Source organism: Cornus florida, unplaced genomic scaffold, assembly GCF_030987335.1.
Source record: "Cornus florida cultivar Cherokee Brave unplaced genomic scaffold, ASM3098733v1 CherokeeBrave_3.0.0_Hap2_Chr03, whole genome shotgun sequence".
NCBI lineage: Eukaryota > Viridiplantae > Streptophyta > Magnoliopsida > Cornales > Cornaceae > Cornus > Cornus florida.
Genome location: NW_026775573.1, coordinates 17,037,587 through 17,109,675, shown reverse-complemented (window position 1 = coordinate 17,109,675; position 72,089 = coordinate 17,037,587). Strand labels below are relative to the sequence as shown.

Sequence of the window (72,089 nt, the reverse complement as noted above, 5' to 3'; positions counted from 1 at the left end):
GCTAACGACTCTTGCTGAAGGGTTGGTATGAGTTTCCCGCATTATCTGATGTTTGGTAAGTTCTGTAATCTTTGAACATTCCCCAGTGTCAAGTGGATAGGGATTCCCAACCAGAATTACCAGATTTGGCACTGGGTACAGCATTTTAACACACAGGCTTAGCCTGGCGGACTTGTCCTTATCTAAGTCATTCTTGACTGCTTGAGGTTCTTACTTGGTTTAGGTATGGATTTGAGCTGGATTTCTTTCCGTCATCTTTGTTTGGTGCCCAAGGTACCTATTGTAAGTGTAAGGAAGACTTTCTCCGCGTAAGATCAGCCTCAGGCAATAAACCTATAGTGACTACTAGCTCCGGGACAAGGTCCATCTTCTCAAAGAGGTAGAGGAAATGCAATATGAGAAGTCGCTTGCCAATCAACAACAGGTAGCTAACAAAAGGAAACCACTTTGATCAAACACATATTCTATAGATTCCTTGAAATAAGGGGGGAATTCCCCAAAGCTGACACAAGGTGCATGGTGGCATCAAAGATTTGGGATTGTTTAGATACGCCCGCGGTCATGTCTCGAATGACTGGTTCCCATCTTTTCCGTCGATAACATTATTCCCTTCGCCTGACTTTAGAGAAGAAGATGTAATTTCATAGTCAATAGTAGCTGGGGCTCTCTCTGAAAAATCAGAAAAGGGTGAAATGAAGCCAGAGCCGCCTAGTCAGAGTGCTGGTAAGAACGACGTAGAAGGACTGAAAAATGAATAAATAGAATAGAAAACGGATCTGAAAGCTTTGCCCTTACCTCATAAGTTGCATATATTCAATAAAGCTCGACCATAAGGGGTAGGAAGGAAGGCAGCCTAGAATTCCTTCTAACTGTCAGAAGATGTGAATGAGCATGAGACTTGTAAGAATCGGTAGGTGCGGTTGGCCTCGTGATAGCTTCGAAAGTTGGTGTTCTGTCCCCCAACAAGCACTTCTTTCTTCATTCTCCTTTCCTTCACGCTTGAGGAGTGTCGATAATGCCTTCCAAGAGCATAGACTCTGAATGGCGATATAGATTTGTAATATATATATAGTTGGCGTTAAGAGAGTGACTCAGACAGGTTCTCTATTCAAAGAAGAGGAAGTTCAGATTTAGAATTTTGACTAGATGAGAATTTAATTGTGTATAGAAATCGAACCAACTGAGAAAAGCGCTACCTATACGCGAATTCTTTATCTCTTCTTACGGACAGGCTAAATCAAGCCTGGGAGGCCGGGTGAAGCAAGCAGAGTTTTGGTTTATAGGGTGGTACTCAAAGGTATACCTTATCTGTTGTGCTTTCTAAGAATGAAAGTAGTACTCTCTCTCTGTATGTTCCGTTATGCCCTGTATGTCTTACATTTCACAGATGCCTGATCCGACCGCCCCTTACGCTTCTGTTGATTCCATAAATATTGTTGATTTCTCTACTAAGGCTTCCCCATAACCACTCGCACAAACCTCGTGGGGGTCTTTTGGCTTATTAGTAGTTTCGCTCGACTACTTGCAAGGCTCGCGATCCAAATAGAACCTGTCGATAGGAATGAATGGGCTAGGTCCTGCTCTCTTGTCTTGGTCTTGTGGAAGTTTTCGGCTTTCTTTTTCTTACACGGCGTAGTACTTCCTTGCCGAACATGAATAAGACCTCGCAAGTGCCAGAGAAGAAAGAGGAAGAACATAAGACCATCCAGTGGACGTGCAAGCAAGAGTAATATGATGATCCGTGAAAGAACGAGTACGAAACTTTTCATTCTGACTCTTTATACGCCCATTTATTTAAAAAAGATACTATAAGTAAGGAGGATGGTACCTTATAGAATTTCACTATTTCTTTCCCTTTTAGAGTGTTGTGAAGGAGCTTGCCCATTCACCTATGAGGTTCAGCCCGCCCTTGATTCTAGAAGTCACCCAGGTGAAGTTGTAACCTGGCCGGGGAGAGACAATGCAACCGGCACCGGACGCAGACCAACTCGACCCCTTTGTTCCAGGCACTGCCCTAGCCGTCCTCCCCTCTTTTTTACTATCTTGCCTTTTTCCTTTTGAGAGAGAGGTAGGTCAGCTGTCGGAGGTTTCTCGGTCAACTAGCCGAACAACAAGAAGTCACGAGAGAACAAGTACATAGAGAAGCGCTTCTATTGTTCGATTTCCATCCTGTACCTTAGCACAGTGAACAACAACACAATATCGAGAAAGATTTGAAGATTTCGCTCCACCCCCACGTTCTTGTAGAGGTGAGGAGAGAGTTTCTTCTGTCAATAAAATAAGGCCCTTTAAACTTAAAGTTTCCCGCCCTTAAGAGCAGAACAAATGTAGGCAACAGCTGCCCCGTAAAACAAGAAGCAAGCTTTCTATGGAGGTTTTTGGAACATTCCCTTCAAAAGACTCTTTTCGCCGCGTGGACACGAACTGACACCATTACTACGTGAATATAATAGACTCAGTAATATGCTAGTGGTTTTGACAACTTACGGAGCTTGCCCAGGCTTGCCTTAATCCTATCATTATGCCCGGAACCCTTGCCCAGATGTTAGATTTTTCGCCTAAAGAACACCGCCGGTCCCATTCTGGAGAGGTTTTTCTATGCCCTACTTTGAACCTTTTAGTGATTAGACTAGGGCCACCATTATCTCACAGATTCCCCGGGCATGTAAGTCGTACGCGTGCTCACTATACATTCCATCTTGCATCACAAGTTTCTAATTCCCTTTAGACCATCACAAAAACGAAACACTTTTTGTCTGATAGAACAGCATTTTCTTTTCGGACGAGACGAGGAAGAACTCTAAGGGTGACTTTTATGTGCTGGTCATCCGCTCACTTGTCAGCCCAATACCATAGCATAGCTCGGTTATTTCCGAATTCTTTAGAACTTGCTACCTATAAAGTAGAAAGAGCCCCACTGCATACGTTCTATATTGAGATGAAAGAAAGTGTTTGGTAAGGTTCTGCTTCCATTTTTTTTAGTTATGACAGCTATACGAGAATGAACAAATAGATGATTCACAATGTTGTGCAAGGATATCCCGCGTAAATTACCACAGGATCAGAACCAAGGCTTCGGTCTGAGCCACTTAATGGAACGAACCATTAAAGCGATCGCTGAGCAAACACTTTTGAGTTTCTTTTCTTGCTGAAAAATCATTTGGCTTTACTTTTTCTAAGTTAAGGACGTATCAAACCTCTTTCTATGTTAGCTAGCTTGTCCTCCTGTGATCATGCCCTCCATTAAAGGAAGTGAAACTTTTCTTCACTTCAAATAGGGAGGAACTCACCTTTCACTAGTCATTCTTTGACCGGAGCCTTTCCCGCATATGTAGATGTCACTACAAAAAAAGAAAGGGATGCTTTAAGGCAGGTTTCTCTAAGGAATTTCGAACACAAGCTCCTCCGTAGAAACAGAACAAGCAAGCGCATATCAATAATAAAATCAAAGATGAGGAAATAATTGCATAAAATGTCCGTCAGAATTGTTCTCTCTTGTTTGATAGTACCCTACACACCAACAATCTCTCTATTTCATAAAGGTGCGCTACGATCAAATATCAATAGGTGCACAACTTCATCATTAAAATCCACTCCCATAACGGTAGCTACAAGTGGAATCATAGTCTCATTTCATTAATTGATTCTACATGTATCTAGCGAAATCAATATTTAGCAATACGGTAAGGCTTTAAAAAAAAAAAGCACCTCGTGACGAGTAAGGTAGAAAGGCGTGGCGGTACAGCGAGTGAAGAGGCTTTGTACTAGGACAAAGAGTTTTTTTTAAGTGATGAAAGCCAGACCCCTTGTTTCACACTGGTTGCTGCTCATTAGCATAGATCTTCAATAAGCTTTTCAGCATATTCTAACATAGAATAGTCTTTTAAATACTCGTCTTAGCTTTTTGCGTTGACAGCATAATCGACAGGCAGCTTGCCTTCTTCGAATGATTATAAGGACCAGGAAGTTGGGGAAGGTTTCTATTTTGTTGAAGTCGCTAACCCGGCTGGTTGAGGTAGTGATCTGAGAGAAAAGTTCTATGATTTCGAGAAATGGTCCCTTATCTAATTGTTTGCTTGGCCTTGAGCCGACGTTGACCGTTGCTCTACCCGATACGATACCCGATGCGATATACTCTACCCGCTCGCTCCTATGTATGAGAGTTAGGCTTTAGTGAATGAAGGGTGAGGCTCGGAAATGAAAAAAACTTAGGGCGACTGGTTCGTAAGGGCACCATCGACAAAGTCTTATTTTTCATTATAGTGTATAGGTGGTCCAATCTTGCGCCTATAACCATGGAGTCAAAAAGCATATTTGGTTTGGTTGGAATTGGCAAGCATGTCTTCAGCAACTGCTACTGCGACAGATGTAGGAATGCTTGATGCCAATATCTGAGTATCTTTGTATTGTAAGCGTGAAGACCACAACGCTAAACACTGTCTCAAAGACTAATGTGGGATCCTCTGTGTTAACACGGACTTATGGTATGGGGTAGACAATTTGACATGGTAGGGGTGTTGATACTAAGAGCTCATCAACATAGTCAATTCAATACGAAATTCTGACGTTAGGAGCTTAGGTTGCAGTTTCCATGCCAGTAGGTAGATTACATCGTTTCAGCAGATCCACTATTCTGACTCACTACTCATTAACCTACAGAGCTCTTGGGCTATACTTATAATTATATATATGAATTTTACTTCGAAATCCTCTTTCATCTGTTCGCTGGGAGGGAGGGAGTTGGAAGTTGGGCTAAAAACCCCGTGTTTTTGGCCTCAACCCCATTTTCATTAATATGACTCCGCGAAAACTTCAAAAAGTGTGATCTCATATAGAGCCCAAGCTCATGGCCCTGGTGGTGTTCTAAGATAGAAGCCAGGTTTGAGTCAGGGCACTTCTCGATCGAAGAGAGAGTGACAACTATAGGTTTAGGGTTGGAAAGCTTGTAATAGGAGATTCTTCAACAACAAGCTGATGGAACTCAAGTAAACTTGATAGCGGAATTGTTGATTTGAGAATGATGGGGAGAGAGTGTGATACCCCTCGGATCCGAGACACGGGTTGATCAGGCCCAGGCCCAAACCCGGGGAATATCTAACAATTAATATTTAATAATGAACACGGAATACAAAACGAATTAAGAGATGAAATTAAAGCTGAAAGGAACTAAAAATAGAATCAGCAAAATAATATAATTATTAAAATCCATCAAACCCAAACTCCAAAACTCCATCAATTTACAACTCGGGAATCCATCTCTAGTGGACCCCTATTAAGCATCCAAACGAAAAATAAAGCAACTGTAATAAGCATCTAGAAATAAACTATGGAGAGAATCCTACATCGTCGGAAGAGTGAATAGAGACCTCTGCTCAGCACGAACACGTCTAAGCCTGGAACTGTCGTGTACTTGAAAAATAGAAGTGGGTCAGGCCCACGCGTAAGTTCTATACTACTACAATCCAAACAGAGGCCCGATACGCATGTACATCCTAAACAATTTAACAATAGCTAATAGTCCGTAAGTGTATATATATATATCGTCACACTAAAGGACTCTCACTGGACTACAGGCCGGTCTCAACCTGAATAGAGGTAACATGCTAAAAACGCACACGAAGTAGGCATGTGTACCTAAACCTAAACAGGGTACACCTCTAACCATCGTATCCAGCTATGCATCTTAATGCATATACGCTCCCTAACCGTCGATCCTGAGACTCAAGCTCATATCGAGGTATCATAATAATATATTTAAAATCCATCCTGAATCCTAGTAGTGCCGCTCAACTAGTTGTTGCCATGACACTACAATCAATAGGACTTAACTTTTAGTTAATCCAATTCTTAATCCAGAGTCGGTAGGTTTTGGTTCTTTCAATCCAAACCGCCCTTAGTATACCACCGTCCTATACCGGTGTTTACTATCCAATCATCCAATAGTTGATAATATCAACAATTAAAGTAAACATCGACTAAATCCATACATCCCACACTTGATACCAACAGTAATAATGTAAGGATCGATAAGTAGAGTACAAGTATATACATAAACATGTTCAGTACATACAGTTCCATAAAATCTGGTGTACTATTAAGTTTAAATCTTAATAACATTCAACAGCCAGCAGTTAATATTACAGATCTCAAAGTAACTATCAACTAAGTTCATAACTCCAATAATTGACACAACTGAAATCATGGAAACATTAAGAACAGAAATACTGTAAGCATATAGACATATTTAATCTATAGTATTTCCTCAAAATCCAGTAATACTAAGTTGGTTTAATTCTTAATATTATTCCAGGTTGGTTTAATTCTTAGTATTATTCCACACCAACTCATTCAGAATAGTTATCATTCAGATACATGATCATGATATACAGTTAAGCATGTTACAATTATATCGTTCGTCTCAGAAGACTACTAATCTGAGAGTTAAACATTTCTAACTTTCCAATTCCTAAACATAGTGAAACTGTTTGATTAATTCCTCACGGTCCAAACTGTTTTAAGCCCTTAGACCACATCTGGAGCCTTAACCTAACCATATACATCCATTAGACCTTTCATATTAAATCCTGAACTCAACTGGAAACTTCAGAAGCAACCATTGCATGCAAAACTGACTGGAACAAAGAAAAAAAAAAAAAAAAATGCACCAAAGGAGACGTCTCCAAAAAGTGGAGCCGCCTCCTTTAGACCTTGGAGCCGGCTCCACTTTTTGGAGCCGCCTCCACATAAAAAGGGAGCCGGCTCTCTCCAAGGGAGAGCCGGCTCTCTCCCTCTCTGTCTCGTTTCTTCGCCCTCCGTCTCCGTTTTACGCCTCTGTTACTTCACCGTCACAATTTCCAGAGGCTGTAACCCAATCCCAGTACATTCCCAATCCATGCGTAAGTCCAGTTAACATTACATACATAGCTTTAAACAGAGATTTATGCAAGCAACCATCATGTTTTAATAGTTTTACAAAACATAAAAACATACAGATAAAGTTCAGTTTAAGCACGAACAGAGAATGGTTTAATTGATTCAATTAATCCTAAAACTGTTTAAGAATGCAAAGAACATGAAACCTAAGGGAGAGAGTGAGGATAGAACTTGCCTTACACCGACGTTCGTCCAAATCGTCCGACGAATCCTCTATTTACTTTCTGTTTTCCTCCCAGCCGTCTCTAAACTCTTTGTATCTTACTGTGGCGTAATATCCTTCTAAAAACCCTAGGCAGACACCCTAGAGGAGTATTTATAGGCCACATTAATCCTAGACTCTCTTAAACCCTAAGTGGATTTGCTCGGCCCATAGAGAAAACTAGGTTAAATGCACTGTCGGTTGTGAACTATGATTCTAATTTATAACCATCCATGTATAACCTTCCCTACAGCCACGTTAAAATAGAAACTAATTTAAACTAATAATGAAAACTATCAATTAATTCAAATGAAACAAATAACAACAATTAAAGCAAATAATTCCCACAACTAAACAATTAACCAGTAAAATTGCAAACAAACAGTTAAACAATAAATAAATAAAAACAATCAAAACAAATAAAACAGAGTTACAATTAAATCACAATTAATTAATGCCAACCAATTCATCATTTAAACAAAAAAAACTCAACTTAAACAATTAAATAAATTTCCAGGTCTATCCTTTTAAATTAGGGGTATTACAGAGAGCGTGTTGGAAATTGGAGATTGAGATCTTCCTTTCTATGGACTACGTAAAGGCAGCTAACCCGCTGTGACGTATTTCTTTAGATAGAGAGAATTCGAATCCATTCAATAAATGCAAGTGAAAACTCCTCTGTTAGCCCTAGTTTTGACTCTCTCTCCTCTTTCCAGTAGTCAGATGATCTCCGAATTACAGGTTAGTTTAGTGCAATGGAACAACTTCAACAGCCTGCCTTCCAGCTGCATAAGATTAGAATCGCCCCGCAGTACGTTGTGGACTTGTCCTTACTTGAATGAAGCAGAAGCCTGAGGCTGAGGTCAGAATCTTCGAGCAGAAGTTCGAGCGGATCAACTCCTTGGTTGGCTGATAGTTGAAAGTTTTAGAATTGGTATTTCGCTTTTTGGTTAGCGTGAAATCCTGATCCGAGCAAAGCTGAGCTTCAACGGTGGGATTAATTCCGAAAGTAATGATGACACTGGGTTCAGTTTCTCCTTTTTCCTCTGACCAACAAATTCAACCTGCTAGCTTTGTCTTTTGATCCGAGAGGTCGGTTTTTCTATTGAGACTTTGTTAACTGCCAACTGCCTCGAGCTAATGTTCAAATGAGCTACGGCGGCACTGAAGTAAGCCATAGGCATGAAGCATCCTAGAGCTGGCTATTGTTCCTTCCGAGCCAGGATCAAACTATGATTTAGAGTAGGGAAGCTTGGCTTTCCTCTACCTATACGGGTGATTCGTAGTAGTTCTCCTTCTATCTTCTCGAACAACCCCATCAAGAAAACATTGCAGTTATAGCAGGGGTTCCTTAGTCACAAGCCGCAGGAAATCAATCTTTTGGGGCAACCGCCCTTAGATAGGGCTAGAAAGTTGTTTCCAGCTATCTACAAGGTGCATTGAGGAGGTTTTTTTTTTTGAAACCGTACGGTGCTGTGTTAACAGGGACTCTTTCATAGACTCCGGCTCTCTTCTCTCGGCACTAAGGCAGGGAAGATCCTGGAAAGAACTCATTTTCTATTTCTCTTACGGAATAGTTGTTCAAGGGTACTTAGGGCATGGCACTACTGGCCGCTAGTTCCGACTAAGATAACTGATCGTTAAAGGGGATCGGGCGGGTTTCGAGCGAAGTCAACCAATCACAAGTAGGTTTTTTCAGGCAAGATTTGAACCGTAGATATATCGTTGAAATTCAATCTCATTCTCTTAATCCATCGTTGCGGCTTTCCGTTCAGAAGTTCAGCGCTTAAAACCCCTTGCCTTATGAAGACAAGCACCTGAGGACCTTCGCTTATTCAGTTCAGATCGTTCCAAACCTTCCTTACAAAGTTCCTCGACATCACATCCATCAGTAAACCCATGGAGCTCCCAGCTAATAGAGCCGAAAGGACTCGCTGGGGAGTCGGTAAATGGCGGGCTAAGATCTTATCCTAACTTGAACTCTTGGAGAGCCCTCTCAATGAATTGTGCAGTCTTGCTTGTTGAGATGGCATAAGCTCTATAGATGGGTCATAATATTCTTCTTTGGGATCTAGTTAGTCCTTAATCGAACCTTCTCACACGACCCACCAATATTGGAATCGTTTTCACAAAAAAAAGGAATGCACCTGTCTGATCGCTAACCAATTGTCGAAGACGAAATTAGGAGATGAATCACCAAAGTCTGCTAATTCGCTATCTATTTGTCTGCAGGGATGGCCGAGCGTCAACCCATCACTAAAGCGGAAAAGATGAGATATTCTGGGCATAGCATTACTGGCTCTAGCTCTTGGAACAACTGTCCGCTTGGTTCAACTCAATTTCTTTCAAAAGCCGCCTATATCTATATAGGGAGCGAAAGCCAGAGGCTTGGTCTTCTTTCGTTGAAAGCTTGATCTCCCTCCACAGGTAGAGACAATAAAGATTTACGTAAGGTTAGCCCTCTCTAGTCTAACAAGCGCGTACCAAGCCACTCGAGGGTAGGCCAAGCAAGCAAAACATCAATTGAAAGAGTAGTCCGTTGAAGAAAGAATGACCTCTTCCTAGTAAGGAAAGAGGCCTGTTATGAAAGATCAAGAGTTGTTGGCCCCAAGAGAGAACACAGCTACAAGAAGAAAGAAAAATGGAAATGGAGGATAAATATTAGGTTGAATGCTCTTTTCTCTACTCACACATGAGCTCAAACAAATGTGAAAGTCGAGATGTTTAACGAAGTCGCTGTGAAATGAAAAAGAAAGATCCAATTTCAATGAGATTTGCACTAATATAGAAGGGAGATATATAGAAATATCTATATACAATGCAAAAAGTAAAATTATGGTTAATTTCTCTCTTGCGTGTAAAGGCTAAATTCCAAGAAGAGCGTTTCAACTGCATCTGCGTCTGTGCTGCTTTTGATTCAATTGACATGCTCTGCAATGATGTGCAGTCGTCTGCCCCCAAAATACGTAAATTTACTGGAAGGCTTGGAAGTGATTCAAGCAGAGTACATTTGTTTACACAGAGATACTCCAGTAGTGGAAGGCTAGTGATGGTTGCTGGTAGGTTAGAAAATTTGTTTCTGCTAAGATTCAAAGATTCCAAAGACACCAAACTACCAATTTCACTGGGCACATTTGTTATATTGCAGTTTTCCATAGATAATTTCCTGATGCTACTTGACAATTGTAACGACGAAAAGCTTGATTCAGGTGGCGATCTTCGAAAAAATGCCGGCCACTCTAATTTAGAACAACCGGAAATATTGAAATGAGCGAGAGACTTCAACATGAAAATACTTTGGGGAATCTTCTTAAGATTCTTGCAATTATTCAGATCCAAGACAATAAGATCTTCGAGACGTTCAATAGATTGGTGGACTTCTACCAGCTTTGTACAATCAGTAAGCAACAATTTCTCAAGACCGGTGAGCCCCGTGAAGTCCAGAGTTTTCATCAAGAGATAGGAATGACTGAGATTGAGGTATTTCAATTTGCACAAAACCTGTTAGGAGCAGAAATAGACAATAAATTTTCAAGCATGTCATTGTATAAATTAAGTAGTTTGAAGCAGATGATTAAAAAAACAATAATATCAATCATCATACCTTTGTTCCTTTCCAAACTTGTTTGAGTTTACTATAGCTCAAGTCAATGGGAACCAGATTATCCATAATTAAGGTTCGTGGTATACATTCTAAAGAAAATCCTTTCCAAGACAGCCATACAAGTCTTTTAGAGAGATGTTTGTAACTTCCACTTACTTGGACATAATTGAAATGAAGCAATCTCAAGCTCTTCATCTTTGTAAATGCCTCCGCATTTACTTGTAACTCTTCTGATTCTGGCAAGTTCAGGACTAAGCCCAGAATATTCTCTGTCCCCTAATGACAATAACAGCTGTATAAATAAGTATATATGTGTGTGTGACATTGAATTGAAAATAAAGTCACATACCAGATTGTGAGACTTTCATGATGTCTATGGCATTTTTATAATGACAAGTTATGTAATTAATTTAGGCATTGGGCTCTTACCGTGTCATATCTTAGTAGATCAAGAATGTCTTTATGATACCACAATCTATTACGTTCGCCAGGCTTTGTAGGGGATTCTTGATAGACGATCTCTTTTGCCATGTCTTGAATCAGATCATGCATCATCAGTTGGTTATGCCGCCGATCGATTCTTACAATGCTTACAAGACAACGATCAGATAGAATGTCAATATCAATATCTGGGTAGAAATCGCAGTCTTTTAGTATTTTGATGGCCAAATCTTGGTCCATTCCAACAAAAAAACATGCAATATCCAGGAATAAACCCTTCTGTTTATCATCAAGTGAGTCAAAGCTCTGCCTCAGTATATCTTGAACTTTTGGATCAGGAATCTTTTTCAACTTCTCCAATTGAGCATGCCATTTAGGTACCGCTTTACCCGACAATAAAGAACCTAAAGTAGTAAGAAGTAAAGGAAGTCATTTTACATAACACACTACTGTGTCAGAGAGGCTCTCATAACCTTCTAGAGGACAGTCTCTTCTAAAGGCAAGGCAACTGAAGAGTTGAAGAGATTCCTCCTTATTCAACTCCTCAAGATTATACACATCATCCACTTGAAGTGACTTTATTGCAGACAAATCTCTAGTTGTTACTACGATTCTACTTCCGGGACGCAACCAATTACGATTTATAGCCAAAACACTCAATTGGCTGTCATTATCCACACCATCGAGAACAAGAAGAACCCTTCGACGCCATGCTCGACATTTTCTCACCTCAATTCCATGATCCCCGCATCTTATTTTCTCATTTTCATCATTTAGGAGATCTGACAGAAGTTGTTTTTGTAATTTAACAACATTGTCGATATCCCTAGAAGTTCGTCCAACATTATGAAGAAAGCTAGTCCTTTCAAATGGATGAAAACGATGTATGCGATTATACAGTACTTTAGCAATGGTAGTCTTACCAATTCCACCAATCCCCCATATGGCAACAATCCTAACATCATTACTAATACTATTTGACCCCAACGTTAGAAACTTAGTCACTTGTTCAACACTATGCTCTATTCCAACTTGATACTCTGGATCACTTAAGCCCGTAGGATTTAATTTTTCTGCCACTCCTCCAATAACGGACTTAATACACGTTGACTCACACCTATCCAATTTTTATTGTTAAGAAAAAACAAAAATTAAAAAATGAAATTAAGCAAATTTACATACGGAGAGGTGAAAATTCAAAATACAGAGACATCCAATGCGTTAAAATGCTTTTTTTGAAGAGAATAAAGAGATTTAAGTACCCGTTGGCCACATTTTGCAAGACATAACCGGACAAATTGCCAGCCTTTTCTAGAGCTAACCTCCAAATTTCCACCTTTTTCAAGTCAAACTCCTTTTTGTGACCGGCAAACGCTTCTGCATAACAACCGCTCTGTGATCGAACATCAGAAGGTTGGACGTCATAGAAGACGGGAATAACAATCTGATGGAGTGTCCTCTTGCAATCCATGATCTTGATAAGCTCGTCAAGGCACCATCTTGAGGACGCGTAGTTTTTCGAGAATACAATAACGGAAACCCTTGATTCCTTAATTACTTTCAACAATTCAGGACCAACTTCTTCACCTCTTGGAAGTTTAGTGTCATCACTGAATGTGTAAAAACCATGCTGATCCAAAGCAGCCAAGAGGTGACCAGTAAATGTCTTGCGAGTATCAAGGCCGCTGAAAGACAAGAAGACATCATAAACACAGGAAGCTGCCATTTTTAAAGCTCAAACAGTTTTGATCAAATCAAAGGAAATGAGAAGAGTGGAGTGGAGAGGAGAGGAGAGGAGAGGAAAGAAAAAGGAAAGGAAAGAAAAAGGTTGGGTTTTATGCTTGAGAGAGGGCATAGCTCTGACTTATATATAGATTTTTATTTTTCTTTATTTTTTTTAATTTATTTTTAACATTGCAAACACAACATCGGCAATTAGCAAGACATACAATCCTTAACTTCGAAGTCAAGAATATCCCCTGAAGATAAACATATATATCAGACAATGAGTTTCATATCCTATTTTAACAAACATCTATTAATTGAAAAGACTTCACATAATAAAAGTCTCACACGCACACTACACGTGTGGAGCCACTAATACTCGGTTTGGAAATTGGAATGTTTGCCCACTTGACTTCTTGGCCGGTAGCATCTCGAATCAACAAGAAATGTAAATGTTTTAAAATATCTCCCTCTCATAGAATAAGTAATTCTATTATAACACAAAGATTAGGGGTTATTTAGTAAAACTAAAAGTTGATTATTGAATATTTTGAAAGGTAAAATTTAACTGTTAAAATTTTAAGTAATAGCTTACATTAGGTGCACTGGTGGGATTAAATCATAGAATGAACTTATTATTGTACTGAACTTAGGAGCATGACAATAATAAACAAATATTTAAATGCAATATAAAACATAAAAGAAAGTGTGTCAAATTTAGATCAGCAAATACAAATAAAGATACTTACAAAATATTTGTTAAATTTGGTAAAACGACATTAATTAAAAGAGAACACAATTTATAATACAAAAGTAAATGTGATTTTCACTCATCGTAACAATTTCAAATACGAAATTGGATTCTTTTACTTGTAACTTCAATTCATCTTTTATGGTTGTAAAACAATAATTTTTTTTATAAGTATTTAGCTATTGCATGTTATGTATTGCACTATAATTTTTATTTTTTTTTAAATAATGTATTGCACTAAATAATCTCTTCAAAAACAAGAATTATTTTCCCTGATCATAACAATTTCAACTACTCTTCAAACACAAACTTGAATTCTCTTACAAGTAAATCCAATTCATCTCATCATATACTGTAGTATTACACATGTGTCAATTATATTGCTTAGATTATATTAATATTTTTTCTGTCTCAAAATAAGTGTCATATTCTTCTTTTTTGTCTGTACCAAAATAATAATTCACTTTTCTTTTTCAAATAATATATTTCACATTTTTTTTTATATATATCCTTTGAATTTAAAATTTCAAAATGTTAGATAATTTTTTATATTGCACTAAGGTTTCCTTTGTTTTGACGTTTATTTTTTAGGTAAAATATTTTTTTTATTTGTACTTTTCGATGGTTGATAAAGATTTGGGTCGAGTTTGATGTCGAGTCCTTCGGACTGGACGTATAAAATAACTTATTAAAAATTAATAAATAAATTATTTTGTAAAATTTTAATATATTTTTTTTTCGTAAATATTTTACAATAATCAAACATCAAAAAAATAAAAAAATATATTTAAAAAAAAATATTATACAGGAGCATAAATATTACTCTGTGTTGTCTTGATATCCACCAAGAAGATTGGGTCTATCCATTTGACTTGACATGTCAAAAACATTATGATAGCGTTGACGGACTTACCTCAGATCATAACTTCACGCGGTCATTTGGCAATAACGAAGAAAGAGGGTAGAAAGAAATAGGAAGAAAAGATTCCTTCACGCGGAAGATAGTGACTTAGCAGATAATACAATTACAATACTACCCTTTTAAAACGTATGAGGCTTTTATTAACACAGTCCGTTTAGGAATTCTTACCTCTTAACTTTTGGTGAAAGCAAAATTATAATTTTGAATTTTTCTAAAGTTGAAAGTGTTTTTTATTTTTGTAAAGAAAAAGGAAACATCTTCTATTTTTTCTAATTTTATTATTATTATTATTATTATGTTTGCTACGTTAACCATTTGGGGCATTGCTCATTCCAAATAGAAATTAGTATTATATACTTATGATACCTATTATTTGTAATATTCCAATGTTAATAATTAATATTTTTGATAGATTATATAATATTATATAATAGTGTGAATGAATTTTTTAGACAAAGAATTTATAATTATAATTATTTTTATTTATGTTATATAATAATATTAACATATTATCACACAACAGATATTTTAGAATATTATATATCATATTTATATTATTATATTATATATTGAAATAGAATGCTTATTCTTAACTATAGAAGAGGTATGATCATTTAAATATTTATGAACATTCTTATTATAACGTGATTTATCAAATATGAGAAAGAGAATGATAAGTTAGCATGTGCCTTTCATATAATCCATTCCATTATAACGCAACAATACATCGTAGTAAGTTCTTAATGCTCTATTATTCATTTGGCTTAACTCTGACAATTGTGAATAGTTTAACCGGTCGTTGGAACCTCCAAACAAATTTATTTATATATTTTTGTGTCTAAAACCATGGAACAAGCTTGGGGCGACTTGACTTTGACTCCTTGGCCCAAAATGAGCACACAAATAACTTTCTGACTGAGGGATGCTGGGTTTTATTATTATTATTATTATTATTATTTTAAGCATGGAAATTTGGGGACCAAAAGTAGTAGGATTGGTTCTCATAATAATAAATTAAAATATGTGGAAATTGTTATCAATGTTGGATAACGACTTGATTGGTTAATTCAATAAGAAATGGGAATTAGCACTCAGATTTGTTGGTATCACCCAGACGAATATAATCAAATTGTTTACTTATTCAATGAAAGAATTTTTAAGGGTGATCAGCCCAATTTCAAAATATGTAGTGGATGAATAAGAATATTGAGTCACCCGGCCTAATATCGTCCCGTTTATAGTTATAAATTATTTATAATTTCGTACTTATATTTTATTTTATATTTAATAATATTAAGTATATATTAATCAAATCTTAATCTTTAATCTATTTCAATTACTAAATATCATTCTGTATTTTATTGTCATTTGATAAGTTGTATGAGATTTTGATATTCTCATAATAATATTAAGTTTCAAGTTCTAATTAAAAAGTTAAATATTTGACAAAAATAATTGATTATTATAATTGATTTTTTTTTTATTATTTACTTTTGTTAAATTCATATATAACACCCCAACTCCAACCCCACTTAATCTCCGTCTTGCCCTATTTAATAAATAATTTTGTACAAAAATATGAATAAGTATGCTAAACCCGAATGGGAATGGGAATGGGAATGACATTCCTTCTCCAAACCACCCTTTTTCCATATCTATTCATTACTCAATCTCTGCCTTTGGAAAATTATATATACATAAAGTTAGATCCTTTTTGCAGTCATATAAACTTAAAATTTATAAATTTCAAAACAGGTGAGTTCTTTAAAATTGAGGAGGTGGACATGAAAAAAGATTGTGCATTATTTGTATGAAAGCGAAGGTAGTAATAATGAAAATTTTAGAACTTTGTGGGCTGCTTTTTACTTTTATAAAGCTGTTAGATACACCATAGGAAATTGCTTAAACATGGAATCTAGTCAATGTGGTAAAACAGAAGCCAATCACAAGAAACTGATAAAACTTTATCACCTTTCGTTTCTTTCTTCTCAATTACCATATGGATAGAGACTTTAAACACCCTCAATTCCAGAAAGTGTCAATCATCTTTAGAATTTGAGGTTTCAAAGTCGCAAACAAATTTCTCCATATGCATTTTCATCTTTTATAGTAGCTAGGAAATTACTAGCTATTTCACATGGGGCGCGTGCTTATGTCATATATATATGTATGTATGTATGTATATATATATAATATGTATGGTAGGAGGTGTATAACCTTCCAAAGTATAATATAATAACTAAAAATAACCGAAATCAAATTATGTTACTGGAAATTAATTTTCAATACGAAAATGAAAATTGCAATAGAAATTAACTTACAAATTATAATACGAAAATGAAAATTGCAATAGAAATTAACTTACAAATTACTGATAGAAGTCTGATGTGTACAACATACTCCTAGTGTATTACAACAAGAAGATGGGGAGATGGAATGAATATTACAAATGAAATTTTAGCCTATTCGAAGCCTTCCTAATAAATGGATTGACATTTGTATTTATAACCGAGCTTCTGAATTGTTGGAGACATCTTGGAGGCATCTTCGGTGCAATTTCCAGCTTTTAAAAAGATGCTTTTGACTTTTGTGACTGGACCTGACTGTAGATGAATAGTGATTTACTGTTCTTGTCGTTTGTGCCGACGATTACTGTAGATGAATAGTACTTTGTCGGGGAATTGTAGAAATAATATTTCTGCCTATAGGTACTGTAACAAATAGTATTTTTGACTTACTGTAGCAAATACCCATATGACTTGTATGACTTGGATTTAAAATGGATCTTGGCTGTCTTGGAACAAAGGATTAGAATACGGATCCTTTGGGTGACTCGATTCAGTAGCGGAAGATGCATCATCTACTTCATTATCGTCTTCTTGCTCTTGGGATATATATTGGATGCGGTCAATGATGGATGCTGCCAATTCTTTAAGTTCTGCTATTTCTGATTTGGGAGGCCTTCTGGATCAGGATGTATTCACAGAAGATGACTGCTCTGGCTTACTTTGTTTGATGACTTGGTCTTGTGCTAGATTAACTAGAGAAACTTGAGAAGGGATATGTCTTGGATATTCATCCTTGACATAACCTATAATCTTGTCAAACATGAAAGTGTCCCACCATTTGACATAATGTCGTCAAATGGCTATATTGTTCTGAATATCATATTGCCATTTGAATATCCATGGGACTTTGTACTTACAAGAGAAGAGAAGAAGAATTAGGAATTGAGAATTATGTTTGTTAACTTTGTGAACTGTATGAAAATATTTAACTTGTTCTGCAAGAGTGAGGGGAAGGATTTCTGGAATGGCTCCATGTTGTGACCACCATTTCAGAAACCAAGTTGGAATTTGACTTTTGAATTTGTTGTCAAAATTGATAAACCAAGAATGAGTGAATGACTTATTTTGGTGTAACAAAATTGTTGACCATGCTGCCATATAATCATAGTAATTGAAATGAATTTTATGATCAGGCAGGGGTTGAAGCAAAGAGGGATGAACACCCCATTCGTCCATAGAAATGATCCATTGGATGTATAGGGAATGATAAATGACTTTGGTTAGATCATTGCGATCTGGTATTGACTTGATAAGAATGGAGTTAGTATTATAGAGAATGTCTCTGTAAAAGGCATAGTGTTTTGTGGGGATGACTTAGGCAAAAATAGAGGTTACTTGGGAAATAGGATCTTATTAAGGTGATGGGATCCTGTATGTGACTGAGGTGTGGTTCAATGTAAAAAAGGGAAACATAAGGTTTCATCACTGGCTGAATTTTTTGGAATTGGATGATAAGTTTGTTTAACTGGGGCTTGGATTTGGAATGAATTTGGTGGAGTATTAACTAGGGCCGACTTGAAATTAGACGCTGATGTGTAAGGGGTTGGAATTGGTTAACCATAGTAAGGGCAGAGGATGACGGTTCTTGTTTAACTGGGAGGCCACGAGGGACACCTGGGCATATATTAAATGGCTTGACTGGTTGCTTCTCCCGAGGAGGCTGTCGGGGAGGTTGTTTGTTTGCCATTGGGTTTCTGCAAGAATTCTCTAGTGAGAAAATCTGGAATAGAATTGTCACTGTCTTTGATATAATCTATATCAAAATCAAATATACTTAAAATAGCTTACTAACGGGCAAAAATCTGTTTAAAGCAATATTTTGAATATCTTTTTCCAAAACATATTTTGCACTCTGACAGTCAACACGAACCAAAAATTTTTGATTTAAAATATCATCTTGAAATTTACCGATACATAAAACAATAGATAAAATTTCTTTTTTAATAGTACTATAGTTATTTTGTGCACTTGTTCAAACACCAGAATGGAAGCGAACTAATTGTTCGGGAGTATCTGGACTGACTTTTTGTTTGAGAATGCTACCATAACTAATATCAGAGGCGTCTATTTCAATAATTTTGAAGGAGTCAGGAGTAGGAATGCCAAGGCATGGCAAAGTCTTGACATAATGCTTTATAGATTTGACTATATTACTATGAATGGAAGTCCATAAGGAGGATTACTTTAAAGACGATCAAATAATGGTTTACATTATTTTCTGAGATCTTTGTAGAAATCAGCAATGTAGTTAAGAGATCCTAAGAATCTCTAGAGCTGAGTTTTATCAAGAATTTCATCAGGGAATTTATCGGCAAACTGGAGTGACCTATCAATAGGACGAATTTGTCCCTGATGGATGTGGTAACCAAGAAATCTGACTTTAGTCTGGAATAACTTGATTTTCGAGGCATAGACTACAAGTCCATTTTTCTCTATGGTAGCTAGAAACAATTTCAAATGTTTCCAATGTTCATCAATTGACTGGAAAAAAAGTAGGATATCATCAATGTAGACAATTGAAAAATGACTGTAAGGATTAAAGATGTCATTCATGATATTTTGGAATTCAATAGGAGCATTTTTTAACCCAAAAGGCATGACTTTCCACTCATAATGTCCAAAAGGTATGGTGAAGGCAGTTTTATACCTATCTTTCTTCCTAAGTCTAATTTGCAAAAAACCTGACTTCATATCGAACTTAGAGAAGACCACTGCCTGACTTAATCTGCTGATGAGGTCTTTTTGTTAGGAATAGGATACCTAATCCATTTTAAAACCTTATTAAGAGGTTTATAATTAATAACTAAATGGGGAACACCTCTTTCTATTTCAGAGTTTTTCTGAACATAAAAAGCTGGGCATGACCATGGTGATTTGCTTTTTCGAATGATCTTCTTGTGAAGAAGATCATCAATTTCTTTTTTGCAGAATTCCATTACTTCAGGATTCATTTGGATTGGTTTTGCTTTAGTAGGGATGTGTCTTTCTTGAAATCCTTTGATGTAAGGTAATTTAACCGAGTGTTTTTTCCTATGCCAAAAAGCAATTGGGATATTAGAACAGACTTTGTCTTTGATTTGTTCTTTGGATTTTCTATTGAAGGATTGGGTCTGCTAATAGTGTATCAATTCGCTTAAAATTTACTTCTTCTTCTAAAAATTTTAATTGTTGAGTTTTACTGTGAAGTAGATTGATTGATTTGGAAACAGAGAAGTTAATGACTGATTTTAATTCTTTTCTGAAGGGATGACTTAAGAACTTAAATTGGACTTCTTGTCCAAAAGGTCGAGTGACTAGTCCGTTATTATCAGTTGTGAATGGATATAATAGGTAAATAAATGGTACTCCTAAAATTAATTTGTCAATCATATTTTTAACTAAGACGAATGATGTTTTAAAGCACACATTGTTCTGACAAATATGAGCCTTGGACAATTTGTATTTTATATCCATATTACTTCCGTTGGTTGAACTTAATTGTTCAGTAGTTTTTTCGTAATATTTGGTTGGTATAAGACCTTCTTGAATGCAATTAAGATCAGCTCATGTATCAATCAAAGCAATGACTTCAAGTTTGAGATCTTTGTTGATAATAAGAGTAACCTTAGCTTACCATTTTTGAAATGATATTTTATTCAAGGTCTGGAGGTTATGAGAATGAGTTGAGTGGGCAGATCCTTCTTCATCTGAGGATAAATTCTTTTCTTTAAAGAAGAAAGCAGGATTTGTGCTGAGTTTATTTATGTCATTGGTCAGAACTTAGTTTGCTAACTTAAGATTTTTAATATCAGTTTTTATTATTTTAATTTTTGTTTGCAGGTCCTGGATGGTTACTTCTCTAGGTTAATTATTAAATCTTTCAAGGGTTTTATATAAACTAAAATTTGGTTTAGTAAAATTTGGAGCATCAGTTTCTTTGTTTCCCAACAATATCTTAAGTTTTTTAAGAGAGGAGGATTTTAATTCAGGGTCTTCTACTTTACTTATGAGGTCAATAAGAAGGTGTTCTTATTCTTCAGTTTTGGTGAGAACATTAAGTGATTTAGGATTACAACAGCTATCTTTACATCTTATTGTAATATCAGGAGAACTACGGGGGTCATTAGAGGATTCAGAAGAAGAACTGACTTCTGGGTCACTTTCGTTACTTTCATCCACATTTCTTAATTGGAGAATTTGGTAAAGAGATTCTTTAATTTCTTCATAAATTTGTAACTGATTGATCTTCTTTTAACATAACAATCTTTTGCAAAATGGTCAATTTTGCGACATTTGAAACATTTAACTTTGCCTATATCTTTAGTGTCTTTTTTAGAATCTTTTTTACTGTATTTCTATTTTGGTTTTTGTTTTGCTTTAGAATATTATTCTATTTTTGGGAATATATACTGATTTTTTATTTTTGTAATTCCTACGATATCTTTGGTGACTTTTGTATGACTTTCTGTGGGTGTTGTCTTGTTTGCGTGAGGGCGCTATGGGTGGTAGACCATATTGTTCACAGTAGGTACCTGTGATACCCCCGGATTTTCGGATGTGGGTTGGCCAGGCCCATGCCTGAATACCCAAAGATATCAAAAACAAATGGCAATAATCGAACACAAAATACAAATATGTTTAAAAGGAATAAATAAAATTGCTGAAAGAAACTAAAACGATAAACCATTAACGAAATCCTCAGAATAAATTCTTATAAATAAATTCTTCTGATACAAATAATCCTCCAACTTGTACAACTCGGGAATCCATACTCTGTGGACCCCTGAAAAATCAAAACTAAACAAATGACAGACATAACTGTCTATATCAGAAAACTGAAACATAAGGAAAACTTCTAAGTAAATAATCTGGAAGAGTAAAGTAGCCGATCCCTGCTCAGCATGAACAATCCCTACTCCTGACGAATACCTGAAAAATAATGGTGGGTCAGGCCCACGAACAAGTTCTACTCTAACTATAATCCAAGTAGAGACTCGATACATAGATACATCCTAGATAACTCAATAATAGCTAAGTAGACCATATATGTATAAATACACACTATAGGACGCTCGCTAGTCCATAAATCTGTCTCAACCTGAATAGGAGGTAACATGTAAATCGCACATCACAGTGGGCATGTACACTTAGACCTACCAGGGAACATCAACCTATGTTCCAGTTACTCATCCTATGCGATATACGCACCCTAACAATGATCTTGAGACTCAAGCCCATATCACGGTACCATAATCATATATATAAAATATTCTTGCTAATACAGAATACAAAACAAACATCCATTATGTCGTTCAACTGTTTTGGTTGACAAGACATGAATCCATGTAGGAAACAGTTAATCCATTCTATAGGTATGAATAGGTAGAAATTAGCGTTTTGATCTAATCTATCCCTAATATGCCACCGTCCCATACCGGTGCATATAATGCATATGATCAATAAATAATGCAACACTTAAAACAGTACATCAAATAAAATCCACATAATCCATATAGTTGATAGAAAAAGAATTTGAATGGTTCATCAACAAAAATCCAGAATAACATCCCTGTAATTGATAGAACAGTATTTAATGGTTCATCAATTAAAGTCCATAATAACATCCAAGTAATTGATAGAATAATATTTAATGGTTAATCAATTAAAGTCCAGAATAAGTATAATAAAATCTAATAAGTATATGACCCTATTATGCATCCAATACAGATTTAAAAATCATATTACAGTCCATTATATTGCTAGAATAAAATTAAAGCAATTATATCCCTTATCCGTTAACAGCATGCAAGATTGTTTAAACTTTCATACTGTTAAATCCATTAGCATATAGACATTAATTATGCATCACAGGATCCTAATATGTCTTGAAAATAATTTAGAATCCAATTTTAATAACCCATAACAGTTCTGAAATAAAATATATATATATCAAAACCATAAAAAAAAAAAAAAAAAAAATTCTAGTAGGTTATTTGGCAAGAGAGCTTGCTCTCAAAGTGAGAGAGCAAGCTCCTACCCATGAGAGCCGGCTCACCTTGGGAGCCGGCTCTTTGACCTAGGGAGCCGGCTCTCTCTCTCACAGAGAGCCGTGGTCAAATTTCATGCAGCCGGCTCCATTCCCTTGGGAGCCGGCTCTGTCCTTGCTTTCTGCCATCGTCCTCGCCTCCGATGATGCTATAAACACTCTATAATGTTTTATTTAGGTTCCCAGAAATCCGTCTATGTCCCAAAGTTACCTAGAAAACATATAAACTCCAGTATGTATCATTAATAGAAAATTAAAACAGAATCTAAACAAGTTATTCAGAAAATCAAATTCAATCATTCATCACTTATATTACGGTTTAAAATTTGAACTAACATGCAAACCTAATCAATTTAATATCCGTTTAATTCCTGGAGATTACTTAGGCATGCACAGAACACAGGTCAAAGAGAGAGAGTAAGAAATAAAACTTGCCTCTAGGTTTCGAATTGACATGAAAATCAGCAACCAACTCAATAAGGATAAAAAGAAGGCTAAATATGAAATGGGTACTGTATACCCCTAATTTTAAAAAGGATATAATTATAATTTAATTTTTATTTCTTGTGCATTTTAATGGAATATGTGGCTGTGTGCTATGTGGTAAATTAATAATTATATGAAATTATTTATGATGTGTTTGTTTAATTGTTTAACTTGATTTATTTGTTTTAAATTGAAATTATATGTTTATGTGGTATTTGTTTAATTGGTTACTTGAGTAATTGTTTGAATTGATTTGTTTGTTTTAAATGGAGGTTCTATGTTTAAATTGATTTAATTATTTAATTGAAATTAAATGTTTATTTTTATGTCAATGAGTTGGGCTTGGATAGTAGTATTGGACCAACAGTTTTGGGTCATATGGTTTACTTGGATAGGGGATTAAATGGGTATAGTTAATACCCATGGATGGTTCTACATGTATATTTGGTTATATATGTATATAAGGGTTGGTTTAATTATTAATTATTATTAATGATTAAATTAGTGTCATTTTCCATTATATGTATAATGTGGTTTTAGGGTTTTATATTTTTATTAAATCGCTAACTTATACATATAGTTAGTTTATTTGTTATTTTCTTTTCTTTTGTAGTTGCGTCTCCTCAGTTAATTAGAATTAGGTTTTCCTACACACTTATAAAAATATTGTATTAAGTCTACCTAGGGTTTAAAGTTGAGAAAACATTTTCAATAGCTTGAATTTCTGAGGTATAAGTAGAATCTGAAAGGGATTGGTTAGAATCAGTGTTGATATGTATGGTAGTTACTGATTTTTCATCTTTGAGTTTGGCTTTGCCTTTCTCAAGTGTCTTGAGAATGGTTTCAATTTGGAAAACAGTGGAAGGGTTGGGAATGGGTGCTGGAAGGCCTTTCCGTTGAGTAGGCATAGATATTAGGGGTTTTTCTATTAGGGGTGGAGGAGATTTTTCAGGAAGAGCTGGTTGGGTAAGTGTGGCTTCAAGTTTATCTAATTGTGTACCTATAGTGTGAAGGTATTAGTTAGTGAAATTATTTTGTTCAATTATTTTCCGAACATCTGGGTCAGAGGTATTATTGACCTTAAGGGGAGACATAGTAATTTCAGTTCCCATGTGATCAAGGATGACCGACTCCAAGGGAGGATGAGTAGAGGAAAATGTTGTTTTATCAGATTTAGTCCAATTAATTTTGGTTAAGACATTAACCTTCTTATGGTAATTTTCAAGATAGTCAAAGAAATAGACTTTTAACTTATGTTCAAGCATGAATAGTTATGCATATTTAGCCCTCTTTTTATCCAAATCAATCAATCTAAAATAGTTATGCATACGTGTTCGAATAAGTAAGAGTATGATTTAATCTTTTATTTTTAATTAACTATTAAAAATAAATATGTTTTTATTTTTCTAAAGTTGAAAATGTTTTTTTTTTCTTTTTTTTTCTTTTTTTTTTTTTTTTTGTGAAGAAAAAGGAAAACATATTTTATTTATTTTAATATATTTTATTTATGTTTGCTATGTTTATCATATGGGCATTGTTCATTCCAAATAGAAATTAGTATTATATACTAATGATACCTATTATTTGTAATATTAAAATGTTAATAATAAATATTTTTAATAGATTACATAATATTATATAATAGTGTGAATAAATTTCTTGCAATTATATATCAAGACCACTAAATGACATGAACACGTCGTACTTACAAGAAGCTGCCATTTTCAAAGCTCAAACAGTTTGATCATATGACACGAAATTCTGATATATTTAATTTCTGATTTCTGTTTGCATGACATTGCTGCTGTGTTGGTGTTGAGTTACATTTTCCTCTTTGGATGATGTGTGCTGTTGAGTTGATATATTCATGCTGCTACTCAATTGGTGGTACTCTTTAATGTTGTTGGAATGGTTCAGTTCATTGTTGGTACTCGGTGCTATTCTAGTCAGTTAATTCCGAATACTCACATATTATTGCACGATGCATGGTTCTTTAAATGTTGGAGTAGTTTATATTTTTGTAATTTTCATATTAGTTCAAAATGTAGATAATGTAATTTTCAGATTAGTGCACAATCTATCCAATGAAAATTTTAAATTATTGTAATTTTTTGTATGTGTTTTGGATCAATTTTATATCATTTGAATTGTAATTTTCAAATGGATGCAATTGTATGAAGCTTTGCTATTTTCAAATATAAAACCTATTGAGTTTAGAAGTACTGCTAGTTGCATCATAGGGATTACATGGCTTGTGCTAGAAATTGCATATTTTGGTAACTGTGGAGGGAAAAAAAACTCCCTCCAATAAAAAGCGCACATGTCATCACTACACATATTTACATTCCAATGACATATAAGGCCCATCATGCTCAAGCCCAAATTGAGGGTACTTATAACCCAAGACCATTGTTATTTATCCTCCAACCTCCATCAAGGCTGAATCAAGAGGTCATCAGCCTAACTTGTTAATATTTAACATCCGGTCCGTTACTCAAACCCAGCCGGATCAAAATATGTTCAGCCCAATTATTCAAGAATGCACAAGTCCTACCAGTTGAAGGATTTATCGTAGAAGGAAAATTCTGAGATAGGAAGTTCTGTATAAGGCAAGTTCTATGTATGGAAAATTAGACAATGGAAAGAACTCTATTAGTAAAGAATGTTTATATAGAAAGAATTTGAGGGCAAGCAACGCGAGTCCTACCATAATTTTACAATCTTTTGTATATAAATAGAGGCTTAGACCTCCAATAAAGGGATCAAGCAATTCTACGTTTCGAGATATATTGTTCTTGTTTATTTTACTATTGATTGAGTGAGTTGTTTTATTTTTCTTAATCATTATTGGTTGAGCGAAATTTTGCACCTACACTTTGGCACCGTCTGTGGGAATCGTATAAAAATATACTCCCACTTGTTCTTCAAATCAAATCCTTAGTCGTATCTGGAATGTCAAACAGAGAGTCAGCAATGAATCAACAGATAGAATTGATGCAAAAGATGCGAGAGGAGTTCTTGCACCAATTTGAGACACTCTGGCAAGCAAACGATACGAGTGTCGCCTAGATAGCTGCGCTTCAGCAGCAGACTCATACGCTGCACACGGCAATGGCCAGGCTAACGCCACAACCACCACCAGGCGATGCTGCAGCACCACCCCCCACCCAGAATTTACCTCCAGTTCACGAGCCTCTGGCCAACGGGACACCACCCAACGGGGCTCGACCTAATGAGGTTCAGCAAAAGTAAAGGACGAGGTCCGAGGTGGTTGCTTCGGATAATCTCCCATGCCGCACACAGGACGAACAGGCCGAGTCCAGCCATAGGCTTACGGTATGGTCCAATGGCGTTCCAGATGGCGCACGCGTACAAGATGCCTTCGACGAAAAGAAGCTATTAAGAGTTCAGACACCAGCCGAGATGGCTAGAGAGCACAAGAACTCCTTGGTCAAGACCCCCTTTACTGACGATGTGTACCTTGTGGAGAGACCAAAGAAGTTCACTATGCCATCCTTCACCCAGTTCGATGGGGCAGGAGACCCCTCTCGGAATCTCGATCATTATGCGCAAAAGATGGCACTGGACGATCATAACGATCCGTGGATGTGTAAGGTTTTTCCTACCAGTTTAACCGGAGCAGCGTTAGAATGGTTCAGGAATAGGCCACACAAGTCTATCCCTGATTATGAGACCTTGTGCACTATGTTCTTAGCCCAGTATTGCGGAAATAAGAAGCAGAAGAAAAGTATCGCCAGCCTTTTCACTATAAGGCAAAGGAAGGGAGAAACTCTGCAAGATTTCTTATCCAGGTTTAACATGGAAGCCTCGGAGATAGCAGATTGCCACCTTGCCACGGCAATCGAAACATTTAAGTTGGCAATGATCCAGGGAACCAAGTTTCACACATCCTTGATCAAATATTCCCCCCCGGATATGCAGACTTTGAACGCTAGGGCACAAATCTACATTCGGTTGGAGGAAAACGTAGCCCACCGTGCACAGCACGCTACCCTCGTCACAGTGGAAAACAAGTCTCGAGAGAAAGCTGCAAGCACAAGGATGTAGAAGGTTCCTCATACCGCTACACAAGTCACCCAAGCGCCTGAGAAGAGGCGAAGGATAGAGAACAGGCTTACCCCTCTCCGTACTACCTTAACGCGCCTATTCCAAGAGAATAAGACGAGGTTCGCAACTCCTCAGCCCATGAAACAACCCTTGGAGCAGAGAGACAAAAGCAAACATTGTGCCTACCATAGAGACTATGGGCATACCACCAATGACTGCAGGTCCCTTCAGCGACAGGTAGAAAGCATGATAGCGAGAGGAGAGTTGGTGGAGTATCTCGCCACGAAGGAGTACGTAAAACCTCGGGAGGTTAACCCTCGACGGGTGGAGGGCGGTCAGGTAAAGAGTCTGAAGAATTGTACAGATCCAGGCTGAGAGAGGCTCATAAGTTACGAAGATTGTCTTCGGTAAACACGGTTGCACCAGGCAACATCAACATTGGATTCGGTAACAATGATCTGTCTAGAGTCCAGCGCCCGCATGAGGACCCCTTGGTCATCAGCCTCCTGGTAGCGAATTATATGATCAGGAGGGTGTTGATAGATCCGGGAAGTAGCGCCAACATCATTACAAAAGCAGCCTTCGATCAGCTGGGGGTCTCACCATCATCCATCAGGCCAACTTCTAGCCCCCTAATGGGGTTTGATGGTACTAAGGTGAATCCGCTTGGGGTGATCGATCTATTCGTTACTGCAGCAAAGAGGACTCTGAAGGAGAACTTTGTAGTGACGGAAATTTATCCATCTTATAGCCTCATTATGGGGAGAGGTTGGATCCATCGTATGAACGGTGTCCCTTCTACCCTTCATCAAGTAATGAGGTGTTTATCCCCAGATGGCAGGGAGGTCATCGACCTCTGGGGAGACCAGGTTGCTGCAAAAGAATGTTACATGCTAACGCTACATGAAGCAAAGAAGGCGTCGAAATCACCTCCGTTAGAGGCGAATCCCATAGACGCAATCAAATAGCAGTTACAGTATCATCTGCCCAAGTATCTCAAGGCAGAGGGAGAAGCCGAGGCTGAAGCACCTACCGAGGAATCCCTCGAAGCTATAGAGGTAGTCCTCGGAGACCCTCAGAAAGTCACCTACATTGGCTCATTTTGCATAGCCGAAGAGAAGGAAGAATTGATCAGGGTCATTCGGTGCAATTCGGATATCTTTGCTTGGGATCACTCGGACATGGTAGGGATCGATCCTACGGTCTCATGCCATAGTTTGAGGGTTAACCCAGAATTCAGGCCAGTCAAGCAGAGGCACCGACGATTTGCACCTGAACGGAATCGCATAATAGCCGAGGAAGTAAATAAACTATTACAAGCAGGATTCATTCGAGAGGTGCAATACCCACAATGGCTCTCAAATGTAGTAGTCGTTCAAAAGAAGAATGGGAAATGGAGGGTATGTGTAGATTATGCCAACCTTAACAAAGCTTGCCCAAAAGATAGCTTCCCTCTGCCCAAGATTGATCAAATGGTGGATGCTACGACAGGTTATGAGAGGCTCACATTCCTCGATGCATACTCCGGCTATAATCAGATTCCCATGAATCCTGAAGATGAGGAGAAAACCGCTTTCATCACAGAGACGGGCACTTACTGCTACAAAGTGATGCCCTTCGGTCTAAAGAATGCCGGAGCCACCTACCAGCGACTTGTCAATAAAATCTTCAATAATCTACTGGGGAATACAGTTGAAGCCTATATCGATGACATGGTGGTCAAAAGTATACGGAAAGAGGACCACCCGAAGCACCTCCAGGAGGTCTTTGATACTCTCAAGAGGTACAATATGAAGCTGAACCCCACCAAGTGCTCCTTCGCCGTCTCGTCAGGACAGTTCCTCGGACACATTGTAAATAAAAGAAAAATAGAAGTAAGCCCAGCTCAGGCAAAGGCACTCATACAGAACCAAGAGCCAAAAACCCGCAGGGAAGTGCAGGTTCTAACTGGCCGAATTGCGGCTCTCAGCCGGTTCATATCACAATTATCTGATAAGTATAAACCTTTCTTTGATGCTATTCGATCCAAAAACAAAGATATGTGGGGACCTCAGCAGCAGGAAGCTCTCAATCAATTGAAAAGCTACATGACAAAACCCCCAATCCTTTCTGCTCCAACGCCCGGAGACACTCTCATCCTGTACTTGGCAGTATCAGCTGTAGCAACAATCCTGGTGTTAACACCCCAAGGAGGCAAGGTTCAGCACCCAATCTTTTCCGTCTTGCACCCAATCTTTTCGAAGTAATGTCGAAGGAGGCAAGGTTCAGCACCCAATCTTTCAGTGGAGTCATCACAATGAGTCTGAGTCCACTTGGGAACGAGAGGATGTCATTCGCTCACGGTTTCCTGAAATATTGGAAGAAGGTAAGAGTGAATTCCGAGGACGAAATTCCTTTTGTTAGGGGGGAAGAATGTAATACCCCTAATTTTAAAAAAGGATATTCCTGGTATTTAATAGTATTTAATTTATTATTTAAGTGCATTTTATTTGATTATGTGTCATTATTTTTTTTATTAGGTGCTTAATTGTTTTCTTTTGTGGTGATTTAATTTATTTCTTTTGTGGTGATTTAATTTATTTAAATGATATTTATTTTTAGTTATTTGATTGGAATTACTTGTTAGTGTTTTAATTATTTAATTGGCATTAATGGTTTAAGTGTAATTGGTTTAATTATTATATGCGTGTCTTATTTTATGTGTATCTTATTTGGTTTAATTGGGTTTACTAATTATTATTTTGTTCAATTAGATTATTTGTTAAGTATTTAATGGTGAATAGGGTAATTAGGTAAATACATCTAACTAGGGTTTTAATTACAGTATAAATTAGGGTTTTATATTATAGCCGTCGTAGGTTTCTACGTTAATTGGATGGGCCGGTTAGGATTGTGAGTTGGACTTAAATGAACCTAGGGTTTAAGAAAACTCTATAAGTATAAGGTAGACGTCTGTGTAGGGTTTCTTTTAAACAAAGCACACGTTTTGTGGAAGTGGAGAAGGAAAAACGCAGTTTTTCACATTCTGCCAAGGTTTGATCAAAGCTCCGATCCCGCTTCGTCCGTCGTTCGATCGAGCTAAATTTTGGAGGAGAGGTTCACGACTTAGTGACGCACAATCTGAACAGTGGAGATCAGAGTTTGATCTCGGGAACAGTGATTCGTACTCGTGAACAGTAACCGGGTCGCACATGTTTTTTTCCATTCTGCCCAGATTTCATCAAACCTCCGATCCTGCTTCGTCCGTGGTCCGATCGAGCTGAAATTTGGAGGATAGGTTTATGACTCAGTGTCACACAATCTGAACGGTGGAGATCAGATTTTAAGTTCGAGAATAGTGTTTCGTACCCGTAAATAATAACCGGGTTTTGGAACTCGCCGGGATTTTTTAAGAAGACGACGTTGAAATTTTGAACAAAAGTTTCTGAGGCAAGATTCTATCCTTACTCTTTCCCTTAGGCTTCATACTCTTTGCACTCTTAAATGATTTCAGGATTAATGAAGATTAAACCAAAATAAATTATATCTGTTTTGCTATGAAACTGGTAGTTACAGTAGTGTTGTATGCTTGTTTAACCTAGACTAAGCATGTTTGTGGATGTATTGTGGTTCTGTGGTTTACGTTTTTCCTTACCACTGCTAGTATAAATTATTGGAAAGATGGGTCTAGATGATAGCTATCTTAATTTCTGTAATAGCAACTGTTGGAACTTAAATACTAGGAGGATTTGAGTTTAACACTAGATCGGTTTTGTGGAACACTATAATTTGAGCATGTCTACATACATACTGTGAATATTGTTTTGATGCTTACATTATCACAGTTAGTATCAACTGTGGAGGTTAGGATTTTATGATACATACCCTACATATCTGTATGTCATTTGTAAGGTGTTAAATGAAAGTTTTAATTAATTCTGTCTTTATATCAGACTAAAGGGAACAACTTAAATTGGGCATGTATATGTTGTTGTTGTGACCCTGTTTATCAATGCTTATTTTATCACTGCTAACATTGAATGTTGGATGTTGGAATTTAGTTGATATATACTTGATTTATTGGTATTATTGACTACTGGAGGATTGGAAAGTAGGCACCGGTATGGGACGGTGGCATACTGAGGATGGGTTTGGTTTTTAAACCAATACCATTACCCACCTACTTGGAATAAGGATGGGATTAACTAAAAGTTAAGTCCCGTGAATTTGTATTGTCATGGCAACTACTTGTTGAGCGGCAATACCAGGGATTTTGGATGGATTTTATATATGTACTGTTATGGTGCCTCGGTATGAGCTTGAGCCTCAGGACCAATGGTTAGGGAGCGTATATGTATCGGGATGTGTAGCTGGCTACGATGGTTGGAGGTGTACCCTGTTTAGGTATAGGTACATATGCCCACTTCGTGTGCGTTTTAGCATGTTACCTCTATTCAGGTTGAGACCGGCCTGTAGTCCAGTGAGAGTCCTTTAGTGTGACTATATATATATATAGTTACGGACTATTAGCTATTGTTGAATTGTTTAGGATGTACATGCGTATCGGGCCTCTGTTTGGATTGTAGTAGTATAGAACTTGCGCGTGGGCCTGACCCACTTCTAATTTTCAGGTACACGACAGTTCCAGGCTTAGATGTGTTCGTGCTGAGCAGAGGTCTCTATTCACTCTTCCGACGATGTAGGGCTCTCTCTATAGTTTTATTTCTGGATGTTTATTACTGTTGTTCTATCTTCCGTTTGGATGTTTAATAGGGGTCCACTAGAGATGGATTCCCAAGTTGTAAACTGTTAGAGTTTTGGAGTTTGGGTTTGATGGATTTTAATAATTATAATATTTTGTGGATTCTATTTTTAGTTCCTTCCAGCTTTAATTTCATTTCTTAATTTATTTTGTATTCCGTGTTCATTATAAAATATTAATTGTTTGATATTCCCTCGGGTTTGGGCCTGGGCCTGATCAACCCGTGTCTCGGATCCAAGGGGTATCTCAGTTGGTATCAGAGCACTCCAGGTTCAAGTGTCTCTAGGATGTTTTCGTATTAAGTCTTCCACGTAGCGTTTTCTCTTGAATAGAGCTTAAGTTAGGATTCATTGTATTCCTTATGGTTCGTATAGAAAGGGTACTGATGTCTGTTTTTTCGTGTTAACAGATGGTTAACGCTAGAAATGGACAGAACATGCAAGGAACTAGGAAGGAAAGGAGAACGGCACGTAGGCAACAATATCTCCTACGACGTCAGCAAATGGAGGAAGAGCAGCAAAGGCTTGGGTTTCAAGATGACATGGATCAGTTTTAGGAGGAACAGGAGAATGTTCAACAGACTTTGGACCAGGTCAGAGATCCAGAGATTCCTCCTCACCTCAATGACCTCGTTGCTCGGGCTATAGAGGCTGGGGTAACAGCTGCACTTCGGAATCAGCCTCAGGTATAGCCGGCACCTGTACCAGCACCAGTGGTTCAGACGGATTCTTGGGGAAAGGCTAGGAGCTCTTTCACAAAGGGGAGTCCACCTGTGTTCTCAGGCTCAACCGATGCGAGAGCAGCTCACCAGTGGAAACAGGACATTGAGCGTCATCTTCGTTTGGTTCAGTGCACGGAGGTTCAGAAGCAGATGCTTGCTACTTTCAAGCTAGTTGGGGATGCACTACAGTGGTGGGAGTTAGTTACCACCTCAGAGGAGAGGATGACATTGTCTTATGATGAGTTCAGTGCTCGCTTTGATGAGAAATATTTTCCCTATGCAGTCAGGGCAGCTATGAAGACCGAGTTTCTAAGTCTGTAGCAGGGAAACATGACAGTGGCGGAGTATGAGCAGCAGTTCACACGCTTGTCTCTCTTTGCACCGGAGGAGGTGGATACAGAGGAGAAGAAGCGCAACAGTTTTGTCAAGGGACTGATATGGTCTATCAAGAGAGCTATTACAGGTAGTCCAGCCTATACTACCTATGCTCAGGTGGTAGACGCCACTCTACAACAGTATCAGTTGACTATGGACATCAGACAGGCTCGTGGTGAGAAGCGGGGAGATAAAGACTCTACTAATCAGTCAGCTGAAAAGGGGAATGGCAATGGTCATCGGCAGAATGACAAAGGCAAGTTCCAAGGACAACAGCCTTGGAAGAAGCACAAAGGTGGTTCAGATGCTCACCGGAATGGGGCACCTATTCAGAGGCAACAGAATGGGGGACCACAGGCAGGACAGGGTCAGCCACAGGCTAACCGACAGAGGAGGCCATTTGGTACTTTCCAGGGTAGTTGTTACACTTGTGGAGAGTATGGTCATACCACCAGGCAGTGTCCTAAAGCAGGACAAGGACAGGGACAGAGACAGTATGTGCAGCAGGGACAGAAGGCGCCAGTACCTCTACCAGCTCCACAGGTTCCACGAATTCAGGGACAGACACATCTGGCTTTACCGGCACCGCCGCAGACTCAAGGACAGGCACCACAGCAGTTGCACTATGGCAGGGTGTATAACCCCATGCCATAGGATGTTCAGGCACCTCAGACTATTGAGGGTAAGTTTCTTATTCATGGTTTGCATGGACGTGTTTTATTTGATATGGGTGCTACACACTCATTTGTAGCTAGGACTTTTGTTACTTTGTCTGCGATGAAGACGAGGGTATGCACTAGACCTCAGGGTATTTCTACACCATTGGGTGATACAGTTATTATACATGAGAGTGATGGGCCTATGACACTAGATATTGGCAGACTCAGATTTCTAGCCAATCTATTGGTCCTGGACATGCACACTTATGATGTGATACTTGGGATGGATTGGTTGTCTCACTACCATACCCAAATTGTTTGTTTTGATAGATCTATTATTTTTACCATACCTGGTCAGGATATGTATGTAGTAGCTATGCCACGTTCTAAAGGGGGTGGTAGCACCTATTTGTTTCATGTGGAGGAGGAAAATGAGGAGGGGATTACTGTGTCATTGGATAACATACCGATTGTACAGGATTTTCCGGATATATTTCAGGAGATTCCAGGGTTGCCACCTAGTCGCGAGATCGATTTTGTGATAGACTTAGCTCCAGGCACTGCGCCTATTGCTAGGGCACCCTATAGGATGGCACCGGTAGAGATGAGAGAGCTGAGGGATCAGATTCAGTAGTTACTCAGCCAGGGTTTTATTCGTAGGAGTACATCACCTTGGGGAGCACCGGTTCTGTTTGTAAAGAAGAAGGATGGTTCGCTTCGTCTGTGTATAGATTACAGGGAGTTGAACAAGGTTACGATTCGTAACAAGTATCATTTGCCCAAGATTGATGACTTGTTTGATCAGTTAAGGGGAGCCACATATTTCTCCAAGATTGATCTGCGTTCTGGGTATCATCAGCTGAGGGTCAGGGAGAAGGATGTTCCTAAGACAGCATTTCTCACGCGATATGGTTCTTATGAGTTTCGAGTTATGCCGTTTGGGACGACTAATGCACCTGCAGTATTCATGGACTTAATGAATAGAGTCTTTCGGGCTTATTTGGATCAGTTTGTTATTGTCTTTATTGATGACATCTTGATCTATTCTCGGTCGGAGGACGATCATGCTAGACATCTTCGCATAATCTTGTAGACGCTTCGTGAGCACCAGTTATATGCCAAGTTCGAGAAGTGTGAATTTTGGCAGCGAGAGGTGAAATTTCTGGGTCACGTGATGTCAGAAAAGGGGATAGCAGTGGATCCGGCCAAGGTTTCAGCGGTGGTTGAGTGGGGACAGCCTACATCACCTATTGAGATTCGGAGTTTTCTCGGTCTGGTAGGATATTACAAGAGATTCATCCAGGGGTTCTCCAAGATAGCGGGACCACTCACTCATCTGACCAAGAAGGGTGTACAGTTCGTGTGGGATGAACACTGTCAGCGAGCTTTTGATGAGCTGAAAAGGAAGCCGACTTCTGCACCGGTTCTGGCTACTCCGGAGAGCGGGATAGAGTATCTTGTTTACACGGATGCTTCATTGCAAGGTCTTGGATGTGTATTGATGCAGGAGGAGCGACCGATTTCTTATGGATCTCGGAAACTTAAGCCTCATGAGCTTAATTATCCAACACATGATTTGGAGTTGGCAGCAGTGGTCTTTGCCTTGCGTATTTGGAGACATTATCTGTTGGGTGAGTCCTTCAGATTATTCAGTGATCACAAAAGTCTGCAGTACTTGTTCACTCAGCGGGAGCTAAATATGAGACAGCGCAGGTGGTTGGAGTTTGTAAAAGACTATCATTTTTCTATACAGTACCATCCAGGGAAAGCGAATGTAGTGGCGGATGCACTCAGTCGCCGCCCTGTTGGTAGTCTTTCTGCTCTATTCACTACTGAGTGGAATGCTTTAAAGAGTGTGGATGTGTTATCGGATGTTTTTATGGCTTGCATGGTGGTTACACCTTCCATCATTCGCAAGGTTTTACAAGCACAACTCACCGATCAGCAGTGTGTCGACAAGGTCGCAGAGATAGCTTCCGGAGAGGTTCCATTCTACTATGTTGGGGCTGATGGAGGTTTAAGGTACAAGGGACGGTTAGTGGTACCTTATGTTGATAATTTGAAGAAGGATGTGATGACTGAGACTCATCACTCTGAGTTCTCTGTTCATCCAGGAGGCGATAAGATGTATCAAGATATGAAGCGGCAGTTTTGGTGGGCAAGTATGAAGAGGGACATTGCTCTTTTTGTTTCTCAATGTAGTACTTGTCAGATAGCTAAGATTGATCATCAGAGGCCGCCAGGAGCTCTACAGCCACTACCAATTTCGGAGTGGAAATAGGAGAGCATATCTATGGATTTTGTGGAAGGGTTGCCAAATTCTTTCAAGGGGCATAATTCCATATGGGTCATTGTAGATAGGTTGACCAAGTCGGCTCATTTCTTGCCTATTTGCACTGACTACACTTCGGAGCAGTTGGCGAGGCTTTACATTTCAGAGATTGTGAAGCTACATGGCATTCCATTGTCTATTATATCGGACAGGGATTCGAGCTTTGTATCTGGATTTTGGAAGAGTTTTCAGCAGGCTTTAGGTACGGAGTTACACCTTAGTACTGCTTATCATCCTCAGACTGACGGACAGACTGAGAGGGTGAATCAGATTATGGAAGATATACTTCGGTCGTGTGTTCTGGATTTCAAGGGCCACTGGGAGGAATATTTGCCACTTGTGGAGTTTGCTTATAACAATAGTTTCCAGAAAACTATTGGTATGGCACCATTTGAGGCATTGTACGATCGACCGTGTCGGTCACCTGTTTGTTGGATGGAGGTTGAAGAGAATCGATTCTTAAATCCTGAGTTCATCAAGGATACCTCTGGAAAGATTGCTCTTATTCGAGATCGCATGCGTACTGCCCAAAGTAGGCAGAAGAGCTATGCTGATCGTCGTACTCGGGCTTTGGAGTTTCAGGTTGGGGATCAGGTTCTACTCAAAGTGTCTCCTATGAAGGGTGTTATGCGCTTTGGGAAGAAAGGGAAGTTGTTACTGCGATTTGTTGGTCCATTCATGATTACGGATCGCATTGGAGCTGTTGCTTATCGGTTGGCATTTCCGGATACTTTGGATCGCGTCCACAACGTGTTTCATGTTTCCATGTTGCGGAAATTTCTTCGAGATGAGGATCGGTATCAGCATATCGATGTTGGGGAGATTGCGTTGCAGCCGGATGCAACTTATTTAGAGCCACCGTGTCGTATTGTTGACCGACGAGATCAGATTCTTCGTAATAAGGTTATTCCTTTGGTTCGTGTTCAGTGGAGTCATCACAAAGAGTCTGAATCCACTTGGGAACGAGAGGATGTCATTCGCTCACGGTTTCCTGAAATATTGGAAGAAGGTAAGAGTGAATTCCGAGGACGGAATTCCTTTTGTTAGGGGGGAAGAATGTAATACCCCTAATTTTAAAAAAGGATATTCCTGGTATTTAATGGTATTTAATTTATTATTTAAGTGCATTTTATTTGATTATGTGTCATTATTTTTTTTATTAGGTGTTTAATTGTTTTCTTTTGTGGTGATTTAATTTATTTCTTTTGTGGTGATTTAATTTATTCAAATGATATTTATTTTTAGTTATTTGATTGGAATTACTTGTTAGTATTTTAATTATTTAATTGGCATTAATGGTTTAAGTGTAATTGGTTTAATTATTATATGTGTGTCTTATTTTATGTGTATCTTATTTGGTTTAATTGGGTTTACTAATTATTATTTTGTTCAATTAGATTATTTGTTAAGTATTTAATGGTGAATAGGGTAATTAGGTAAATACATCTAACTATGGTTTTAATTACAGTATAAATTAGGGTTTTATATTATAGCCGTCGTAGGTTTCTACGTTAATTGGATGGGCCGGTTAGGATTGTGAGTTGGACTTAAATGAACCTAGGGTTTAGGAAAACTCTATAAGTATAAGGTAGACGTCTGTGTAGGGTTTCTTTTAAACAAAGCACACGTTTTGTGGAAGTGGAGAAGGAAAAACGCAGTTTTTCACATTCTGCCAAGGTTTGATCAAAGCTCCGATCCCGCTTCGTCCGTCGTCCGATCGAGCTAAATTTTGGAGGAGAGGTTCACGACTTAGTGACGCACAATCTGAACAGTGGAGATCAGAGTTTGATCTCGGGAACAGTGATTCGTACTCGTGAACAGTAACCGGGTCGCACATGTTTTTTCCATTCTGCCCAGATTTCATCAAACATCCGATCCCGCTTCGTCCGAGGTCCGACTAAGCTGAAATTTGGAGGAGAGGTTCACGGCTCAGTGATGCACAATCTGAACGGTGGAGATCAAAGTTTGACCTCGGGAACAGTTATTCGTACTCATGAACAGTAACCGGGTCGCACATGTTTTTTTCCATTCTGCCCAGATTTCATCAAACCTCCGATCCTGCTTCGTCCGTGGTCCGATCGACCTGAAATTTGGAGGATAGGTTCATGACTCAGTGTCGCACAATCTGAACGGTGGAGATCAGATTTTGAGTTCGAGAATAGTGTTTCGTACCCGTGAATAGTAACCGGGTTTTGGAACTCGCTGGTATTTTTTAAGAAGACGACGTTGAAACTTTGAACAAAAGTTTCTGAGGCAAGATTCTATCCTTACTCTTTCCCTTAGGTTTCATACTCTTTGCACTCTTAAATGATTTCAGGATTAATGAAGATTAAACCAAAATAAATTATATCTGTTTTGCTATGAAACTGGTAGTTACAGTAGTGTTGTATGCTTGTTCAACCTAAACTAAGCATGTTTGTGGATGTATTGTGGTTCTGTGGTTTACGTTTTTCCTTACCACTGCTAGTATAAATTATTGAAAAGATGGATCTAGATGATAGCTATCTTAATTTCTGTAATAGCAACTGTTGGAACTTAAATACTAGGAGGATTTGAGTTTAACACTAGATCGGTTTTGTGGAACACTATAATTTGAGCATGTCTACATATATACTGTGAATATTGTTTTGATGCTTACATTATCACAGTTAGTATCAACTGTGGAGGTTAGGATTTTATGATACATACCCTACATATCTGTATGTCATTTGTAAGGTGTTAAATGAAAGTTTTAATTAATTCTGTCTTTATATCAGACTAAAGGGAACAACTTAAATTGGGCATGTATATGTTGTTGTTGTGACCCTGTTTATCAATGCTTATTTTATCACTGCTAACATTGAATGTTGGATGTTGGAATTTAGTTGATATATACTTGATTTATTGGTATTATTGACTACTGGAGGATTGGAAAGTAGGCACCGGTATGGGACGGTGGCATACTGAGGATGGGTTTGGTTTTTAAAACAATACCATTACCCACCTACTTGGAATAAGGATGGGATTAACTAAAAGTTAAGTCCCGTGAATTTGTATTGTCATGGCAACTACTTGTTAAGCGGCAATACCAGGGATTTTGGATGGATTTTATATATGTACTGTTATGGTGCCTCGGTATGAGCTTGAGCCTCAGGACCAATGGCTAGGGAGCGTATATGTATCGGGATGTGTAGCTGGCTACGATGGTTGGAGGTGTACCCTGTTTAGGTATAAGTACATATGCCCACTTCGTGTGCGTTTTAGCATGTTACCTCTATTCAGGTTGAGACCGGCCTGTAGTCCAGTGAGAGTCCTTTAGTGTGACTATATATATATATATTTACGGACTATTAGCTATTGTTGAATTGTTTAGGATGTACATGCGTATCGGGCCTCTGTTTGGATTGTAGTAGTATAGAACTTGCGCGTGGGCCTGACCCACTTCTATTTTTCAGGTACACGACAGTTCCAGGCTTAGACGTGTTCGTGTTGAGCAGAGGTCTCTATTCACTCTTCCGACGATGTAGGGCTCTCTCTATAGTTTTATTTCTGGACGTTTATTACAGTTGTTCTATCTTCCGTTTGGATGTTTAATAGGGGTCCACTAGAGATGGATTCCCAAGTTGTAAACTGATGGAGTTTTGGAGTTTGGGTTTGATGGATTTTAATAATTATAATATTTTGCGGATTCTATTTTTAGTTCCTTCCTACTTTAATTTCATTTCTTAATTTATTTTGTATTCCGTGTTCATTATAAAATATTAATTGTTTGATATTCCCTCGGGTTTGGGCCTGGGCCTGATCAACCCGTGTCTCGGATCCGAGGGGTATCACAAATAACCAGTTGTACCGAAGGTCATTCTCCGGTCCTTATCTCAAGTGTTTAACCCCTACTGAGGCTCTCACAATTCTAAAACAAATTCGTGAAGGAGATTGTGGAAATCACTCGGGAGGAAGATCCCTTGCACACAACATTCTAACCCAAGGTTATTTTTGGCCATACTTGGCTCAGAATGCCGAAGAATACTCAAGAAGATATGACAAGTGTCAGCGCCATAGTCCAATAAGGCATCAACTTGCCGAAGGTTTGCACGCCATGGCTAATCCATGGCCGTTCGTCCAATGGGGGATTGATGTAGTAGGACCGTTACCCAAAACCATGGAAAAAAAGGAGCATATGCTTCTGGCTACGGATTACTTCACCAAGTGGGTGGAAGCTGAAGCCTTCCCTAGCGTCACCCACGAAGAAGTAAAGCATTTCATTTGGAGCAACATTATTTGCCGGTTTGGGGTACCAAAAGTCATCGTAATGGACAATGGTAAGAACCTCAATAACAGAAGTACAAGAAAGTTCTTTAGCGAACATGGAATCCTGCAAAAATTGGCTGTAGTTAGTCATCCACAAGGCAATGGGCAAGCTGAAATAACTAATCGCACGATATTCGGGTGCTTAAAGAAAAAATTGGAGAAATTGAAGACAAAGTGGTACGAGAATCTCCCTCAAGTGCTCTGGGCTTATCGAACCACTCCAAGACGACCCACGGGAGAAAGCCCATTTGCTATGGCATATAGATCCGAAGCTGTCATTCCTACCGAGTCCATAATCCCAACCCTTCGAACATCCTTGGTACTGGAAGGGAACAATGAGCAACAACTCGAACATAGCCTTGATCTTGTGGACGAAAGGAGAGATGCAGCAGCAATTCGGCTCGCGGCATACCAACAGCAGGTGTGTAACAATTATAACAAACGCGTTAGATTCAGGAGCTTTGTGGTAGGCGATTGGGTTTTGAAGCAGGAGACAGCTCATGTAAAGAAACTGGAACCTAATTGGACCGGACCCTACAGGGTTACCGAAGTAGTGGGGAAAGGAGCATATCGTTTGGCCGAAGCTGGCGGACGTCCCATTGCGCGTCCTTGGAACGCAATACACCTGAAAAGGTATTTCCATTAGTTAAGTTTGTCAATTTTGCTACAAATTCTTCACAAATAAGGCTGAGTATGTCCACAGTCAGCCAAACTTTTCTTTATTTTGCTTCTATATTCAGTACAACTCTACTCTATTTTTGTTTCTTTTTATAAAAATGGGGGCCATACTACTCTATGATTGTGCAACTTTTATGCATGCATCGCATTAGGTAATTTTTATGCATGCCAAGTCGCACTATGCAATTTTTATGCAATTAGAAGCAAGCTGCTAAAAAGCATTCGCCACAATAATTTTTATGCATGCCAAGTCGCACTATGCAATTTTTATGCAATTAGAAGCAAGCTGCTAAAAAGCATTCGTCACAATGATTTTTAAGAGAAAAAAAACAAAAAACATGAGTTATGGCCTATGCTTAAAACTTTCTATCCCACGTCGACACAAAAGTATGTGCTACATTCTGTTATATGTGGGAATATTCAAATAGTTAATTACAGTGTAAGGAGGGCCCAGGCTGTCAAGCTCGATACCAGAGGCATTCCTTACACTGACCTTTTTGACAAAATTTAGTCTATATCCCACATCGGATAGAAATAGAAAAGAAATGTGGTTCATATATGCGTGGTCCACAACATTTGGTTGCCAAGAAAGGAGTATCAGTGGAGGAGGAAAGTCTCCAAAGTCAACAAATAGGAAACTTCACAGCCACTGTTACTCGCTTTCTTGGCCTCTTATCATTTTTGAATCCTCGGCCTCATGATAAGTTGTTTGAGAAAAAATATAAACAAACTTCCCCTCAGGCTCAGCGCCGGGGAGTAGTTCATTCGCTTCGGACCCTAAGTGTCCGGTTCGGCAAAACCTCCCTTCAGGCTCAGCACCGGGGAGTAATTCATTTAACCTCCCCTCAGGCTCAGCGCCGGGGAGTAATTCATTTAACCTCCCCTCAGGCTTAGCGCCGGGGAGTAGTTCATTCGCCTCGGACCTTGAGTGTCTGGCTCGGCAAAACCTCCTCTCTGGCTCAGCGCCGGGGAATAATTCATTTAAACCTCCCCTCAGGCTCAGCGCCGGGGAGTAGGTTATTCGCCTCGAACCCTAGGTGTCTGGCTCGGCAAAAATCTCGCCTCGGACCCTAAGTGTTTGGCTCGGCAAAAATCTCGCCTCGGACCTTAAATGTTCGGCTCGGCAAAAATCTCGCTCCGGACCCTAAGTGTCCGGCTCGGCAAAACCACCCCTCCGGCTCCGCGCCAGGGAGTGTTTAATTCGCCTCGGATCCTAAGTGTCCGAGACAGCTTCGGACCCTAAGTATCCTATTCAACATTATTCCTCCACGACTCAGTGCAGAGGGACAATCCGCCTCGAATCCTAAGTGTCCGAGACAGCTTCGGACCCTAAGTGTCCTATTCAACAATATTCATCCACACTCAGTGCCGAGGAATAATTCGCTTCAGACCTCTGGTGTCTGGATCAGAACTCTTTCCTCCGGACTCCAAGTGTTTAATACCCTGTGGATGTGGATATATCATAAGTTCATCATGATCCACCCCACATCAGGAACACACAAGAAGGAAAGAGTATGTATACGTCTACTGCAGGCAAGTAAAAGGCAAGGAGAGTTCACTTAACAGTTAAATCATTGTCCATATGAATCATCCTGAGATATCAACTAAACTGTTAAAAGGATCTCCTTCTTCCCACCATCCTTGCTTTTTCTCGGATAGCATAAATCCGAAGCATAAAGACAATGTGTTTTGTTTAAACACATTACCAGTCAGAAAAATATGAACAGTATCAAAAGCATATAGCAAAAACAAATCAGGTATTGAAAGCCTAAAACAAAAAATTATATTCATTATCCCAAACATGCTGTCCTTAAAAACAAAATACATGGTTCTACTTCCTCTTCGGATCAAAGGGAGTAGATTCAAAAGCATCCACTACAGTAGGACTTGGGGTAGGAGGAATTGAAGCCGCAGGGGCAGAAGAGCTAGGAGTACCCTTCAGGTGCGCCTTCACCATCTCGGCAAAGCGGATTTCAGCTTCCAAAGCCTCTAGCCCTTCATCATATGGGAAGTGCACCCCCACCTGCTTGTCAAAAGCATCCGGATCCATCGTCCTAGGGCCTGAGCCCTGATTATAGCCAGACCGGAACGCTTTAGCATTAGCCAGGTGTGCCAGACAGGAGTGGCGCCCCTGCATTTGCTTCCCCGCCTTGAAGCAAGTAGTAAAAGCCTCGGTCAGGCGTTGAACTTCGGCCTGAAGAGAATCCACCTTAGCCTCAGAGGCTGCCAGCTGCCTCTTATACGCATCCTTGGCTTCAGAAGCTATCTTCAGATTGGTAGAGGCAGTGGTGGCTCTCTTCTCTGCATTGTCAAGATCCTTTTCCAGCTTCTTGATGGAAAGGGATTGGGCTTTAGCAGTGGCGCAGAGGGCCATGGTGTGGTATAGACTCTGTATAACAGAGGAACAAATATGAGCATAAATGGAAACATAAGCAAGCAAGAGTAACATAATTCTGAAGGAGCAATGCGAACCTCTATGGCCTGGACCGGGGCAGAGGGGAGTAGTTGTTCCAACCCCATTTGGCTGATGGCTTCCTCGTCCTTTGGGAGCCACATCCCTCGAGCCACCGCCAGTGCAGCTGAAGGGTCTGTAATTATAGAATCCCCTGAGTGCAGGACTGACTTGTCAGCCCTGGTGAAAGAAGAAGTCCAAGGAGCCCCAGTCTCAGCCAGAACAAAGGCCCTGACTTCATCTTCAGGTTCGGCCTCTCCAGCCTTTTTCCCTCTGCTTTTAGAAGGGACCTTGCCCTTGCCAGAGGATGGGGGGTTGAGGCGAGATTTCTTCATTGGTGGTTCCTCAGCCTCCACCTCATCCTCAGTAAATCTAATAACGACCAAGGGTTGGGCATCTTCGGCTTTCTTTTTTAAAGCCTCAACCCTCCGTATCTCCTCCTCAGTCATGGGGAAACTGTCAAAGGATGGTAGAGACAGATCCATGAGGTCTGCAGCAACAGCACTGGAGGCAATATCCTTGAGGTTTGAAGAAGTTAGCAGGTCCTCGATAGGCGAGGGGTCACTCCAGACTCATTCCTCAAGAAAAGAAAGTCTGTTCCTTACTGCGGAGGATGGGAATGTAGCTGAAAAAACACCAAGAAACTCATAAGTACGGCGAAACATTAAGACTTGGCAAGGAAAACAGCCAGAACACTTGGTATGAAGGGAGGTTAAGTATTCTATACCTAATTTCCCGAACTTGCGCGGGATGGGGAGCGTAATTGATTGGGGCACGAACCATTTTCCTTTAACTATAACCATCCTTTCTTTCCACTTCTTTTCGGATGAAGGAAGGTTCGTGCATATCCTCTGATGAAGGGGAGAGGTAAAAAAGAAGCGACCAGGCTCGGTCCTATGCTTAGATATATTGTAAGTAAGCAGAAGGTCGGCAAGGGTCAAATCCAGAGCCTCTAATTTCTGGCGCACCAACAGTGCCGAAAGGATGCGAAAGAAATTAGGATTTACCTGAAGGGGGGCAAGTCCTAACCTGTTGAAAACTAAATGATAGAAGGGATGAAGAGGGAATCGGAGGGCGTTAAGATGCCCTACCGAAAGAAGCAATTCACTCTCTTCAATTCCCTCGCCGGAGGTAAAATCGGCACCCTCGGGATATTCTGCAATTTCTACTCCCTCAGGAATATCAAATTCTTCCATTACTGAAGCAATATAGAACTTGATGCGGCGAATAGAGATGATTGATTTCCTCTCTTCATGAGTAAGAACATAATCAGAGCCTGAGGTGGATGTCTCGGCTGGAAGGGGGGAAGTACCTAATTGATTCAACGAAAGACGATCTGTAGAAACCCTAGGAGGGGGAGCCCTAATGCGAACGGGGGAAGATGAAGGTGTGGATTCAGAATCCCCAATGTCTATACGTTCGGGAGTAGATGAAGTACTCATAATGAAAGATTGAAGAGAAAGATGCGAAAAAAAAACTAACCTAACAAAGCGATGGAATGAAGAACGCAGAAGTGCAGCAAGGGCGAATGTAACTCTTGCAAAATCTTGTATGACGGAGTAATAATGAAAGACCTCGAACCGTTTCTGAAGCAAAGTAAAAAACCGGTTTCAATTCCCTCTTTAATAGGAGCCGTCACTCAATTCAAAATGAAATTTGGGGCAAAGTGTGGAGGGAAAAAAAACTCCCTCCAATAAAAAACGCACACGTCATCACTACACATATCTACATTCCAAGGACATATAAGGCCCATCATGCTCAAGCCCAAATTGAGGGTACTTATAACCCAAGACCATTGTTATTTGTCCTCCAACCTCCATCAAGGCCGAATCAAGAGGTCATCAGCCCAACTTGTTAATATTTAACATCCGGTCCGTTACTCATGCCCAGCCGAATCAAAATATGTTCAGCCCAGTTATTCAAGAATGCACAAGTCCTACCAGTTGAAGGATTTACCGTAGAAGGAAAATTCTGAGATAGGAAGTTCTGTACAAGGCAAGTTCTATGTATGGAAAATTAGACAATGGAAAGAACTCTATTAGTAAAGAATGTTTATATAGAAAGAATTGGAGGGCAAACAACGCGAGTCCTACCATAATTTTACAATCTTTTGTATATAAATAGAGGCTTAGACCTCCAATAAAGGGATCAAGCAATTCTACGCTTCGAGATATATTGTTCTTGTTTATTTTACTATTGATTGAGTGAGTTGTTTTATTTTCCTTAATCATTATTGGTTGAGCGAAATTTTGCACCTACAGTAACCAAAGTTGAACTCAGTCTCCAAAAAAAAAAAAAAAATGAGCAACAAATAAAATTAGAAGCATCTCGTAAAGTTTGATGCCAATATACTTTTCAATGCAAAGATTGATTGGAACAATGAGGATCAATTATAGTTTCATATGATCATGTATCATGTAACTATTTAAATTTATTTAGGAAAAAATAAATAATAACTATTCAAATTTTCAATGACATAAGTGAAATAAAAGTTACTCTAATCATGTTCGTGCCTCGTACTTATTTTTTCAAAAGTTATTCAAATTGTCCAAGTTACACTATTTGTTGAGGATCTTATACATGTAATTTTATTTCAAGTGTTAATGATTTTTTTTTTTTTTTTCCAAATATTATAAGGAAACAATGTGCTTTTTTTGTTTGTTTGTTTTTTTTTTTTTTTTGTTTGTTTTTGGGAAATTAAGTATTGTATATATGTTGAATGTATAGATGGGCCGGAACCCCAAAATAAAGCCCAAGCCACCCTTGAGCACCAAACCAGCCCATACCCTTAATGACACGTATGATGCAATATCATTGGCCCAACAAAGATTTTTTTTCCTATCCAAGACAAGATTGAGTATCATAACAATCCTTACTTAAACAAATTTATTTATTTTCTATTAAGCACTGTTGTTATCTCACAATCAGTACTAATATTATTGCAAATTGTGATTTAACAAAATTTATGCTAAACATTAAATTTCATGCGATTATCAATACATTGGAATATCAGGAAGATCTTTACACACCTCTTGTGAGGTCACATGTCACTTCCCAAATTAAGTGACCTATATTTGTATAACTAAAATTCTTACCAACAGAGATTTTTTGCTTCTTGTTATTTAACATTCTCACATATAATTTCTTTGTACATCCATTTTTTTTCTCTTTTTATTAATCAGACAAATAATTCTTACACACTCTGAACCTTTCACTCTAGAAGCCTTCAAATGGGTCTTTTATGTTCTCAAAAAAAAAAAAAAATAAATAAATAAATAAAATAAATAAAATAAAAATCTTAAACAGGTTAACCCGATTGACCCAAATAATATTAGAGGCAGTAGTGAACGAGTGATGTGAGGCATCATCATATGAGTCAGGATGATTCTCTCCCTCGTAAACCAGACGAACCCCTAACCTCTTCACCCTAAAATCAATTCCAGAACAATTCATAATTTTCATCTCCACTTCATCTCCAACGCCCAACCAAGATTCAAGGTGCTGGTTCGGTATGTAGGAGAGGCACATTTGTGCACCGCATGGAACTGTTGGTTTACTACGTGGTCCCCTAGACCTCTTCGCTTCATTACAAACGCAATATTTAACGCTGAGAAAATATTTAAATATGGTGCCCACGCGCTGAGAAAATACAATACAGAGAATAACCCCTTGTATTGTCCCACCCATGAGCTGAGGCACCCGAAAACGTATAACGGGTCCCTCACTCTGGTAGTTGCACCACCTCGGAACCTCACTCCCGGGAAGAATAATATGCAACTCTTGTTCTCGCAGTCCCTACATTAGTCCCACGAGCTGAGGGTTAATTAATTGGTTTCTAATACTACATATACATATATAAAGAGAGAGTATTGTATTGTACCTGACAACTGAGGAAATTTCTTCTAAAATTATATGCACAATTGTTGTTGACTAATTTGGGACAACGGTAAAATCTCATCCTCAGTACTGGAAGGCTAGTGATGATGGCTTTTGATTCCATTGATATGCTCTGCAATGATGTACAGTGGATTGCCAACAATTCACATAAACTTACTGGAAGCGCTGGAAGTGATTTAAGCCGAGTACAACTGTTTATGACGAGATACCTCAGTCGTGGAAGGCTAGTGATGGTGGCTGGTAGGTTAGAAAATTTGTTTCTGCTAAGATTCAAATATTCTAAGGACACCAAACTACCAATTTCACTGGGCAAATTTGTTATATTGCAACTTTCCATACGTAATTCCCTGATGCTACAGGATAACTGATACGACGAAAAGCTTGTTTCAAATCGTGATCCTTGAAAAATTGCGAAACCTTGACTTATAGGACGAAAAGCTTGTTTCAATTTTCTATTCGTAATTCCCTGATGCCAATCTAATTTCGAGCAGCCAGACAGATTCAAATGAAAGAGAGACTTCAGCATAAAAACGCTCAGCGGAATCTTCTTAAGATTCTTGCAATTCCCTAGATTCAAGACAAGAAGATTTTTTAGACATCCAACAGATCGGTGAACCTCTACCAGCTTTGCACAATCATTAAGCAACAATTTCTCAAGACTGGTGAGTCCCGTGAAGTCTGGAGTTTTGATCAAGAAATATGAATGACTAAGATTGAGGTATTTCAATTTGTACAAAACCTGTTAGTAACAAAAAGAAACAATAAATTTACAGGTATGTCATTATATATATATAATTAAGTAATTTGGAGCAGATGATTAAAAAAAACAGTAGTATCATCTTACCTTTGTTCCTCTCCAAACTTGTTTAAGCTTGCTATAGCTCAAGTCAATGACAACCAGATTATCCAAAATTAAGGTTGGTGGTATACATTCTAAAGGATATCCTTTCCAAGATAGCCATACAAGTCTTCCAGAGAGATATTCGTAGCTTCCACTTAGATGGACAAAATCGAGTTGAAGCAGTCTCAGCCTCTCCATCTTTGTAAATGCCTTCCAATTTAGTTGTAGTTCCTTTGATTCAGGCAAGTTCAGAACTAAGCCTTGAACTGCTTTTGTCCCCTATTGAAAATACAAGTTGTAGATATAAGAATATATATATGTGTGTGTGTGTGTGTGACAATGTGTTGAAAATAGGTTCCCATCCTAGTGTGTGTGACTTCTATGATGTACGTGTTGTGTGATATGGCATTTTAACATTGACAAGATGTATAATTAATTCTGGGATTGAGTTTTCACCACGTTATTTCTCAGTACGTCAAGAATGTCTTCATGATACCATAACCTGCTACGTTCGCCTGGCTCTTCAGGGGATTCTTGACGGACGATCTCTCTAGCCATGTCTTGAATTAGATCGTGCATCATCAGCCGGTTCCTCCCAATGCTTACGAGACAACGACGAGATAGAACCCTAATATCAGATTCTGGATAAAAACCGCAGCCTTTTAGAATTTTGATTGGCAAATCTTGGTCCATTCCAACAAAAAAACATGCAATATCTAAGAATAAACCCTTCTGTTTATCATCAAGTGAATCCAAGCTCAGCGCAAGTATTTTTTGAACTTCAAGATGAGGAATCTTTTCCAACTTCTTCAATTCATCTCTCCATTCAAGTATGGTTTTGTCAAACAAAAAACAACCTAAAATTTCAAGAACTAAAGGAAGCCCCTTAGCATAGCTCACTACTTCCTTAGAGAGGATCTCATAGCCTTGTTTAGGATGCTCTGTCCTAAACGCATGCCAACTGAAGAGTTGAAGAGATTTCTCCTCACTCAATTTCTCAGGCATATACACATCATCCGCTCGAAGTGAAGATGTTGCAGACAAATCTCTAGTTGTTACAATGATTCTACTTCCTGGACGTAACAAATCACGATTTATGGCCAATGCTCTCAATTGGCGAATGTTGTCCACACCATCAAGAACAAGAAGAACCCTTCGACACCATGCTCGCTGTTTTATCACCTCAATTCCATGATCCTCGCTACTTATTCTATGTTTTCCATCCTTAAGGAGATCACGAAGAAGCTTTCCTTGTAGTTCAACAAGGCTTGAACTTCGTCCAATATTTGCGAGAAAACTAGTGCTTTCAAACTGATGATGTATGCGATTATACATGGCTTTAGCAATTGTTGTCTTGCCTATTCCACCAAACCCCAATATGACAACAATCCTTACATCATCAGACCCCAACTTCAGAAACCCACTCAGTTGTTGAACACGATCTTCTATTCCAACTGGGTACACCGCAACACTTAAACCTGTTGGATTCAATTTATCTGCGACTTCTCCAACAATAGTGTCAATAAACCTCGACTCACAACACCTACCAAAAAAATTTAACCGTTTAGGAGAAACAAAATCAAAAAATAAAACTAAGATTTTTTACATTAAAAAAAAAATCAATAAATAAAATTAAGAAATTTTACATTAAAAAATAAAAAATAAAACAAAGGTGAAATTAACGCGTCTAACCCTTGTAGTATAAAAAGCGAGCAAATAAGGGCTTATTTTCAATTAAATAAAGTGAGATAGAAAAAAAATACTGTATGAAAATGCCCCTGGAGATTCTTTTTATAAAAATAATTAAAGATGAGTAGAAGTTGAAATAACTTAAAAAGGCTTAAACAAAATTATAGAGTAAAATCAAATGAAATATAATGTAAAAAAAATCAATAAATAATAAAAAAACATATAATGTAATATATATATATATATATATATATATATATATATTTGAAGTCAAGTGCCAAATCATATTCTTATTAATAATTACTGAATAGTTATATAAATAAATATAAAAATACTCTATATTTTTTGTACGGAATAATCTATTTTCTTGAATACAGATGACAACCCCATAATGCTTGACCAAAGATTTCATTCTTAAAAATGTATATTTTAGGTATAGACATTTAGGTGTATATATATTTATTTTATTGATATTTAATTTTATTTATTTTTTAGGTAAATTAATATTTAATTATTTGATCACGTGAATATGGAAAAATAAATTACTAACATAATATGTAAATTAATTTTATGTTTTAGACAGAATTATTATTTTTATAAAAAAAATATTATTGTATATATATATATACTCGACACAACATCTCACACAGGGACATACACAGTGCCTATGATACACACAATAGGATATAAAAACATAATTTTTTAAGAAAGATAAATTTAATTTATTTATTATTTATTATTATTTGTATTAAAGAAATAGAATCACATGGACATGAAGAGAGCCTATGATACACAAACTAGGATATAAGCAGAATTTTTTAAGAAAGATAAATTTAATTTTTTTATTATCTATTATTATTAGTATTAAAGAAATAGAATTTATATACGTGCAAGAAAGCTGTTAGAGAGAGAAGAGAATGCGAAGAAGAAAACTATAAATTTTAGTTTACATAACAGAAATTATAAAAAGAGAAATAAAATATAAATAGAGTATTTATAGAGTGAAATAATGAAACTGGGTATTATATATATAAAAATGAGGGAGAAATGAATGAGGGGCAATTTGGAAAGCCAAAAAGGTAGTGTTAGTATTAAAGAGCCTTTTTTTATCACATAACTGGCACATGTCTCTTTTTGAGTTTAGAAACCTTTGTTTGCTCATTTTTCATATTACAAGAGTGGAATTTGAAGAGCAGTATTATTTGGACACTTTCAAACAATAGGGGTTTTTTTTGCACTTCACCATTTCTTTTTTTAAGAGAGAAAAATAATTGGGTACCCATTGGCCTCATTTTGCAAGACGTAACCGGACAAATTGGCTGCCTCAGCTAGAGCCGACCTCCATTTCTTCAACGATTCAAAGTTGAACCGTTTTTCGTGACTAGCAAATGCTTCTGCATAACAACCATTCTGTGAGCGAACGTCGGAGGGTCGGACGTCATAAAAGATGGGAATAACAATCTGATTGAGTGCGCTCTTGCAATCCATGATCTTGACAAGCTCGTCAAGGCACCATCTTGAGGACGCGTAGTTCTCTGAAAATACAATAATGGAGACCTTAGATTGCTCGATTGCTTCGAGCAGTCCGCGACCAATTTCTTGTCCTCTTGTGAGTTTAGTGTCATCTATGAATGTGTAAAAACTATGGCGATCCAAAGCGGCCAAGAGGTGGCTTGTAAATTTCTTACGAGTATCATCACCGTTGAAAGACAAGAACACGTCATAAACACAGGAAGCTGTCATTTTCGAAGCTCAAACACTTTGATGAGAGGAGAGGAGAGGAAAGGAAAGGAAAGGAAAAGTTGGTTGTGCATGAGAGGAGAAGGGCATAACCTTAAATTATATAGATTGGACCATTGGAGTTCCGTATGCTTATTTTTCCAAGAATCGTGTAAGACTTGAAATAATAAGAGTTCCGTATGCTTATTTTTCCAAGAATAGCGTAAGACTTGACTTGAAATAATAAAGTCTAGCCCACTATAGTTATTTATGGACTAAATGCTCTGACACCCTTCTATTTATTGCCCTTATATTAAACCTAAGTCATTTTTATTATGACACCCCGGTTGTTTGTTTTTTCACAATAATATGAATTTACTATTATACCCATGTTTAATTTAATACTCAAACTGATGTCACTGCTGACATGTATGAATAAAATATGAAATCACAAAACTGCCCTTATAATTGATTTGATTAAACACAACCAAACTCTAAAACCCATCTTTCTTTTCTCGTCACTTCCTCTCTACCTCCGTCTCTGTCTCACCCTTTCCTTTGTAATCTCTACAACTTACTTTTCATCTCAGGAACCAAAGGCCAAGACTCCTTTTTATCTCCCTTCATCTTATCTCTCTATCAATCTCGAAAACCCTAAATGTATTATTCTCCATATCGTTCCCTTTTTTGTAAACGAAGTTTGTCTGCGATTTTGAAGGTGATTTCTGGGTATTTGAACTCTGCAATCCTCCGACAGCCCCTTTCTCTCTCCAGTCTCGAGTAGCATCACCGCCGCCAGTTTCTCCACCGGAGAAATTACAGAGAGCTTGTCCTCTGAAGGGAGTAATTACAGAGAGTTTGTCCTCTAAATCGCTGAGGAAAATCGCACAAGTTAATTAGTTCTTCTTCTCCGAACTGGCAAGTCATATTCAGTACAACATCAAAGAGGAAAGTCCTTGTTGGGAGTTTCAAACACCAAAAAAAAATCTGTCAGACAGAACTGAACTACAAACTCACCCATTTAGTAAAACAAAATCAGTTTTTTGAGTACAATTGATGTAGATCTAGTTCAGATGCAGACAGATAGAGTTCATATTGAGATAAAACCACAAGTGCGAGTGATACGAATGGTCAGATTTGCTTGTTCTTGTGGCGCTTATAAAGAAGTTTGGCCTGTTCGCTGATAATGTCTTCCGCTTGAGAACATGTATCTTTGTAGAAGTTCATAACTAGACCTGGGTCATCTTTTATTTATTATTTTTTTTTCTCCTTTACAACTCTCTGCTGTTTCAAGGGAAATTTCCACAACAAAATATTTACCCAAAGGTTACTGTTTGTATAATTTTTTTAGAACTCGTTTTATTGGCATTCCATATTTGCAGTTGAACATTTAATGAACACTGCATGTATGTTTACGGTGACAGGCTATTTCTATTATTTTTATGGATTTAAATGATTGTAATGAGAAACAATGGATTATGTTGAAATCTTAAGTTACAGTTGTTGAATGGGCTTTTGTTGTGTGGGTTTATGAAATTATATTCAAATAGATATGCAGACTTTTACATTGTGATGCGAGTGGCTTTATTTGGTAATTTTGTCTGAATATGATTTATTGAATTTCGAAAACAGAAATTTCATTGCTACATGGTTCTCAATGGTGACCAAACAAATAAGCTAAGCTAGCACAAGTTAAAACAGAATAATTGCCTTAAACGGTTAAACAAAATAATTGCCTTAAACAGTTAAACCCAGTGAAATGGGTGCCAACATCTGTAATTTTTATGATTTGTAATTTTTCTGGAAGAAAATTCAAATATTTAAGTAATAAAACATGAGGGGTATAAAGGTCCAATTAATTAAGAAAAAATTCAAATATTTAAGTAATAACAAGTAGGGTATAAATGTCTAATTAATTAAGGATAAAATTGGTATTTGAAACAATAGAGAGTAATTTAGGCATTTAATGTTATCAATTTAGTTGATTTTTAACTTCATTAATGGTCCACTAATAGAAAGGAGTGTCAGAACAGGTTAAACCAAACCTGAGGCATCATAGTAAAAATGACTAAGATTTAATATAAGGGCCATAAATGAAAATCTCGGTGTCAGAGCATTTAGCCCATTATTTATTTATTTTTCGTTTTCAAAACCACGCAACACGTTTATCGTATTCCGTGTTGGACCACTTCACTTCACTTTGACTTCTTGCTCCCCCGTGACCGCAAATTATTTTGCTACCATTCATTGAGGTTACATTTCGGATCAACAAGGAAAGTCAAGGATATAAAGTGGAAATGTTTAAAAATATCTCCCTCCCATTAGTGGTTTTCCGTAAGTTCTTTTCTAACCGAAAGATTTAGTGGTTTTCCGTAAAACTAAAAGTTGATTATTGAATATTTTGAAAGTTTAAATTTAATTGTTAAAATTTTAAGTGATAGCATTTAAGGGTGGTAATTTATATTCAAACTTATTAAATTCGTTCACTAAAATTAAATTATTTGTATACTTAAATTTAAGTGACCGAGACAATAATGGATGAAAAGTGAATATCCATATAATTCAATAGTCAATGATAAATTAAGAGTGAATACCAATATACGATAATATAATAATAATATAATTTTAATATATATATATATATATATATATATATATATATATATATATATATAAATTAAGCAAAAGAGAGATGGAATCTAAAGAGTATCACACTTGATTATTATTTTCATTGTTGTCAATTTTTTTAAAAAAAATAGCAAATTATTTGTACGGATTAGAAAGAGTATTCTCAAAAACTAAGCTAGCTATAATATTTTCTAGCAATATAATTTTGACAAAATGATCCATCAAAACTTATTTTTGAAATATTAAAAAAAAATAAATAAATAAAAATAAATAAATTTAAGCTTGCTATGAGAAAATCCAACGCATACTTGTTCATTTTTTATTATTATTATTTTTATGACATGGCCAAAACTCTTTAGTTTAGTGTCTATCTTTGAATAAATCCTGTAAAACTTATGCCAAGTCTTCTCATACGTGACCATACAACACGTTTCTCCTACCAACCGTATTGATTAATCCTACTCTCCCACACTGCAATTAACGGATTGAGTTAAAATTTTGAAATTTAATTTCAGATTGAGTTAACTTGAAAGATTTTTACAATTCCATTGGATATTGTGTTTAATTGGAAGACGTTGGCGCGGCTCTAGGCTCTAGCAAACAAAAAGAATTATCCCGACTCCATTTCTGTTCAGAAGCAAGGCTCTAGCATTGGAAGTGATTAATTGACCACACATTTAAAGTTAATTAATATTAAATTTTGTTAAGCTCTCACACTAATAAGCCTTTGTTTGGTTTTGCAGAAAATTCCAGAACATTAGTGGCAACAAAATTGTTCAACATATTAAAAAATTAAGGGTAAAATGATTAATTCACGTGTGAGACGTTAAAAACAAAAACTTAAAAGAAGCAGGAGCATCATCCCTGTAGACTTTGAATACGGTGATTAATGCAGTGGCACTTGCCCCTTTTCTCCTTCACACACTCCTCAAACCTTCCCATTAACCCCACAACCACCAAAACAGTTGAAAACACACACACACAACTCCCTCAACCACCATAGCCATCGATGATAATCCTACCATGTCTGTTTAGGGTTAGTTAATTTCATGGCCCAGTTGAAATTAGTCTCATGTTTTGTTCGTTGTGGACCCAATCTTTTGGGCTGTGGGCTTGAGCTTTACTTTTATTCTGTTTCAGCCCAATCTTTTATTTTGTTTTTTTTGGATACATCACAAATATTCTAAATGATGTGTTTCATCTCGTTTATGCAAAGCACAATATATCACAAATATTCTAAATGATGTGTTTCATCTCGTTTATGAAAAACACAGGAAGCTGCCATTTTTAAAGCTCAAACAGTTTTGATCAAATCAAAGGAAAGGAAAGGAAAAGAAAAAAGGTAAGAAAAGAAAGGTTGGGTTTGTGCTTGAGAGAGGGCATAGCCCTGACTTATAGATCAGACAATGAGTTTCATATCCTATTTTTCCAAGCATCTATTAATTGAATAGGTTTCACATAATAAAAGTCTCACACACACACTATACGTGTGGAGCCACTAATACTCGGTTTGGAAATTGGAAATTGGAAGGTGGAAGGTTGGGTTTGTGCTTGAGAGAGGGCATAGCCCTGACTTATATATAGATCAGACAATGAGTTATATATCCTATTTTTCCAAGCATCTATTAATTGAAAAGATTTCACATAATAAAAGTCTCACGCACACACTATACGTGTGGAGCCACTAATACTCGGTTTGGAAATTGGAAGGTGGAAGGTAAAAGATAAATGTTTGCCCACTTGACTTCTTGGCCATTAGGGGCTATTTAGTAAAACTAAAAGTTGATTATTGAATATTTTGAAAGGTAAAATTTAACTGTTAAAATTTTAAGTAATACCTTATAAAAAAATATTTAAATGCAATATAAAACATAAAAGAAAGTGTGTCAAATTTAGATCAGCAAATACAGATAAAGATACTAACAAAATATTTCTTGAATTTGGTAAATTGACATTAAAGAGAACACAATTTATAATACAAAAGTAAAAGTGATTTTCACTCATAATAACAATTTCAAATACGAACTTGAATTCTTTTACCTATAACTTCAATTCATCTTGTATGGTACTCTGTTTCAATTACATCACTTATAAAACAATATTTTTTTTTATATTTACTTTCAGCAAAAAAAAAATATTTTTTTATATTTAGCTATTGCATGTTATGTATTGCACTATAATTTATATTCAATTCAGCATGTGGGCTTGAAGAAGAAATCACGCCTGACTTTCCACTTCATTCTACACTCATTTATTTTCTTTATTTCTTCTTCCCTTATATTTAGCTACGCCTTCTGTCTTATTCTCTCTTTATTTCTCTATTCAAACTCCACTTTAAGCTCCTTTCTTCAACACCACACATGCTGCCAGCAACAACTTTCTTATATTCTTTTCTATTTATATTTTTTTATTCTCCTTTTATTCCTTCTGTCTTCAAGCCCACATGCTGCCAGCAACAACTTTCTTATATTCTTTTCTATTTATATTTTTTTATTCTCCTTTTATTCCTTCTGTCTTGCCAGCAACAACTTTGTTATATTCTTTTGATAAAGTGCACTAAACCCCACTGAATTTTTGTCTCTTTTTCAATAAACTCTCTTAAACTATTTGAAAGACATTTAACCTTCTAAACTATTATATTTGTTGCAAATGTTAAGTCTGCCGTTACAAATTTGACAGAAATGAAGGCATGCATGTCACGTGAGTGGTCCAAATTTTTAAAAAGACAAAATTAACCCTACAACAGTTAAAGGAATAAAATATGATATATATATATATATGAAAAATGCTATTTTTTCACCGACTTCAAAACCGACGACTCTGTGGCTGGACATGGAATCCCTCCATCTCTTCCTCTTCATTCCCTCTATACTTTCTCTCTTATCCATCTTCGCCCATGGCAGCAGTGTGGAGGTGTAAACTTTAATAATTCGTGTTAAGTCATTAATCATAAATTTACATAAATCACATATCGTAGAACTTCATGATTTTCACATATCTATAATGCATAAATAAATGATTAGATATAAATACCTCGATTCATGATATCAAACCTTGTTGAGATTAAATCCAACGTCTAGATCCTTTAATCACGAACTAATCTGCAACTCTGATCAACAAAGGTGGAAACTAGTTTCTCTCTCTTGGCCTTTTGTATATATAAAACTTTTACATGTTGTATCATTAATCGTACATAATTGATGGAGTATATGCACTTTTATAAAGGCAAAGAGAAGACCAGTTTTCCTTTTAGTAACATAATTCTACTTCCATCAAAGTAAGGAATAAGAAAGGAAAACACTTTTCCAATACATAATTACCAAAAAGGTAATTATAAGTTGACCAAAAATAAATGATATTAATTGATATCTATTTACTTAGCCACCAAGTAATATGTCACATGTCCAAATTATGTGGGTCACAATTAAATAAATAATCTTACATTCTCTCACTTGGCACATATGATAATTTCTATAGTGGTTTAGTAAAATAGTCATTAGTGTGCACTATAAATCAGATTAAGGTATTAAGTTGGTCATCATAAATACCATGGTAAACAAACTACCAATATGAGTCATGCGGTTGTATGTCCCTAAATGACACAGTCCCTTCCATGTACCACAACACTAGTAACCTATTCAACATAGTCTATAAATGAAAAGTATCAATAATGATCTAACAATAATGTCTTTTCCAAGACTATTCCTATTACCACTTATTAAAGTAATACATACATGTACATTAAGTAATAGGAAATATCAGAAATACATTTAATGAACGCAAAATGTCAAATATATATAAGCACTGTTAAGCAATTCATAATTAAAAAATAATCATCATTGACTACATTCAAGACCCATTCTTTTAACATGTTTCATAAATGTCTTGGCTGGTAGTCAATTCGTTAATGGATTGCAACCATAAGTTATGTGCTTATATATTCAATAGACATTCATTATTTCTAAACATTTTCTTTAATGATAAAGTATTTTAACTTTAGAATACCTATCATTTTTTATACAAGAAGATCAACAATTGCAGCATAAATTTTCGACAATATGAAAATGGTACCCATAACTCCAAATCCTGAAATAAATTCAGCACTAATAAATTGTAGCCTCAAAGCATGCTACAAATTAAAAATTCATAATAGACAAAGTAATAAAAAATTACTTTATACTTTTTCATAATATTGTTCTTCCAGTCAAAAGAAACAAATAACCAATTAAAAAATATTTTCCTAAGTGTGAGCATATAATCTTTTATCACAATCCAACTTGTATATACATCAAACTCCATAATATATGCATAAGGAATATTTTTTTCGTTTCTTTACCTTCTAGGTAACTCATTCTTTGGGATTGCATTAGGCTGAATTTATCTTCTTTTATGTATGGAACAGTACTGGTTGAATAATATTTCATACCAAATCTTTCTAGAACTCATTCAATATATATTTTCTGAGACAATCCTAAAAAAAATCCACGTGATCTATCATGAAATATTTTTATTCCTATCACGTAGGATGCCTCATCCATATTTTTCATTTCAAAGTTCTTAAAGAAAACTTTTAGTTTCATATAATAAACTAATATCACTACTAGCAAATAAAATATCATCAATATATAGAATCATGAATATAAACTTACTCCCACTAACCTTCTAGTATGTACACTGATTAACAGTGTTTTCTTTAAAACCAAAAGAAATAATGGTATCATTAAACTTAATATACCATTGTTAGAAAGCTTGTTTAAATCCATATATTGGCATCTTAAGTTTACAGACCATGAATTCTTTACCATCTAATGTGAAGCCTTCAGATTGTTCCATATGGACTTTCTCTTATAAACTCTTATTCATAGAAATTGTATTCACATCCATTTGATGTAACTCTAAATCATAATAAACTACTAATGCCATGATATTTTAAAAGATTCCTTCTTAAATACTAGAGAGAAGGTTTCTTTATAATCTCTTCATTCATGACACTAATCCATTTAGTAAAATCATTTCTGTTAATGGCTTGTGAATATGTAACCAGATCTGTATATATCTTACTATATATCAAAATCAGATTCTTGTAGATATATCATATAGTCATTCGGAATAACAGATCTCCTTTCTCTTTGAGATCGTCTTAATGTTATTCCTTATGTTTCTTCTACAATCTATTCATTGGTGACAATCTCATTATGGAGTTGTTAATTCTTCAATTGTTCTTCGTTGTTATACGGTTCAACAACTGAAAGAACAATTATTTCCTTATAAGTTATGGGTAAAGAAATTTGTACCCTAACTTCTAGAATGATCATATTCTTATTTTTATCACTTCCACTGACTTCACTATTCTCAATGAATCTGACATTACCAGTTTCAATAATTATCGCACTATGTTTAGGATAGTAAAACTTGTACCCTTTAGATTATTTAACATCCACAACATTATGGGTAACGAGGAATTACTGAACATTGTACGATTATGCCTTTCAACTACACGCTTCTGCTGTGGCATGCCTGTCATAGTGTATTGAGCACAAATGTCATGCATTTCAAGGAGTTTAGCAAACGGTTAGAGTATTAACCCGTTTCATCATACTTTCCATAATATTCACCACCTCTATATGACCTTATGATTTTCACTTTTTCATCTAGTTGTTTTTCAACATCATTTATGTATATTTCAAGAGTACCCATTACTTGAGATTTTTCATACAACAAATAGATATATATCCATAACGTGAAAAAATCAACTATAAAGGTAATAAAATACTTTTCTCCACCAAAAGATGGAATATCAGAAGGTCTGCAAATGTCTGTATGAATAATTTCAAGAAGCTATGTACTTATTGTGCCTCATTTCTTTGTGTGTTTGATTTGTTTACCCTTAATACAATCCACACACACACCAAAATCATTAAAGTTTAGATTCAGAAGAATCATATTCTTTACTAATTTTCTTAACATTTCACTATATATTGACCTAATCTTTTATGCCACAAGAAAGATAAATTTTCTACTAATTGAGCTATACTTAATTCTAACATTATGATGCAAGATTAAAAGGTTTTTTAATAAATAAACTATCAAGTTTGAATTTACAGAAATCATCAACAATAATACCATAACTCACAAATTAGAATTTCTTGAATAAACATCATTATCAAATTTAAATAAAAAACCATTAACAAAAAGTTTTGAAATAGAATCAAATTATAGGAAATTGAATAAACATAAAAAGTTTAAAATAATCTAAATAAAATCTACTGTCTAACATTAAACATAATGTCACAATAGTTTTAACAAAACTTTTTCCCAATTATCATAAATAAGAAATTCTTAGTTGAATTTGTGATTTAGGCCATAAGAAATTCTTGCATCTATTAGAAATATAAACATTAGTACTTGAGTCAACCTATCATGTATTAGAAAGAATTTCAATAAGTAATTCGAAATATACAAAAACCAAAAACTTACCAATTTTTTTCGAATCATTTTTTATATTTCATGTAATCTTTCTAAAAGTGTTCAATACATTAATGACATTTTTTCATTATTACATTCTTTTCTTTTAATAGATTGACCTAAATCTTTTAATTTTGGGTGTTGTTCACTTAATGCATTTTTCAGGCGTATTCCCAAAATTTATTTATAACTTCTTGAGTCATCAGATGAACATAATGATTACCTTGCTACTTAAGTCTTTTCCTCTCCTAAATTAACATAATGGTCAATTAAATCACTTTCCACTTGTCTTAATAATGTTAATTCTCTAAATGACCCATACTGAATAGACAAGAAATTGAGAATAAATTGAATAAGAAAATTCTCATTCACAATCATCCATAAGGTTCTCAATTTTGCAGCAACATTAGTCATCTAAAAAAAAAAAAAACATACCCATACATGGTAAGAGTACCAACAAAATTGCATAGTAGTGATATAAATTAATAATTTTCGTTTTGGATATTTATCTACAATACGAAAACATTCTTCTAGTCAAAATATTCCTTAGCACTATCACTATGGGAAACAATTATTCACATAACTATAATGCTTAATCTGTTCGATCTCTCCCAAATTTTATGGAGAATCTTTTCTCCCTCTTTGTCATTATCAATAGTAACAGTAGGTTTCTCAATTTAAAATACTAAATCAAGATTTAACACATCTAAATTTTGAACTCAACTTATTCATTCCATTATGAGAAATTAGTCCTATTGAGAATCAGAACAGATGTAGCATGTGCATTAAGAGATATAATAAAACAAATATAATAAGATAAAATGCTCACAATAATAATGTTTTGAGTTAACAACACGTTTATATAACTTAAAAATATAAATACAATGTATAACTATAGTACCCCTTTGGGTGGCAACTATAAAATACTAATAATGATGCTTATTTGTATTTATATGTATACCTTCATTGGTGATGTATTATTTAATTAAACAGATAAGTTACCTTTGGATATCATATATCTACCTAATTAAAAAATATATGCAATTCCTTAATTTTCATTTAATCACTTGAAAATCAATTCCCTTTGGAGAATTATTTCTCATAATTAAATAAACTCAATATTCATGAATATCACAAAAAATAATAAGCATCATAATTCATGAAATATTGCAATTATGTTTACTACTAAAATTAATATTCATCAACCATTATGGTTAGGCCACTTTGGGAGCTATCAATCTTTACATAATATGAATATTAAATTATATAGTAACTAATTTATGATTAATTATGTCTACTGCAAAAATTAATATTCATCAATCATTATGATTGGACCACTTTGGTAGTTATCAATTTTCATATAATATGAATATTAAATTAGACAGTGATTAATTCATTATTAATTATGTTTACTATTATAATTAATATTCATCAATCATCATAGTTAGGCCTTGGTAGCTACTAACCCTCACATAATATGAATATTAAATTATCTAGTGACATATTCATCATTAAGTTACCCATTTAATATTATACACATATACTCATGCTGATCGATCCAAGTTTAGATATATAAATTCGATCCCAGAAACTTAATAGTCCAAAAATTCAATAAAAATATTATTTTACTTGATATATATAATAAAATATATATATATATATATATATATATATATATTATTTTCGGACTTGAAGGTCATAATTGAATCAATTTAAAATTGATTCTCCATCATGTATGTATGTATGGATACAAAATAATTATTTATTATGTCTAATAAATATTTAATTAAATTTCTAGACTCATATATCATTCTAGAAATTTTAAATAAATACACATACTTGATGTATTTGCTATTTTATTGATATTATTATTTTAAAAATAATAATAAAATTAGAATATTCATATTTAATCACATGTATAACAAAGTCCATTAACCAAGCAAATCTTTAATGGACATTCATATAAAAATTGTCACCTGTTCATGGATAATGAATATATATATATATATATAAATATAAATATATATATATATACATATATATATATCAATTATATATACATATGTACTCATCTATAGTAACTTGTGTGAAAGTAAGTTAACTTCCTCAAAATTCATTACGCTCGAAAATCGAGATAAAAAGTCAAAATTCTATGCTGCCAAAAACATTACTAATTCTTTCCGGGTTGTCACATGCATCAGGGACATATCTATAACAACAATTAAAACATACATATGTGTGGAGGCGATTCCAAACAAATAAACTATACAAACTATATTTTAAATTTATACATATTATTTATGCAACTTTAAAGGAAAATAACGAGTTCCTAAACCCAAACTCTGATACCACATGTAAACTTTAATAATTCATGTTAAGCCATTAATCACAAAATTATATGAATCCCATATCTTAGAACTTCATGATTTTCACATATCTATAATGCATAAACAAATGGTTAGATATAAATACCTCGATTCATGATATCAAATCTTGTTGAGATTAAATCCAACGTCTAGATCCTTTAACCACGAACTAATCTGCAACTCTGATCAACAGGCAAAGGTGGAAACTAATTTCTCTCTCTTGGCCTTTTGCACACATAAAATTTTTACGTGTTGTATCATTAATCGTACATAGTTGATGGAGTATATGCACTTTTATAAAGGTAGAGAGAGGACCAGTTTTCCTTTTAGTAACATAATTCTACTTTCCATTAAAGTAAGGAATAAGAAAGGAAGACACTTTTCCAATAAGTAATTACTAAAAAGGTAATTATAAGTTGATCAAAAATAAATAATATTAATTGATATCTATTTACTTAGCCAACAAGTAATATGTCATATTTCCAAATCATGTAGGCTACAATTAAATAAATAATCTTACAGGAGGAGCTATTATAGTCGTATCATACCGGTCTTCAAGAAACTTCGGTGGTGAAAAAGGAGTCGGTGCTGCCAGAGTTGAAAGGTATATCGTCGGTTCTTCACTTTCGATGAAGAGGCCCATATTTGATTGCGACTGCCGGATCCAAGAGGCTGGGGACCCCACATTCCTCACCGCCACCTTCTCCGGCGGCACCCTCCTTCACTATGTAAAACAACTTGGAGCCAGGCCTTATTTTCGCACTATTACTTATATGAAAATAGTGGGAAAAATTGGATTCAATTGTCAACTGCCCCTATCGGAAATAGGATTGACCTTTCTCTTTCCTCTCTCTATGAACAACCACCATCATCCACCAACCACCACCATCTTAACCCCAAACTACCGCCACAATACGCACCCCGCCAACCACTACAGGACCCATTACCCACAATCAAAACCCAAAAAAAACAAAAAAAATAGAAAAACAAAAACTACCGCCACAAATCCAACACCACAATTGGCGATCTCTCCACTCTCCTTTCTCTCTACCCCTGCAAATACAAATTCAAACCCAAACCCCAACTCAACATTTCACCCATTTTCATATTTACAGCCACTGCCAAATTCTTCTCCTTGGGCATTAAATTAACTACATAAAACCATCAATTGAAGAATTGAGAAACCTCAACTGGGTAGAAGTAGATTTTTTTTTCCTCTTCAATCAATTTGATTTGGATATGTTGTCTTTAATTTTTTTACAATTTTTTTTTTGGATCTGTTCTACTGGTGCGTTTCAGTTTGTCGCCGGTGTGTTTCAGTTCTCTAGCATCAGTGCACCGCTGAATAGTCTGTGCTTGCTATCGTTCAGAGCACGCAAACGTCCACGTCGTCTTCATTTCCTGACTTTTTCTATCTTCATCTCCGTCTCCATCTCCATCTTCCTCTTTTTCCTCCGTGCACACATAAGATTATCTCTTGGGCTTGAAAAAATATAAATTGTAGCAGCAGTAAAGAAGAAAGAACAAGAATGGAAAAAGAAAAGAAAAGGTTGATGTGTTGTTACCTTTTTATTGGACCTAAGATTGTATTTGCCACAACAGCAGTTGGAATTATATAAAACTTAAAAACGGTGTCGTTCAACTCAAGGACTAAAAAGTAATTTAATTTTTCAGTTAACGGCTGATTAACGTTTGCAACAAAATGATACTTCAGGGGGTTTTACTTACTTCAGGGGGGTTTCTTGCAATCGGGTTATAGTTTAGGGAGGTTTAGTGTACTTTACCCTATTATTTTCTATTTATATTTTTTTATTCTCCTTTTATTCCTTCTGTCTTCAAGCCCACATGCTGCCAGCAACAATTTTCTTATATTTTTTTCTATTTATAAGTTTTTTCGTGAGGATTTAACAGGAATGATACCTACAAACATTAGCAAAATTGGTGCATAAATATGCACAAAGCTCATTCATTTTTGTGGAACATAGAAAAACATTAAAGAAATGATCAATATGAAGACTATATCAACTATGTGAATAATTAAAACTTAAGTGCAATTCTTAACTTCCAAATTTCACAAATCAACCTAGTAGTCCCCACACACAACTCAAAAATCGTATCTAAAATAGCCATCAATTCTAGTTTCCTTAAAAGTGAGTTGTCACCCTTACTATGCGGCTTAGCCTTCCCTTCCGATAACACAACGCAAAAATCCTTCTACTCATTAATGTCCCTTTTGATTTCAAATGACTAAGGCATGAATTTATTTATAATTTTTTTTCTTTTTTTTTAAAAGGCCATACAATATCCAAGTCCATTAAGTTTTCTAGTTAACCCATGTAATAAGCGTTACACCAATGACTTCCAAACCAAATGGTCTTAAGGCATTAGATGTAGAGACACCCCAAAGGGCTTAATAACTTGAGTTGACTAGGCTTCGAACTCAAATTAGCCTTTTTCAACATTCTTTATTTAGAACTTTTCACTTTTTTATACGAACACTCACTGGTTACTGAGGCAAGAGACCCTATTACTCGGTGGAAAGTTTCCATTTATTTGAATTTTTTTTTTAATTTTTATTTATTTATTCATGCCAAAGAAATCTAATCATTAGGTTGACCAACTCATTTCGGACCATTACACCATGCAAAGAAATGTGGGGTGCATGTCTGACAAGTGAAGTGCCATGTGCTCATGTGAAAGGTGAAGTACCCTAAAAGATGAAAGCTATAAGAGAAACAATATAAGTTATGATGTGAACCACTTGAGTCAAAATATATTTTCAAAAATAATTTTATTACCCAAAAATGTCAATACAAAACATACAAAATGTATTAATTCATTAATCCAATTTTCCACAAATCCCTGCAAGTATGAATTCATTGCTTGAAAACACACTATTTTATTATTATTATTTTTAAATAAAACCACACATTTTATTTCACCTATGAGGCGTTTAGTAACAGAGTCCATTTAGAAATTCCTACCTCTTAACTTTTGGTGAAAGCAAAATTATAATTTTGAATTTTAAAAATTGAAATATCAAGTTCAATAATAATGAATTTACTTTTGTTTTCTATTATCAAACCCTTAAAAGGCAAAATAAAAAACAAAACGTGTTCAAAAATATGTTTTTATTTTTCCAAAGTTGAAAATGTTTTTCATTTTTGTGAATAAAAAGGAAAACATCTTTTTTTATGTTTGCTAAATCAACCATATGGGCATTGTTCATTCCAAATATAAATTAGTATTATATTATCATGATGTAGTATTTTTAATATTCAAATGTTAATAATAAATATTTTTAATAGATTATATAATAGTGTGAATGAATTTTTTAGACAAAAATATTATAATTAGAATTATTTTTATTTGTGTTATATAATATTAATATATCATCACGCCATAGATATTTTAAAATATTATTTATCATACTTATATTATTATATTATATGTTTGAATGAAATGTTCATTCTTTAATTCTTGATGACAATGATCATTTCAAAAAATGATTATTATTATTATGATTATTATTTTATAATAGTGGAACCCCTAAGGCGGGGCTTTGGACTCACCCCTGTAAGGTAAGTCACGGGGACATTGATAAGATCCGAACCAACCTGCAAGTAAGTTACGAACAATTCAGAAGGAGTGATGCCTTCAACCTTTCAAAGCATCCATCTCACGCGTCTGAACAAACTCGGATAAAAATAATAATAATAATAATAATAATAAACATTATTATTTTAATGTGTCCTAACATGACAATATTGAATAGTACTCTAACCAGCCATTGGAACCTCAGAACAAATTATTTATTTATTTTTGTGTCCAAAACCATGGAACACATTTGGGGCCACTAAAGCACTAAGTCAAGGTAAAGATAAAATAATAATTTAGGAAGAAAGGATTCCTAAATTATTAGATAAACTTATTGATAGGGAAAAATAAACCTAACCTACCGTGACCTAACAATAGAGGCAACTAAGTATTGACCAGTCGCCAGACCTCTTCGACTTTTGAACGATGATATTTTCATTGGATAAGAATGATAATATTTCATTATCAAGGATAATGAAAGATGACGTGGTTCAACAGGGTAAGGATACCCTTGGCACAATTTGAGAAAGTCAAAGGAATAAACCATATCCCTGACAAATCTGGCAACAAATGGATCTCCTCTGATCTCGCACAAGTGGATGATAAGGGAGACCTCAACCATCGACATCGGCTGAACCAATTTGATTCCAATCGACAGCCATAAATAGGGCACCAAGCCGTTAAAGAAGGTACGAAAAAAACCCCTAAACAGAAATTATATAATTGTTATGTGATACGATTATAAGTACTAACTTGATCATCAGAGGGTTTTTGGCTGGCACTCTACCGGTGCCATTCGAGGTGACGTCCCTTTGTTTTGCAGACAAACGCCGTCGTTTCGAGGATTTTCGCATCAACAGTTATATATATATATATATATATATATATATATATATATATTGAAAAGGTAAATATTAAACCATCCACCCATACAGAATTTGTCTAAATTTTATAGCAAGTATACTTTATCTTTCTTTTTTTCATTATTATTTAGAAGATTGGCGTAAGTGAACGTAGTGTGACAATTGCGAATAGTCTAACCCACTTAGTCGTTGGAACCTCAAAACAAATTTATTTATTTATTTTTGTGTCCAAAACCATGGAACACGTTTGGGGCCACTAAGGCACTATATATAAGTCAAGGTTTGGTGTTCGGACACGTACTTATAATTATTTTAGCAAGTATATATATATTACATAAGCATGCGCGTGATATGAAATAGCTAGTAATTTCGTCGCTATTAAAAATAAATATGTTTTTATTTTTCTTAAGTTGAAAATGTTTTTTTATTTTTGTGAAGAGAAAGGAAAACATCTTTTATTTTATTTTATTTTTTTATGTTTGCTATGTTTACCATATGGGCATTGTTCATTCCAAATAGAAATTAGTATTATATACTAATGGTACCTATTATTTGTAATATTCAAATGTTAATAATAAATATTTATAATAGATTACATACTATTATATAATCGTGCGAATAAATTTCTTGCAACTAACAACACCGCTGAATGACATGAACACACTGTACTTACAAGCAGTTGCCATGCATTTTCAAAGCTCAAACAGTTTGATCATATGACAGGAAATGATGTATTAATTTCATATTTATTTTTGGGTTAGTTGATGTATATACATGCTTGCATCAATTATTGGATTAGAAACTATTATTAGAAAACTATTATTTGAATGTGGTTATTGATTAATGTACCATTGTCAAGATATGGGGGCATATTATAGATGGACTGACTAATAAGTTTAGTCTCATCTCTTCGTGTTATGTCACGAAACCATGTGGATGACATGCCATTGAAAGATTATGGCGGATAGTTTATTTTATTGTTATGGATAGAATATAGATTTATATACATATGGATATATGCCACGATATGAGCTTGAAATCTCTGGATCAGTGGTTAGGGAGCTTATATTGACTTAGGTTGCATAGTTAGATATAGTGGATAGTTGTGTGCCCTGGCAGATCATAGTTTTCATGCTTACTATATATGCATTTTACATGTTACCTACTATCCGGTTGAGGCCGCCCTATAGTCTAGTAAAAGTCTTTTAGTGTGCATCTATGTATATACGGACTACGTAACTATTGTATGAGTTGACTATGATGTATTTATGTATCGGGTCTCTATTTGGGATGTAGTAGAAAAGAACTTGTTCGTGGGCTGACCTACTATTATTTTTTCTGGTGTTCGTAAAGTGTAGAGATTGTTCGTGCAGAGTAGAGACCAATCTTCATCACTTTTCCAATTATCTACATTGGATTTTACTTTATACTTTCAGACTTTGAATTTAGTTATTTATTTCAGTTATTATTTAATTAGGATATATTTGGGGTCCATATGGTATGGATTCTCGAGTTGTAATCTAGAGGATTATTGGTATCAGAGATAGTTATTGTTTATTGGAATTTATTCTTCGAGGATTTAATTAATTATTATTTAGTTTTCTTTTCAGCTTTATTTATTTATTCTTTATTATCCTTTTGTAATATAATATGTGATCGTTTATTACTTAATTATTTGATATCCCTCGGTTTTGTGTGCGAACTTGATCAACTCGTGTTCTGAAATCGAGGGGTATCACACCTGGGTTGTATTCGTATTAGAGGAGTTGGATATTTTTATTGAGGAGATTATTATCTATTGGATTGTATTCTTGGAGGATTTAAATAAATAAATTATTAATTAGTTTTCCATTCAGCCTTTATTTATTCTTTATTTATCGTTTGTATTATATGCTTTTTTAAAAATATTAATTGATTGATATCCCCTGGCTTTTAGGCTTGGACTTGATCAACCCACGGCCTGGAAATCAGGGGGTATCACATCTTTGTTGAGCTTTGTTTGCATATCATTCAAATGCTCTGCAATTTGAGTCCCCTTTTTGTACTTAAGGTTTACAAGTTTCCTCATCAAGAAAGTTTTATTTGCAGCTATTTTTCTCTCATACAACTCCTTTAATTTCTTCCAAAGAGAGTGGGCTGAAGTCTCATTAGATATGTGGTGGTAAACACTATCATCCATCTATTGGTGTATGTACCCAACAACCTGTCTATTCAACAAATCCCAGACTTCTTTATTTGTATCCGCTGGCTTTGCTGATTCACCATGAATAGGACCACGATACTTTTTACAATAAAGAAGATCCTCCATTTTTCCTTTCCATAATTGTCAATTACTGCCATTCAAACTAATCTTTCTACTCGCGTTAACCTCCATGTCTGCACAAACCAAAATTTTGCCAACCTGGGCTCTGATACCACTTTATTGGGGGAAAAAACAAAGATATAACAGGGCAATGCAACAAATACAATACCCAAGTCAAATGCGGAATACCCAGAACTGGAACTTTCTCCTTATTGTGCAAACTTCTAAGATTAACAAATATAGAGCATGATAGCAAACAATCAATAAAATCAATCACATAATGAACCCCAGGATATATGTGGAAAACCCTTCAAATTGAAGAGTAAAAAACCACGGGCCAACTCTGAATAATCTTCCCCTATTAACAATAATAATGTGGTTACAACTGGTCTTCTCTAAGTTGAACTAGATGCTTACAAATCAAATATTCTTCAAGGGAAATCAAAGAAGATAACAGCAACATCAATAGAATGAAACGTCACCCAGGGTAGATATCAACCACAGAGATAAGTAATCTCACCCGGTGTAAAGCAGAATGTAAAATAGAGATAAACGGAGAACCTGGCCAAAGAGGATGATCTTCTCAATGCCAGCAACCTCCCCTTGAAGCTACACCTTGATTGGAGTTTAATGGCCAACTGATTTGCAGAGAGTTGTTGGTTATGCTCTTCCACAATCTATCCCTCTTCTCTCACAATGAAGAAAAAACCCAAATCAACAATACGTCACCCCCTCCTTCTATTGTCTAAACAACAATCTCTTTCTTCTCATTACCCTACATCCCCACTAAAGGAGAATATATATACGGGCTTTTACATGGGCTTTGTACATCGCTGAACCATATGAGACTTATTGGGCTCTTCACATAGGAGGGAACCAACTAGGGCCGCCTGGCCCTAAGACTCCCAAAATTTTGAGAGCCCTAGGCGAACTTTCAATACGAGGCCTTTATATATAAGGTTTCACCCGCACAAAAAATTTGTAAGAGTACAAAATTTTCATTAAAATGAACGATAAGCACCAAGATCAGCTCGAAATAATTTGGCGCGTTAGGCGAATTGTTTTTTTTAATAAAAGTGTGAATTTTTCATTAAAATAAATGATAAGCACCAAGGGCGGCTCAAAAATAATTTGGGGCCTTAAGTGAATTTTTTATTTTATTTTATAAAAGTGCGAAATTTTCATTAAAATAAACGATGAGATTCCCTTAATAATTTGGGGCCTTAATTAGGCAATATATAAAAAGTGACCTTTTAATAATATATTAATATTGGATAATATTTATTAAAAGATCATCACTCTTACTTTTGTCAAATTACTAATTAGATTATTGTATTTAAGTTTGGTTACAATATACAACTATATGAAAATATATATATATACACATAAATTTATAATAACAAAAGTTAATAAAACTAAAAAATAATTAAAGAAAAAGAACAATAGAACCCGATTTAGAAAATCCCAATCCAATGCTCCAAAATTTCTTTAATTCTTGATGAGAATGATTATTCAAAAAATGAACATTTTTTTTTTTTTATATAACAGTGGAACTGAGGCAGGGTCCTTTGGACTCACCCCTATAAGGTAAGTCACGGGGACATTAGTAAGATCCGAACACCAACTCGTAAGTAAGTCACGAACAATTCAGAAAGAATGCTGCCTTCAAGCTTTCAAAACATCTATCAATAATAATAAAAAATAAATAAACATTGTTATTTTAACGTGTCATACCAAACATGACAAAATTGAACAGTCTAATCAGTTGTTGGAACCTCAGAACAAATTATTTATTTATTTTTGTGTCCAAAACCATGGAACATGTTTGGTTCCATGGTTTGGGGCCACTAGGCACTGACACACTAAGTCAAGGTAAAGATAAAATGAAATTTAGGAAGAAAGGATTCCTAAATTACTAAATAAACATATATATATATATATACACACACACATGTATTGAAAAGGTATATGT

General features: G+C 36.2%; 3 protein-coding genes across 3 annotated transcripts; all 3 read right to left on the bottom strand.

Moving 5' to 3' along the window:
• Window positions 1-9,859: 9,859 nt before the first annotated feature.
• On the bottom strand, window positions 9,860-12,906 carry LOC132301196 (disease resistance protein RPV1-like). The gene is made up of 5 exons (XM_059798471.1): window positions 12,443-12,906; window positions 11,654-12,297; window positions 11,169-11,584; window positions 10,896-11,015; window positions 9,860-10,636 (listed from the first exon to the last, which is right to left on the bottom strand). Exons 1-5 carry the CDS (start codon window positions 12,904-12,906, stop codon window positions 9,860-9,862), a joined length of 2,421 nt encoding a protein of 806 aa, XP_059654454.1.
• Window positions 12,907-42,660: 29,754 nt separating this feature from the next.
• On the bottom strand, window positions 42,661-51,339 carry LOC132301195 (disease resistance protein RPV1-like). The gene is made up of 6 exons (XM_059798470.1): window positions 51,326-51,339; window positions 48,963-50,031; window positions 48,492-48,767; window positions 47,631-48,386; window positions 47,063-47,545; window positions 42,661-42,741 (listed from the first exon to the last, which is right to left on the bottom strand). Exons 1-6 carry the CDS (start codon window positions 51,337-51,339, stop codon window positions 42,661-42,663), a joined length of 2,679 nt encoding a protein of 892 aa, XP_059654453.1.
• Window positions 51,231-51,933, bottom strand: LOC132299718 (TMV resistance protein N-like). Its single transcript, XM_059796503.1, has one exon. It carries the CDS (start codon window positions 51,918-51,920, stop codon window positions 51,432-51,434), a length of 489 nt encoding a protein of 162 aa, XP_059652486.1. The 5' UTR covers window positions 51,921-51,933; the 3' UTR covers window positions 51,231-51,431.
• Between the last annotated feature and the right edge of the window lie 20,156 nt (window positions 51,934-72,089).

Coding starts and splice junctions, on each gene's coding strand:
- LOC132301195 (XM_059798470.1), bottom strand. Junction 47,546..47,630: donor GAAATTTCCTCAGTTGTCAG/GTACAATACAAT, acceptor GGACTAATGTAG/GGACTGCGAGAACAAGAGTT. Junction 42,742..47,062: donor ATATTATTTGGGTCAATCGG/GTTAACCTGTTT, acceptor CCACATCCACAG/GGTATTAAACACTTGGAGTC.
- LOC132299718 (XM_059796503.1), bottom strand. CDS start 51,920: ATGACAGCTTCCTGTGTTTATGACGTGTTCTTGTCTTTCAACGGTGAT.
- LOC132301196 (XM_059798471.1), bottom strand. CDS start 12,906: ATGGCAGCTTCCTGTGTTTATGATGTCTTCTTGTCTTTCAGCGGCCTT. Junction 12,298..12,442: donor TTGCAAAATGTGGCCAACGG/GTACTTAAATCT, acceptor AAAATTGGATAG/GTGTGAGTCAACGTGTATTA. Junction 11,016..11,168: donor ATCTACTAAGATATGACACG/GTAAGAGCCCAA, acceptor TATTGTCATTAG/GGGACAGAGAATATTCTGGG.